We start from the raw sequence: 72089 nt of genomic DNA, 5'->3' as shown, positions 1-72089 counted from the left end.
AACTAATAATGAATGTTAGCCTTTAGGCTCCAATAAAAGTGATACTAATATATGTATAGTACTATATATATTATATTTTATATATTCAGTAGTAATTATGTAGTATATACAATCTGTGTTATATCCAGCAGTAATGATACTTGCTCTGGCAGATATGAAAATGGCCTGTGAACAGGAGAAGAAATCTCTGGAGGAAGAACTTGAGAAGCTCAGACTGTCACTGCAGGTAGAGATCCCTTATAGTGTCAGTACACATCCACCAGTAGCTCCACCTTTCACTTATAACATCACTACACATTCAGTACACATTCCCACCTTTCCATTGTACTGGCTGTAGTGATGATTCGTGTGTGTGTTATACCAGCCCATAGAGGAGGACTTTGAGTCTGAAAGTGGCGCTGGAGATGAAGAACCAGGAGATCAAAGATCAGCACGATCTTTTGGTCAAACTATATACTCTGTATGTAGTACCTGGTTTAACATTATATCCTCTGTATATATACTATATACTGTTTATGCAGTACCTGGTTTAACACTATACCCTCAGCTTACTCTAGTCTGCAGATGTGAAGAAATTAAACAGAATGTGTATCTGTGTATATGTGCGCACCTGTATGTGTCTGTTTCTAGTTTTATTTAAACGGTAAAACTGCGTGAAGTGTGCCCAGGCCCAGAGCTACTTTGCTGGGCATGACTGTGTGACCTCTTGGGCCTGGAAGTCTGGTTGTAGTATGATTTTAAAGGGTCAAATGGTCTCCATTGTGTGTCCAGGTTTAAGGCTACTTTGCTGGGCATGTGATTTGGACCCATCGGGTACGGAAGCCTTTCCGTCACGTGCTCCTTTTCCACGCCTTCAGCGCAGGTAGCCTGCGAATTTAAAACCGACGTGCATTTTATTCTTTTCCCCTTTTATCCTTTCATATCTCTCCGCTACCTTGGAGAAGAGAGACGCACGCGGGTAAATAAAATGTAAATATCTGTAAATATCTGTATAATATGTAAATAAAAGGAAGAAGTGATTGTGTAGTGTAGTCGTTTGATTATGAATAATCTCATAATAATTTTATCCACAAATTCTTATACATTTATACATGTTTATCTCTCTCTTTGTGTGTGTGTGTGTGTGTGTGTGTGTGTGTGTGTGTGTGTGTGTGTGTTTGTGTGTGTGTGTGTGTGGTTCTGTGTCACTAGTGGGGCCTGTGGCCCGATTGGAGTGTTTGCGGTGTGAGAAGGAGGAGTTGGAGAACAGTTTGTTGGAGCAGCTGAAGGAGTTGAGGTTGCAGAAGCAGAAGGAGCTGCAGGTTCTTCAGGAGATGCTGAAACACAAGCAGCAGGAGGAGACAGAGCTCCTGCAGAAACAGCAGGAGGAGGAGGAGCATAACAGGTCCATCAAGAGTAAGTACTATGGAAATGCAATAATACTAACATAACTAATAATGAATGCTAGCTTTTAGGCTCCAATAAAAGTGATACTAATATATGTATAGTACTATATATATTATATTTTATATATTCAGTAGTAATTATGTAGTATATACAATCTATGTTATATCCAGCAGTAATGATACTTGCTCTGGCAGATATGAAAATGGCCTGTGAACAGAAGAAATCTCTGGAGGAAGAACTTGAGAAGCACAGACTGTCACTGCAGGTAGAGATCCCTTATAGTGTCAGTACACATCCACCAGTACCTCCACCTTTCACTTATAACGTCAGTACACATTCAGTACACATTCCCACCTTTCCATTGTACTGGCTGTAGTGATGATTCGTGTGTGTGTTATACCAGCCCATAGAGGAGGACATTATGAGTCTGAAAGTGGCGCTGGAGATGAAGAACCAGGAGATCAAAGATCAGCACGATCTTTTGGTCAAACTATATACTCTGTATGTAGTACCTGGTTTAACATTATATCCTCTGTATATATACTATATACTGTTTATGTAGTACCTGGTTTAACACTATACCCTCAGCTTACTCTAGTTTGCAGATGTGAAGAAATTAAACAGAATGTGTATCTGTGTATATGTGCGCACCTGTATGTGTCTGGTTGTAGTATTATTTAGAGGGTCAAACTGCGTGAAGTGTGCCCAGGCACAGAGCTACTTTGATGGGCATGATTCTGTGACCTCTTGGGTCTTGAAATGTGGTGCTTTGAATGATTTAAAGAGTGAAACGGTCTGAAGTGTGCCGACGTTTAAAGCATCCTTGCTGGGCATGACTGTGTGACCTCTTGGGCCTGGAAGTCTGGTTGTAGTATGATTTTAAAGGGTCAAATGGTCTCCATTGTGTGTCCAGGTTTAAGGCTACTTTGCTGGGCATGTGATTTGGACCCATCGGGTACGGAAGCTTTTCCGTCACGTGCTCGTTTTCCACGCCTTCAGCGCAGGTAGCCTGCGAATTTAAAACCGACGTGCATTTTATTCTTTTCCCCTTTTATCCTTTCATATCTCTCCGCTACATTGGAGAAGAGAGACGCACACGAGTAAATAAAATGTAAATATCTGTATAATATGTAAATAAAAGGAAGAAGTGGTTGTGTAGTGTAGTCATTTGATTATAAATAATCTCATAATAATTTTATCCACAAATTCTCTGTTTTATCGTTTTTTCCTGATCAATAATAGAAAAAAAGAAAAAAAAAGATGAACAGCACCCTCTAGCGATGAACCTCAATTATTTCAAGATAACTGTAAAACATGGCTAGGTTAAGTCGGCGTTAGAACAAAAAATGCTCAGATTAACTTGTGTCTCATGGCACGCAGCTGAGTTTAAAATTAAACACAATTAAATCAAATTAAACTGACCCAGCTGCAACAGGCTCAGCAACCACATTTAATTTCACTGATTGGTCAGTTAGCCAGGCTATACAAAACAGGCTATTGTTAGAAATTCTGCACATGTGCTTCGCTTAGCTTCACATCTCACACTGCTTATAATTATAAGATAACGTATCCACGTTCGTAATAACGTGGTGAAATCTGCCAAAAATGGTGAGACTGAGCATAATACGTAATAAGACAATCTGAGCACTTAGTCCACATATTTCTAAATGAGAAGAAAAAGTTCCTCCAAACAATATAAGGCACACAATTCTATATGGGAAAACAGTTACATTTGTCATTAAGAGAAGCACTACTCATTACACAGATGTCAATAACCGTCCTAATATTAATAGTTCAACAGTCTTCCTCTGTCTATTATACGCACTGTACACATGTTAAATATCTGCCTTGAAATGACAATGAAATGACTTCCGGGCGCACTGAAAATTGTTATATACACACAGACACCCCCATACCAACATAAGCATAGTGCAACTCTTTGTTTACGCACCAGAGATTGAGTGGGCAAGTGCGTGTATATGCGAGTTTAAATTATTATACACAAATGTAAGTAGTAGGCTATTTATGTGAAAATGTTTCATATGTATGTACAAGTAGTGTTTCCCTGATTTCTCCCTAAATGGCCCCTCATAGTTCAGCAGTAATGAGGCTAGTTAGATTTTGCTCAGAATTAAGTACACTTTGGGATGTTATACGTATCACAGTCTCCGGTGAGCCGTACATGGTTGATCAATCCAGGTTGAGGTAGAGTCACTGCATTAATGACACGTCTGTTTGCATTGCCAGTTGTTGCTATGGCAGCAATGAAATTAGGAAATTCAAAGAAAAACAACTCATCTACGCTCTTGGAACTTTAGAACCCCATATGTCCTGTGGCCCGATGTCACACGTGAGGGGAATCCCATGAACACCTTTACAGATCAGTCTGTGGAAAGACACTGAAGAGGACAGAGGAAAAATGAGGCGTTTCTGGAGCTGGTGTGCTGGACGCATCGAGGACGAATACACAGACACAAAGGATGTGGAGGGTAAATGTAAATATAATGCCACTCACACCTGCGGTTGCTGGTGCTGGCACTCATACCTGTGGTTAAAATTCCTTTTTTGTCTTTAGCGCTGCATTGTCGCCTCTATCTCCCAATAATTCATATTCGAGGCTTTAGAAATCTAAGTTTTTGGGGGGTATATGCCATTTCCTGTTATTTGTGCAGAATACACACACTTTCACTTTGGAATCCACAAAGTTTTATAAATGAGGTCCCTGAATAACATCAATCTATTTCTACACTATATGGCTTGCTAATTTCATATGTCTGTGTGTCTTTCTGTTTGTCTGTGTGTGTGTGTGTGTGTGTGTGTGTGTGTGTGTGTGTGTGTGTGTGTGTGTGTGTGTGTTATACCAGCCCATAGAGGAGGACATGAGTCTGAAAGTGGCTGGAGATAAAGAACCAGGAGATCAAAGATCAGCACGATCTTTTGGTAAAACTATATACTGTTTACATAGTACCTGGTTTAACATTATACCCTCAGCTTACTCTAGTCTGCAGATGTGAAGAAATTAAACAGAATGTGTATCTGTGTATATGTGCGCACCTGTATGTGTCTGGTTGTAGTATTATTTAAAGGGTCAAACTGCGTGAAGTGTGCCCAGGCCCAGAGCTACTTTGATGGGCATGACTGTGTGACCTCTTGGGCCAGGAAGTCTGTTTCTAGTTTTATTTAAACGGTCAAACTGCGTGAAGTGTGCCCAGGCCCAGAGCTACTTTGCTGGGCATGACTGTGTGACCTCTTGGGCCTGGAAGTCTGGTTGTAGTATGATTTTAAAGGGTCAAATGGTCTCCATTGTGTGTCCAGGTTTAAGGCTACTTTGCTGGGCATGACTGTGTGACCTCTTGGGCCAGGAAGTCTGTTTCTAGTTTTATTTAAACGGTCAAACTGCGTGAAGTGTGCCCAGGCCCAGAGCTACTTTGCTGGGCATGACTGTGTGACCTCTTGGGCCTGGAAGTCTGGTTGTAGTATGATTTTAAAGGGTCAAATGGTCTCCATTGTGTGTCCAGGTTTAAGGCTACTTTGCTGGGCATGACTGTGTGACCTCTTGGGCCAGGAAGTCTGTTTCTAGTTTTATTTAAACGGTCAAACTGCGTGAAGTGTGTATAGGCCCAGAGTTACTTTTCTGGGCATGACTGTGTGACCTCTTGGGCCTGGAGGTCTGGTGTTTCCATTATATAAAAGGTGAAATGGCCTGAAGTGTACACAGGCCCAGAGCTACTTTGATGGGCATGATTCTGTGACCTCCTGGGCTTTGAGTTCTGTTTCTAGTTTTGGTTAAAGGGTCAAATTGCATGGTCTGCCCAGGCCCATAGCGACTTTGCTGGGCATGACTCTGTGACCTCTTCGGCTTGGAAGTCTGGTTGTAGTATTATTTAAAGGCACAAAGTACATTAAGTGTGCCCTGGCCCAGCACTACTTTGCTGTGCATGACTGTGTGACCTCTTGTGCCTGGAAGTCTGGTTGTAGTATTATTTAAAGGGTCAAACTGCATGAAGTGTGCCCATGCCCAGAGCTACTTTGCTGGGCATGACTGTGTGACCTCTTGTGCCTGGAAGTCTGGTTGTAGTATTATTTAAAGGGTCAAACTGCATGAAGTGTGCCCAGGCCCAGAGCTACTTTGCTGGGCATGATTCTGTGACCTCTTGGGCCTTGAAATCTGGTGCTTTGAACGATTTAAAGAGTGAAACGGTCTGAAGTGTGCCCACGTTTAAAGCAACCTTGCTGGGCATGACTGTGTGACCTCTTGTGCCTGGAAGTCTGGTTGTAGCATTATTTAAAGGGTCAAACTGTGCCCTGTAAACCGCACTGTGCCCTTCTGCGAAGAGCAAAGATGGTAAGGAAATCTCACAATTAATATCGTGATATGTCATCAGCTTGGCAAACGTCACATCCGGGTCAACCCAACACCATCTCAGCCTGCAGATGGCGTAAGTTTACACGACGGATTCTTTTATTCTCTTCAACGACAAAACTCAGGTCTATACACCGAAAATATGGCTGATTAAAATGCACGTAAATTAAATTTTGAGTCAATAAAATGCATATGAATTGACGTTTTGACTGATAAGTAGTTTTATTTGACTCAAGTTTAATCAACTTATCTTTCAACTTTATCCATTTTTATTACTTGCCTTATTTATCGTTTATTTGAAGTTTGCGGGCGCAACGTTCTGATTGACATTTTTGCGTCGAGAGGCGGAAGTAACGAAAATTGCTTGGGTTAAACCATGGATTGATTAATTAATGAATGTTATTGGATAAACAAGGCAACTAAAACAGTTACTAATGTTAAGTGATAAAAGAGTCCGGTAACACAAACGGCTTGAGTTAAACGTTAAATGACGTGACACAAAGTTATTCCAATTATTTAATTATATACCACTGTAGTATTTAGTTCACATGCATTTGTTGTTTACACCTTCATAGAAACTCCCTTGGTCATGAATGATCAAACTTGATATTTGATTTTTAAAAATATATCAAATCAAGACTGTTTTAATCCTATCACTTACATTTTCAATTCACAAGCATTTTTTCATGACCAGTTTATATTTTCATGGATTTTTATCAGCTTCGATTTCATCATTTAGAATTTGCTAGTTCCTCCACTCATGTGCCTGAAATGTTACTAAATTAGTAGATTCATTCCTGTTTGAGGAATTCTGGCTTGTGTTTATTGTCTGTGGGCAGAAAGGCTTTCCTAGATGCCAACTGGCAAAATGTTCCAAGATTTCTAAGAAATTATTAAACTTCCCTGAAAAAAACACACACACAAAAAAACCAAATAAGTAAGCTGAGAGAACTAAAACGAAAGCTATAAATACAACTTGACAGTTTTCAGCAGCAGGCGAATTTGTACGGTTACTGAGCTGCTAGCTAGCTAGCGAGCTACCGGCTGCAAGGTTAACAGTGCAAAGTCAGTAGCTAGCTAGCTAGCTACAGTAGCTACTACTAGCTAGCTACTGACTTTGCACTGTTAAAAGTGCTTCCGGTAGCTAGCTAGCTACAGTAGCTACTACTAGCTAGCTACTGACTTTGCACTGTGAAAAGTGCTTCCGGTAGCTAGCTAGCTACAGTAGCTACTACTAGCTAGCTACTGACTTTGCACTGTTAAAAGTGCTTCCGGTAGCTAGCTAGCTAGCTAGGTAGCTTGGTAATGGCTTTGCACTGTTAACCGTGCAGCCGGTAACTAGCGGTATCTAGTGGTTTAAATGCTTGCGGTTTAAATGCTTGGTGGACATTTGATTGTATGGTTTACTGAGCTGATAGCTAGCTAGCTAGCTACGGTTACTGAGCTGAAAGCTAGCTAGCTACTTTACTGGGTATGATTCTGTGAGCTCCTGGGCTTGCAGGTCTGTTTCTAGTTTTGGTTAAAGGGTCAAACTGCGTGAAGTGTGCCCAGGCCCAGAGCTACTTTGCTGGGCATGACTGTGTGACCTCTTGGGCCTGGAAGTCTGGTTGTAGTATGATTTTAAAGGGTCAAATGGTCTCCATTGTGTGTCCAGGTTTAAGGCTACTTTGCTGGGCATGTGATTTGGACCCATCGGGTACGGAAGCCTGTCCGTTACGTGCTCGTTTTCCACGCCTTCAGCGCAGGTAGCCTGCGAATTTAAAACCGACGTGCATTTTATTCTTTTCCCCTTTTATCCTTTCATATCTCTCCGCTACCTTGGAGAAGAGAGACGCACGCGGGTAAATAAAATGTAAATATCTCTAAATATCTGTATAATATGTAAATAAAAAGATGTGGTTGTGTAGTGTAGTCGTTTGATTATAAATAATCTCATAATAATTTTATCCACAAATTCTTATACATTTATACATGTTTATCTCTCTCTGTGTGTGTGTGTGTGTGTGTGTGTGTGTGTGTGTGTGTGTGTGTGTGTGTGTCTGTGTCTGTGTGTGTGTGTGTGGTTCTGTGTCACTAGTGGGGCCTGTGGCCCGATTGGAGTGTTTGCGGTGTGAGAAGGAGGAGTTGTAGAACAGTTTGTTGGAGCAGCTGAAGGAGTTGAGGTTGCAGAAGCAGAAGGAGCTGCAGGTTCTTCAGGAGATGCTGAAACACAAGCAGCAGGAGGAGACAGAGCTCCTGCAGAAACAGCAGGAGGAGGAGGAGCATAACAGGTCCCTCAAGGGTAAGTACTATGGAAATGCAATAATACTAACATAACTAATAATGAATGTTAGCCTTTAGGCTCCAATAAAAGTGACACTAATATATGTATAGTACTATTTATATTATATTTTATATATTCAGTAGTAATTATGTAGTATATACAATCTGTGTTATATCCAGCAGTAATGATACTTGCTCTGGCAGATATGAAAATGGCCTGTGAACAGGAGAAGAAATCTCTGGAGGAAGAACTTGAGAAGCTCAGACTGTCACTGCAGGTAGAGATCCCTTATAGTGTCAGTACACATCCACCAGTAGCTCCACCTTTCACTTATAACGTCAGTACACATTCAGTACACATTCCCACCTTTCCATTGTACTCGCTGTAGTGATGATTCGTGTGTGTGTTATACCAGCCCATAGAGGAGGACATTGAGTCTGAAAGTGGCGCTGGAGATGAAGAACCAGGAGATCAAAGATCAGCACGATCTTTTGGTCAAACTATATACTCTGTATGTATACTATATCGAACCCACGGTTTTCACGCTTCGATTTTTTTAAATGTGGTGAGCTGCGGAGAAAAGACGCGCGTCGGACGTCATTGCGGCTTAATATCTCTTGTCTCCTTGGGAGTAGGAAGTCTGTTCATGGCTCTTTGGAGAGGGTTGCATCTCCCCTGTAATCGCCTTTAAGCGGCACGCGGATCGGACCCACCGTTCTTACGATACGATTTTTTAAATGTGGTGCGCGGCGTAGAAAAGACGCGAGTAGGACATATTTCCGGCTTAATATCTTTGGGCTCCTTGGGAGTAGAAAGTCTGTTCATGGCTCTTTGGAAAGGGCTGCATCTCCCCTGTAATCGCCTTCGAGCGGCACGCGGATCGGAACCATCGTTATCACGCTACGATTTTTTAATGCCGACAGGGACGGGCCGAAAGCGTGGCAGGTGGCGTTCGTTAGGGACAGTCATGGAGGTGATGCGCACCGAGCTGCAGGCCGTTTGGACCTGGCCCAGCCTAGATGTGAGTATTCAAAGTCAGCACGTTTGTTTCAAAGTTCTCCACCAATTCGTTGTAATTGCGTGTGTGTGCGTGAACACTAGGTTTGTGGAGGAGTTCGTCCCTGGACGGTACAAGGGGAGACAGTGTGTGGCCTGGCTGCGTGAGGTTGCAGTTTGCTGGGCATGAGAGATTGGCATGTGGTGCCCTGGAGGTGTGGTTGTTCCAGGACGGGCAAGGTGGCGTAGTGTGGCTGGGTGACGGTGCGCTTCACTGGGGATGTGGTTGTGAGTTGCAGGCCCATTCCTTTGAATGACAGAAAGGATCTGATTTGTTTCCAGGTTTAAACGTACTTTGCTGGGTATGACTGTGACCTCTTGGGCCAGGAAGTCTGTTTCTAGTTTTATTTAAACGGTCAAACTGCGTGAAGTGTGCCCAGGCCCAGAGCTACTTTGCTGTGCATGACTGTGTGACCTCTTGGGCCTTGAAATGTGGTGCTTTGAATGATTTAAAGAGTGAAACGGTCTGAAGTGTGCCCACGTTTAAAGTAACCTTGCTGGGCATGACTGTGTGACCTCTTGTGCCTGGAAGTCTGGTTGTAGTATTATTTAAACGGTCAAACTGCGTGAAGTGTGCCCAGGCCCAGAGCTACTTTGCTGGGCATGACTGTGTGACCTCTTGGGCCTGGAAGTCTGGTTGTAGTATGATTTTAAAGGGTCAAATGGTCTCCATTGTGTGTCCAGGTTTAAGGCTACTTTGCTGGGCATGTGATTTGGACCCATCGGGTACGGAAGCCTTTCCGTCACGTGCTCGTTTTCCACGCCTTCAGCGCAGGTAGCCTGCGAATTTAAAACCGACGTGCATTTTATTCTTTTCCCCTTTTATCCTTTCATATCTCTCCGCTACCTTGGAGAAGAGAGACGCACACGGGTAAATATCTGTAAATATCTGTATAATATGTAAATAAAAGGAAGAAGTGGTTGTGTAGTGTAGTCGTTTGATTATAAATAATCTCATAATAATTTTATCCACAAATTCTTATACATTTATACATGTTTATCTCTCTGTGTGTGTGTGTGGGGTTCTGTGTCACTAGTGGGGCCTGTGGCCCGATTGGAGTGTTTGCAGTGTGAGAAGGAGGAGTTGGAGAACAATTTGTTGGAGCAGCTGAAGGAGTTGAGGTTGCAGAAGCAGAAAGAGCTGCAGGTTCTTCAGGAGATGCTGAAACACAAGCAGCAAGAGGAGACAGAGCTCCTGCAGAAACAGCAGGAGGAGGAGGAGCATAACAGGTCCATCAAGAGTAAGTACTATGGAAATGCAATAATACTAACATAACTAATAATGAATGTTAGCCTTTAGGCTCCAATAAAAGTGATACTAATATATGTATAGTACTATATATATTATATTTTATATATTCAGTAGTAATTATGTAGTATATACAATCTGTGTTATATCCAGCAGTAATGATACTTGCTCTGGCAGATATGAAAATGGCCTGTGAACAGGAGAAGAAATCTCTGGAGGAAGAACTTGAGAAGCTCAGACTGTCACTGCAGGTAGAGATCCCTTATAGTGTCAGTACACATCCACCAGTACATCCACCTTTCACTTATAACGTCAGTACACATTCAGTACACATTCCCACCTTTCCATTGTACTGGCTGTAGTGATGATTCGTGTGTGTGTTATACCAGCCCATAGAGGAGGACATTATGAGTCTGAAAGTAGCGCTGGAGATGAAGAACCAGGAGATCAAAGATCAGCACGATCTTTTGGTCAAACTATATACTCTGTATGTATACTATATACTCTGTATGTAGTACCTGGTTTAACACTATATCCTCTGTATATATACTATATACTGTTTATGTAGTACCTGGTTTAACACTATACCCTCAGCTTACTCTAGTCTGCAGATGTGAAGAAATTAAACAGAATGTGTATCTGTGTATATGTGCGCACCTGTATGTGTCTGGTTTAGTTTTATTTAAACGGTCAAACTGCGTCATGTGTGCCCAGGCCCAGAGCTACTTTGCTGGGCATGACTGTGTGACCTCTTGGGCCAGGAAGTCTGTTTCTAGTTTTATTTAAACGGTCAAACTGCGTGAAGTGTGCCCAGGCGCAGAGCTACTTTGATGGGCATGATTCTGTGACCTCTTGGGTCTTGAAATGTGGTGCTTTGAATGATTTAAAGAGTGAAACGGTCTGAAGTGTGCCCACGTTTAAAGCATCCTTGCTGGGCATGACTGTGTGACCTCTTGGGCCTGGAAGTCTGGTTGTAGTATGATTTTAAAGGGTCAAATGGTCTCCATTGTGTGTCCAGGTTTAAGGCTACTTTGCTGGGCATGTGATTTGGACCCATCGGGTACGGAAGCCTTTCCGTCACGTGCTCGTTTTCCACGCCTTCAGCGCAGGTAGCCTGGGAATTTAAAACCGACGTGCATTTTATTCTTTTCCCCTTTTATCCTTTCATATCTCTCCGCTACCTTGGAGAAGAGAGACGCATGCGGGTAAATAAAATGTAAATATCTGTATAATATGTAAATAAAAGGAAGAAGTGGTTGTGTAGTGTAGTCGTTTGATTATGAATAATCTCATAATAATTTTATCCACAAATTCTTATACATTTATACATGTTTATCTCTCTCTTTGTGTGTGTGTGTGTGTGTGTGTGTGTGTGTGTGTGTGTGTGTGTGTGTGTGTTTGTGTGTGTGTGTGTGGTTCTGTGTCACTAGTGGGGCCTGTGGCCCGATTGGAGTGTTTGCGGTGTGAGAAGGAGGAGTTGGAGAACAGTTTGTTGGAGCAGCTGAAGGAGTTGAGGTTGCAGAAGCAGAAGGAGCTGCAGGTTCTTCAGGAGATGCTGAAACACAAGCAGCAGGAGGAGACAGAGCTCCTGCAGAAACAGCAGGAGGAGGAGGAGCATAACAGGTCCATCAAGAGTAAGTAGTATGGAAATGCAATAATACTAACATAACTAATAATGAATGTTAGCCTTTAGGCTCCAATAAAAGTGATACTAATATATGTATAGTACTATATATATTATATTTTATATATTCAGTAGTAATTATGTAGTATACACAATCTGTGTTATATCCAGCAGTAATGATACTTGCTCTGGCAGATATGAAAATGGCCTGTGAACAGGAGAAGAAATCTCTGGAGGAACAACTTGAGAAGCTCAGACTGTCACTGCAGGTAGAGATCCCTTATAGTGTCAGTACACATCCACCAGTACCTCCACCTCTCACTTATAACGTCAGTACACATTCAGTACACATTCCCACCTTTCCATTGTACTGGCTGTAGTGATGATTCGTGTGTGTGTTATACCAGCCCATAGAGGAAGACTTTATGAGTCTGAAAGTGGCGCTGGAGATGAAGAACCAGGAGATCAAAGATCAGCACGATCTTTTGGTCAAACTATATAGTCTGTATGTAGTACCTGGTTTAACATTATATCCTCTGTATATATACTATATACTGTTTATGTAGTACCTGGTTTAACACTATACCCTCAGCTTACTCTACTCTGCAGATGTGAAGAAATTAAACAGAATGTGTATCTGTGTATATGTGCGCACCTGTATGTGTCTGGTTGTAGTATTATTTAAAGGGTCAAACTGCATGAAGTGTGCCCAGGCCCAGAGCTACTTTGATGGGCATGATTCTGTGACCTCTTGGGCCTTGAAATGTGGTGCTTTGAATGATTTAAAGAGTGAAACGGTCTGAAGTGTGCCCACGTTTAAAGCATCCTTGCTGGGCATGACTGTGTGAACTCTTGGGCCAGGAAGTCTGTTTCTACTTTTATTTAAACGGTCAAACTGCGTGAAGTGTGCCCATGCCCAGAGCTACTTTGCTGGGCATGACTGTGTGACCTCTTGGGCCTGGAAGTCTGGTTGTAGTATGATTTTAAAGGGTCAAATGGTCTCCATTGTGTGTCCAGGTTTAAGGCTACTTTGCTTGGCATGTGATTTGGACCCATCGGGTACGGAAGCCTTTCCGTCACGTGCTCATTTTCCACGACTTCAGCGCAGGTAGCCTGCGAATTTTAAACCGACGTGCATTTTATTCTTTTCCCCTTTTATCCTTTCATATCTCTCCGCTACCTTGGAGAAGAGAGACGCACGCGGGTAAATAAAATGTAAATATCTGTAAATATCTGTATAATATGTAAATAAAAGGAAGAAGTGAATTATGTAGTATATACTATCTGTGTTATATCCAGCAGTAATGATACTTGCTCTGGCAGATATGAAAATGGCCTGTGAACAGGAGAAGAAATCTCTGGAGGAAGAACTTGAGAAGCACAGACTGTCACTGCAGGTAGAGATCCCTTATAGTGTCAGTACACATCCACCAGTACCTCCACCTTTCACTTATAACGTCAGTACACATTCAGTACACATTCCCACCTTTCCATTGTACTGGCTGTAGTGATGATTCGTGTGTGTGTTATACCAGCCCATAGAGGAGGACATTATGAGTCTGAAAGTGGCGCTGGAGATGAAGAACCAGGAGATCAAAGATCAGCACGATCTTTTGGTCAAACTATATACTCTGTATGTATACTATATACTCTGTATGTAGTACCTGGTTTAACACTATATCCTCTGTATATATACTATATACTGTTTATGTAGTACCTGGTTTAACACTATACCCTCAGCTTACTCTAGTCTGCAGATGTGAAGAAATTAAACAGAATGTGTATCTGTGTATATGTGCGCACCTGTATGTGTCTGGTTGTAGTATTATTTAAAGGGTCAAACTGCATGAAGTGTGCCCAGGCCCAGAGCTACTTTGCTGTGCATGACTGTGTGACCTCTAGGCCCTGGAAGTCTGGTTGTAGTAGTAGTATGATTTAAAGGCACAAAGTGATTGAAGTGTGCCCAGGCCCAGAGCTACTTTGCTGGGCATGACTGTGTGACCTCTTGGGCCAGGAAGTCTGTTTCTAGTTTTATTTAAACGGTCAAACTGCGTGAAGTGTGCCCAGGCCCAGACCTACTTTGCTGGGCATGACTGTGTGACCTCTTGTGCCTGGAAGTCTGGTTGTAGTATGATTTTAAAGGGTCAAATGGTCTCCATTGTGTGTCCAGGTTTAAGGCTACTTTGCTGGGCATGTGATTTGGACCCATCGGGTACGGAAGCTTTTCCGTCACGTGCTCGTTTTCCACGCCTTCAGCGCAGGTAGCCTGCGAATTTAAAACCGACGTGCATTTTATTCTTTTCCCCTTTTATCCTTTCATATCTCTCCGCTACATTGGAGAAGAGAGACGCACACGAGTAAATAAAATGTAAATATCTGTATAATATGTAAATAAAAGGAAGAAGTGGTTGTGTAGTGTAGTCATTTGATTATAAATAATCTCATAATAATTTTATCCACAAATTCTCTGTTTTATCGTTTTTTCCTGATCAATAATAGAAAAAAAGAAAAAAAAAGATGAACAGCACCCTCTAGCGATGAACCTCAATTATTTCAAGATAACTGTAAAACATGGCTAGGTTAAGTCGGCGTTAGAACAAAAAATGCTCAGATTAACTTGTGTCTCATGGCACGCAGCTGAGTTTAAAATTAAACACAATGAAATCAAATTAAATTGACCCAGCTGCAACAGGCTCAGCAACCACATTTAATTTCACTGATTGGTCAGTTAGCCAGGCTATACAAAACAGACTATTGTTAGAAATTCTGCACATGTGCTTCGCTTAGCTTCACATCTCACACTGCTTATAATTATAAGATAACGTATCCACGTTCGTAATAACGTGGTGAAATCTGCCAAAAATGGTGAGACTGAGCATAATAAGTAATAAGACAATCTGAGCACTTAGTCCACATATTTCTAAATGAGAAGAAAAAGTTCCTCCAAACAATATAAGGCACACAATTCTATATGGGAAAACAGTTACAGTTGTCATTAAGAGAAGCACTACTCATTACACAGATGTCAATAACCGTCCTAATATTAATAGTTCAACAGTCTTCCTCTGTCTATTATACGCACTGTACACATGTTAAATATCTGCCTTGAAATGACAATGAAATGACTTCCGGGCGCACTGAAAATTGTTATATACACACAGACACCCCCATACCAACATAAGCATAGTGCAACTCTTTGTTTACGCACCAGAGATTGAGTGGGCAAGTGCGTGTATATGCGAGTTTAAATTATTATACACAAATGTAAGTAGTAGGCTATTTATGTGAAAATGTTTCATATGTATGTACAAGTAGTGTTTCCCTGATTTCTCCCTAAATGGCCCCTCATAGTTCAGCAGTAATGAGGCTAGTTAGATTTTGCTCAGAATTAAGTACACTTTGGGATGTTATACGTATCACAGTCTCCGGTGAGCCGTACATGGTTGATCAATCCAGGTTGAGGTAGAGTCACTGCATTAATGACACGTCTGTTTGCATTGCCAGTTGTTGCTATGGCAGCAATGAAATTAGGAAATTCAAAGAAAAACAACTCATCTACGCTCTTGGAACTTTAGAACCCCATATGTCCTGTGGCCCGATGTCACACGTGAGGGGAATCCCATGAACACCTTTACAGATCAGTCTGTGGAAAGACACTGAAGAGGACAGAGGAAAAATGAGGCGTTTCTGGAGCTGGTGTGCTGGACGCATCGAGGACGAATACACAGACACAAAGGATGTGGAGGGTAAATGTAAATATAATGCCACTCACACCTGCGGTTGCTGGTGCTGGCACTCATACCTGTGGTTAAAATTCCTTTTTTGTCTTTAGCGCTGCATTGTCGCCTCTATCTCCCAATAATTCATACTCGAGGCTTTAGAAATCTAAGTTTTTGGGGGGTATATGCCATTTCCTGTTATTTGTGCAGAATACACACACTTTCACTTTGGAATCCACAAAGTTTTATAAATGAGGTCCCTGAATAACATCTATCTATTTCTACACTATATGGCTTGCTAATTTGTGTGTGTGTGTGTGTGTGTGTGTGTTATACCAGCCCATAGAGGAGGACATGAGTCTGAAAGTGGTGCTGGAGATGAAGAACCAGGAGATCAAAGATCAGCACGATCTTTTGGTAAAACTATATACTCTGTATGTAGTACCTGGTTTAACATTATGTCCTCTGTATATATATTATATACTGTTTATGTAGTACCTGGTTTAACACTATACCCTCAGCTTACTCTAGTCTGCAGATGTGAAGAAATTAAACAGAATGTGTATCTGTGTATATGTGCGCACCTGTATGTGTCTGGTTGTAGTATTATTTAAAGGGTCAAACTGCGTGAAGTGTGCCCAGACCCAGGCATGACTCTGTGACCTCTTGGGCCAGGAAGTCTGTTTCTAGTTTTATTTAAACGGTCAAACTGCGTGAAGTGTGCCCAGGCCCAGAGCTACTTTGCTGGGCATGACTGTGTGACCTCTTGGGCCTGGAAGTCTGGTTGTAGTATGATTTTAAAGGGTCAAATGGTCTCCATTGTGTGTCCAGGTTTAAGGCTACTTTGCTGGGCATGTGATTTGGACCCATCGGGTACGGAAGCCTGTCTGTTACGTGCTCGTTTTCCACGCCTTCAGCGCAGGTAGCCTGCGAATTTAAAACCGACGTGCATTTTATTCTTTTCCCCTTTTATCCTTTCATATCTCTCCGCTACCTTGGAGAAGAGAGACGCACGCGGGTAAATAAAATGTAAATATCTGTAAATATCTGTATAATATGTAAATAAAAGGAAGAAGTGGTTGTGTAGTGTAGTCGTTTGATTATAAATAATCTCATAATAATTTTATCCACAAATTCTTATACATTTATACATGTTTAACTCTCTCACTGTGTGTGTGTGTGTGGTTCTGTGTCACTAGTGGGGCCTGTGGCCCGATTGGAGTGTTTGCGGTGTGAGAAGGAGGAGTTGGAGAACAATTTGTTGGAGCAGCTGAAGGAGTTGAGGTTGCAGAAGCAGAAGGAGCTGCAGGTTCTTCAGGAGATGCTGAAACACAAGCAGCAAGAGGAGACAGAGCTCCTGCAGAAACAGCAGGAGGAGGAGGAGCATAACAGGTCCATCAAGAGTAAGTACTATGGAAATGCAATAATACTAACATAACTAATAATGAATGTTAGCCTTTAGGCTCCAATAAAAGTGATACTAATATATGTATAGTACTATATATATTATATTTTATATATTCAGTAGTAATTATGTAGTATATACAATCTGTGTTATATCCAGCAGTAATGATACTTGCTCTGGCAGATATGAAAATGGCCTGTGAACAGGAGAAGAAATCTCTGGAGGAAGAACTTGAGAAGCTCAGACTGTCACTGCAGGTAGAGATCCCTTATAGTGTCAGTACACATCCACCAGTACCTCCACCTTTCACCTATAACGTCAGTACACATTCAGTACACATTCCCACCTTTCCATTGTACTGGCTGTAGATATGATTCGTGTGTGTGTTATACCAGCCCATAGAGGAGGACTTTATGAGTCTGAAAGTGGCGCTGGAGATGAAGAACCAGGAGATCAAAGATCAGCACGATCTTTTGGTCAAACTATATACTCTGTATGTATACTATATACTCTGTATGTAGTACCTGGTTTAACACTATATCCTCTGTATATATACTATATACTGTTTATGTAGTTCCTGGTTTAACACTATACCCTCAGCTTACTCTAGTCTGCAGATGTGAAGAAATTTAAACAGAATGTGTATCTGTGTATATGTGCGCACCTGTATGTGTCTGCTTGTAGTATTATTTAAAGGGTCAAATGGTCTCCATTGTGTGTCCAGGTTTAAGGCTAGTTTGCTGGGCATGTGATTTGGACCCATCGGGTACGGAAGCCTTTCCCTCAAGTGCTCGTTTTATACGCCTTCAGCGCAGGTAGCCTGCGAATTTAAAACCGACGTGCATTTTATTCTTTTCCCCTTTTATCCTTTCATATCTCTCCGCTACCTTGGAGAAGAGAGACGCACGCGGGTAAATAAAATGTAAATATCTGTAAATATCTGTATAATATGTAAATAAAAGGAAGAAGTGGTTGTGTAGTGTAGTCGTTTGATTATAAATAATCTCATAATAATTTTATCCACAAATTCTTATACATTTATACATGTTTATCTCTCTCTTTGTGTGTGTGTGTGTGTGTGTGTGTCTGTGTGTGTGTGTGTGTGTGGTTCTGTGTCACTATTGGGGCCTGTGGCCCGATTGGAGTGTTTGCGGTGTGAGAAGGAGGAGTTGGATAACAGTTTGTTGGAGCAGCTGAAGGAGTTGAGGTTGCAGAAGCAGAAGGAGCTGCAGGTTCTTCAGGAGATGCTGAAACACAAGCAGCAGGAGGAGACAGAGCTCCTGCAGAAACAGCAGGAGGAGGAGGAGCATAACAGGTCCATCAAGAGTAAGTACTATGGAAATGCAATAATACTAACATAACTAATAATGAATGTTAGCCTTTAGGCTCCAATAAAAGTGACACTAATATATGTATAGTACTATATATATTATATTTTATATATTCAGTAGTAATTATGTAGTATATACAATCTGTGTTATATCCAGCAGTAATGATACTTGCTCTGGCAGATATGAAAATGGCCTGTGAACAGGAGAAGAAATCTCTGGAGGAAGAACTTGAGAAGCTCAAACTGTCACTGCAGGTAGAGATCCCTTATAGTGTCAGTACACATCCACCAGTACCACCACCTCTCACTTATAACGTCAGTACACATTCAGTACACATTCCCACCTTTCCATTGTACTGGCTGTAGTGATGATTCGTGTCTGTGTTATACCAGCCCATAGAGGAGGACATTGAGTCTGAAAGTGGCGCTGGAGATGAAGAACCAGGAGATCAAAGATCAGCACGATCTTTTGGTCAAACTATATACTCTGTATGTAGTACCTGGTTTAACATTATATCCTCTGTATATATACTATATACTGTTTATGTAGTACCTGGTTTAACACTATACCCTCAGCTTACTCTAGTCTGCAGATGTGAAGAAATTAAAAAGAATGTGTATATGTGCGCACCTGTATGTGTCTGGTTGTAGTATTATTTAAAGGGTCAAACTGCGTGAAGTGTGCCCAGGCCCAGAGCTACTTTGATGGGCATGACTGTGTGACGTCTTGGGCCAGGAAGTCTGTTTCTAGTTTTATTTAAATGGTCAAACTGCGTGAAGTGTGCCCAGGCCCAGAGCTACTTTGCTGTGCATGACTGTGTGACCTCTTGGCCCTGGAAGTCTGGTAGTAGTAGTATGATTTAAAGGCACAAAGTGATTGAAGTGTGCCCAGGCCCAGAGCTACTTTGCTGTGCATGACTGTGTTTGACCTCTTGGGCCTGGAAGTCTGGTAGTAGTAGTAGTATGATTTAAAGGTACAAAGTGAATGAAGTGTGCCCAGGCCCAGAGCTACTTTGCTGTGCATGACTGTGTGACCTCTTGGGCCTGGAAGTCTGGTAGTAGTAGTAGTATGATTTAAAGGTACAAAGTGAATGAAGTGTGCCCAGGCCCAGAGCTACTTTGCTGTGCATGACTGTGTGACCTCTTGTGCCTGGAAGTCTGGTTGTAGTATTATTTAAAGGGTCAAACTGCGTGAAGTGTGCCCAGGCCCAGAGCTACTTTGCTGGGCATGACTGTGTGACCTCTTGGGCCTGGAAGTCTGGTTGTAGTATGATTTTAAAGGGTCAAATGGTCTCCATTGTGTGTGCAGGTTTAAGGCTACTTTGCTGGGCATGTGATTTGGACCCATCGGGTACGGAAGCCTTTCCGTCACGTGCTCGTTTTCCACGCCTTCAGCGCAGGTAGCCTGCGAATTTAAAACCGACGTGCATTTTATTCTTTTCCCCTTTTATCCTTTCATATCTCTCCGCTACCTTGGAGAAGAGAGACGCACGCGGGTAAATAAAATGTAAATATCTGTAAATATCTGTATAATATGTAAATAAAAGGAAGAAGTGGTTGTGTAGTGTAGTCGTTTGATTATGAATAATCTCATAATAATTTTATCCACAAATTCTTATACATTTATACATGTTTATCTCTCTCTTTGTGTGTGTGTGTGTGTGTGTGTGTGTGTGTGTGTGTGTGTGTGTGTGTGTGTGTGTGTGTGTGTGATTCTGTGTCACTAGTGGGGCCTGTGGCCCGATTGGAGTGTTTGCGGGGTGAGAAGGAGGAGTTGGAGAGCAGTTTGTTGGAGCAACTGAAGGAGTTGAGGTTGCAGAAGCAGAAGGAGCTGCAGGTTCTTCAGGAGATGCTGAAACACAAGCAGCAGGAGGAGACAGAGCTCCTGCAGAAACAGCAGGAGGAGGAGGAGCATAACAGGTCCATCAAGAGTAAGTACTATGGAAATGCAATAATACTAACATAACTAATAATGAATGTTAGCCTTTAGGCTCCAATAAAAGTGATACTAATATATGTATAGTACTATATAAATTATATTTTATATATTCAGTAGTAATTATGTAGTATATACAATCTGTGTTATATCCAGGAGTAATGATACTTGCTCTGGTAGATATGAAAATGGCCTGTGAACAGGAGAAGAAATCTCTGGAGGAAGAACTTGAGAAGCTCAGACTGTCACTGCAGGTAGAGATCCCTTCTAGTGTCAGTACACATCCACCAGTACCTCCACCTTTCACTTATAAAGTCAGTACACATTCAGTACACATTCCCACCTTTCCATTGTACTGACTGTAGTGATGATTCGTGTGTGGGTTATACCAGCCCATAGAGGAGGACATTATGAGTCTGAAAGTGGCGCTGGAGATGAAGAACCAGGAGATCAAAGATCAGCACGATCTTTTGGTCAAACTATATACTCTGTATGTATACTATATACTCTGTATGTAGTACCTGGTTTAACACTATATCCTCTGTATATATACTATATACTGTTTATGTAGTACCTGGTTGAACACTATACCCTCAGCTTACTCTAGTCTGCAGATGTGAAGAAATTAAACAGAATGTGTATCTGTGTATATGTGCGCACCTGTATGTGTCTGGTTGTAGTATTATTTAAAGGGTCAAACTGCGTGAAGTGTGCCTAGGCCCAGAGCTACTTTGCTGGGAATGACTGTGTGACCTCTTGGGCCTGGAAGTCTGGTTGTAGTATGATTTTAAAGGGTCAAATGGTCTCCATTGTGTGTCTAGATTTAAGGCTACTTTGCTGGGCATGTGATTTGGACCCATCGGGTACGGAAGCCTTTCCGTCACGTGCTCGTTTTCCACGCCTTCAGCGCAGGTAGCCTGCGAATTTAAAACCGACGTGCATTTTATTCTTTTCCCCTTTTATCCTTTCATATCTCTCCGCTACCTTGGAGAAGAGAGACGCACGCGGGTAAATAAAATGTAAATATCTCTAAATATCTGTATAATATGTAAATAAAAGGAAGATGTGGTTGTGTAGTGTAGTCGTTTGATTATAAATAATCTCATAGTAATTTTATCCACAAATTCTTATACATTTATACATGTTTATCTCTCTCTCTGTGTGTGTGTGTGTGTCTGTGTGTCTGTGTGTGTGTGTGTGGTTCTGTGTCACTAGTGGGGCCTGTGGCCCGATTGGAGTGTTTGCGGTGTGAGAAGGAGGAGTTGGAGAACAATTTGTTGGAGCAGCTGAAGGAGTTGAGGTTGCAGAAGCAGAAGGAGCTGCAGGTTCTTCAGGAGATGCTGAAACACAAGCAGCAAGAGGAGACAGAGCTCCTGCAGAAACAGCAGGAGGAGGAGGAGCATAACAGGTCCATCAAGAGTAAGTACTATGGAAATGCAATAATACTAACATAACTAATAATGAATGTTAGCCTTTAGGCTCCAATAAAAGTGATACTAATATATGTATAGTACTATATATATTATATTTTATATATTCAGTAGTAATTATGTAGTATATACAATCTGTGTTATATCCAGCAGTAATGATACTTGCTCTGGCAGATATGAAAATGGCCTGTGAACAGGAGAAGAAATCTCTGGAGGAAGAACTTGAGAAGCTCAGACTGTCACTGCAGGTAGAGATCCCTTATAGTGTCAGTACACATCCACCAGTACCTCCACCTCTCACTTATAACGTCAGTACACATTCAGTACACATTCCCACCTTTCCATTGTACTGGCTGTAGTGATGATTCGTGTGTGTGTTATACCAGCCCATAGAGGAGGACTTTATGAGTCTGAAAGTGGCGCTGGAGATGAAGAACCAGGAGATCAAAGATCAGCACGATCTTTTGGTCAAACTATATACTCTGTATGTATACTATATACTCTCTATGTAGTACCTGGTTTAACACTATATCCTCTGTATATATACTATATACTGTTTATGTAGTACCTGGTTTAACACTATACCCTCAGCTTACTCTAGTCTTCAGATGTGAAGAAATTTAAACAGAATGTGTATCTGTGTATATGTGCGCACCTGTATGTGTCTGGTTGTAGTATTATTTAAAGGGTCAAACTGCGTGAAGTGTGCCCAGGCCCAGAGCTACTTTGATGGGCATGATTCTGTGACCTCTTGGGCCTTGAAATGTGGTGCTTTGAATGATTTAAAGAGTGAAACGGTCTGAAGTGTGCCCACGTTTAAAGCAACCTTGCTGGGCATGACTGTGTGACCTCTTGGGCCAGGAAGTCTGTTTCTAGTTTTATTTAAACGGTCAAACTGCGTGAAGTGTGCCCAGGCCCAGAGGTACTTTGCTGGGCATGACTGTGTGACCTCTTGGGCCTGGAAGTCTGCTTGTAGTATGATTTTAAAGGGTCAAATGGTCTCCATTGTGTGTCCAGGTTTAAGGCTACTTTGCTGGGGATGTGATTTGGACCCATCGGGTACGGAAGCCTTTCCGTCACGTGCTCGTTTTCCACGCCTTCAGCGCAGGTAGCCTGCGAATTTAAAACCGACGTGCATTTTATTCTTTTCCCCTTTTATCCTTTCATATCTCTCCGCTACCTTAGAGAAGAGAGACGCACGCGGGTAAATAAAATGTAAATATCTGTAAATATCTGTATAATATGTAAATAAAAGGAAGAAGTGGTTGTGTAGTGTAGTCGTTTGATTATAAATACTCTCATAATAATTTTATCCACAAATTATTATACATTTATACATGTTTATCTCTGTGTGTGTGTGTGTGTGTGTGTGTGTGTGTGTGTGTGTGTGTGTGTGTGTGTGTGGTTCTGTGTCACTAGTGGGGCCTGTGGCCCGATTGGAGTGTTTGCGGGGTGAGAAGGAGGAGTTGGAGAACAGTTTGTTGGAGCAGCTGAAGGAGTTGAGGTTGCAGAAGCAGAAGGAGCTGCAGGTTCTTCAGGAGATGCTGAAACACAAGCAGCAGGAGGAGACAGAGCTCCTGCAGAAACAGCAGGAGGAGGAGGAGCATAACAGGTCCATCAAGAGTAAGTACTATGGAAATGCAATAATACTAACATAACTAATAATGAATGTTAGCCTTTAGGCTCCAATAAAAGTGATACTAATATATGTATAGTACTATATAAATTATATTTTATATATTCAGTAGTAATTATGTAGTATATACAATCTGTGTTATATCCAGGAGTAATGATACTTGCTCTGGTAGATATGAAAATGGCCTGTGAACAGGAGAAGAAATCTCTGGAGGAAGAACTTGAGAAGCTCAGACTGTCACTGCAGGTAGAGATCCCTTCTAGTGTCAGTACACATCCACCAGTACCTCCACCTTTCACTTATAAAGTCAGTACACATTCAGTACACATTCCCACCTTTCCATTGTACTGACTGTAGTGATGATTCGTGTGTGGGTTATACCAGCCCATAGAGGAGGACATTATGAGTCTGAAAGTGGCGCTGGAGATGAAGAACCAGGAGATCAAAGATCAGCACGATCTTTTGGTCAAACTATATACTCTGTATGTATACTATATACTCTGTATGTATTACCTGGTTTAACACTATATCCTCTGTATATATACTATATACTGTTTATGTAGTACCTGGTTGAACACTATACCCTCAGCTTACTCTAGTCTGCAGATGTGAAGAAATTAAACAGAATGTGTATCTGTGTATATGTGCGCACCTGTATGTGTCTGGTTGTAGTATTATTTAAAGGGTCAAACTGCGTGAAGTGTGCCTAGGCCCAGAGCTACTTTGCTGGGAATGACTGTGTGACCTCTTGGGCCTGGAAGTCTGGTTGTAGTATGATTTTAAACGGTCAAATGGTCTCCATTGTGTGTCTAGGTTTAAGGCTACTTTGCTGGGCATGTGATTTGGACCCATCGGGTACGGAAGCCTTTCCGTCACGTGCTCGTTTTCCACGCCTTCAGCGCAGGTAGCCTGCGAATTTAAAACCGACGTGCATTTTATTCTTTTCCCCTTTTATCCTTTCATATCTCTCCGCTACCTTGGAGAAGAGAGACGCACGCGGGTAAATAAAATGTAAATATCTCTAAATATCTGTATAATATGTAAATAAAAGGAAGATGTGGTTGTGTAGTGTAGTCGTTTGATTATAAATAATCTCATAGTAATTTTATCCACAAATTCTTATACATTTATACATGTTTATCTCTCTCTCTGTGTGTGTGTGTGTGTCTGTGTGTCTGTGTGTGTGTGTGTGTGGTTCTGTGTCACTAGTGGGGCCTGTGGCCCGATTGGAGTGTTTGCGGTGTGAGAAGGAGGAGTTGGAGAACAGTTTGTTGTAGCAGCTGAAGGAGTTGAGGTTGCAGAAGCAGAAGGAGCTGCAGGTTCTTCAGGAGATGCTGAAACACAAGCAGCAAGAGGAGACAGAGCTCCTGCAGAAACAGCAGGAGGAGGAGGAGCATAACAGGTCCATCAAGAGTAAGTACTATGGAAATGCAATAATACTAACATAACTAATAATGAATGTTAGCCTTTAGGCTCCAATAAAAGTGATACTAATATATGTATAGTACTATATATATTATATTTTATATATTCAGTAGTAATTATGTAGTATATACAATCTGTGTTATATCCAGCAGTAATGATACATGCTCTGGCAGATATGAAAATGGCCTGTGAACAGGAGAAGAAATCTCTGGAGGAAGAACTTGAGAAGCTCAGACTGTCACTGCAGGTAGAGATCCCTTATAGTGTCAGTACACATCCACCAGTAGCTCCACCTTTCACTTATAACGTCAGTACACATTCAGTACACATTCCCACCTTTCCATTGTACTGACTGTAGTGATGATTCGTGTGTGTGTTATACTAGCCCATAGAGGAGGACATTATGAGTCTGAAAGTGGCGCTGGAGATGAAGAACCAGGAGATCAAAGATCAGCACGATCTTTTGGTCAAACTATATACTCTGTATGTAGTACCTGGTTTAACATTATATCCTCTGTATATATACTATATACTGTTTATGTAGTACCTGGTTTAACACTATACCCTCAGCTTACTCTAGTCTGCAGTTGTGAAGAAATTAAACAGAATGTGTATCTGTGTATATGTGCGCACCTGTATGTGTCTGGTTGTAGTATTATTTAAAGGGTCAAACTGCGTGAAGTGTGCTCAGGCGCAGAGCTACTTTGATGGGCATGATTCTGTGACCTCTTGGGTCTTGAAATGTGGTGCTTTGAATGATTTAAAGAGTGAAACGGTCTGAAGTGTGCCCACGTTTAAAGCATCCTTGCTGGGCATGACTGTGTGACCTCTTGGGCCTGGAAGTCTGGTTGTAGTATGATTTTAAAGGGTCAAATGGTCTCCATTGTGTGTCCAGGTTTAAGGCTACTTTGCTGGGCATGTGATTTGGACCCATCGGGTACGGAAGCCTTTCCGTCACGTGCTCGTTTTCCACGCCTTCAGTGCAGGTAGCCTGCGAATTTAAAACCGACGTGCATTTTATTCTTTTCCCCTTTTATCCTTTCATATCTCTCCGCTACCTTGGAGAAGAGAGACGCACGCGGGTAAATAAAATGTAAATATCTGTAAATATCTGTATAATATGTAAATAAAAGGAAGAAGTGGTTGTGTAGTGTAGTCGTTTGATTATGAATAATCTCATAATAATTTTATCCACAAATTCTTATACATTTATACATGTTTATCTCTCTCTTTGTCTGTGTGTGTGTGTGTGTGTGTGTGTGTGTTTGTGTGTGTGTGTGTGGTTCTGTGTCACTAGTGGGGCCTGTGGCCCGATTGGAGTGTTTGCGGTGTGAGAAGGAGGAGTTGGAGAACAGTTTGTTGGAGCAGCTGAAGGAGTTGAGGTTGCAGAAGCAGAAGGAGCTGCAGGTTCTTCAGGAGATGCTGAAACACAAGCAGCAGGAGGAGACAGAGCTCCTGCAGAAACAGCAGGAGGAGGAGGAGCATAACAGGTCCATCAAGAGTAAGTACTATGGAAATGAAATAATACTAACATAACTAATAATGAATGTTAGCCTTTAGGCTCCAATAAAAGTGATACTAATAAATGTATAGTACTATATATATTATATTTTATATATTCAGTAGTAATTATGTAGTATATACAATCTGTGTTATATCCAGCAGTAATGATACTTGCTCTGGCAGATATGAAAATGGCCTGTGAACAGGAGAAGAAATCTCTGGAGGAAGAACTTGAGAAGCTCAGACTGTCACTGCAGGTAGAGATCCCTTATAGTGTCAGTACACATCCACCAGTACCTCCACCTTTCACTTATAACGTCAGTACACATTCAGTACACATTCCCACCTTTCCATTGTACTGGCTGTAGTGATGATTCGTGTGTGTGTTATACCAGCGCATAGAGGAGGACTTTATGAGTCTGAAAGTGGCGCTGGAGATGAAGAACCAGGAGATCAAAGATCAGCACGATCTTTTGGTCAAACTATATACTCTGTATATATACTATATACTCTGTATGTAGTACCTGGTTTAACACTATATCCTCTGTATATATACTATATACTGTTTATGTAGTACCTGGTTTAACACTATACCCTCAGCTTACTCTAGTCTGCAGATGTGAAGAAATTTAAACAGAATGTGTATCTGTGTATATGTGCGTACCTGTATGTGTCTGGTTGTAGTATTATTTAAAGGGTCAAACTGCGTGAAGTGTGCCCAGGCCCAGAGCTACTTTGATGGGCATGATTCTGTGACCTCTTGGGCCTTGAAATGTGGTGCTTTGAATGATTTAAAGAGTGAAACGGTCTGAAGTGTGCCCACGTTTAAAGCAACCTTGCTGGGCATGACTGTGTGACCTCTTGGGCCAGGAAGTCTGTTTCTGGTTTTATTTAAACGGTCAAACTGCGTGAAGTGTGCCCAGGCCCAGAGCTACTTTGCTGGGCATGACTGTGTGACCTCTTGGGCCTGGAAGTCTGGTTGTAGTATGATTTTAAAGGGTCAAATGGTCTCCATTGTGTGTCCAGGTTTAAGGCTACTTTGCTGGGCATGTGATTTGGACCCATCGGGTACGGAAGCCTTTCCGTCACGTGCTCGTTTTCCACGCCTTCAGCGCAGGTAGCCTGCGAATTTAAAACCGACGTGCATTTTATTCTTTTCCCCTTTTATCCCTTCATATCTCTCCGCTACCTTGGAGAAGAGAGACGCACGCGGGTAAATAAAATGTAAATATCTGTAAATATCTGTATAATATGTAAATAAAAGGAAGAAGTGGTTGTGTAGTGTAGTCGTTTCATTATAAATAATCTCATAATAATTTTATCCACAAATTCTTATACATTTATACATGTTTATCTCTCTCTTTGTGTGTGTGTGTGTGTGTGTGTGTGTCTGTGTGTGTGTGTGTGTGGTTCTGTGTCACTAGTGGGGCCTGTGGCCCGATTGGAGTGTTTGCGGTGTGAGAAGGAGGAGTTGGAGAACAGTTTGTTGGAGCAGCTGAAGGAGTTGAGGTTGCAGAAGCAGAAGGAGCTGCAGGTTCTTCAGGAGATGCTGAAACACAAGCAGCAGGAGGAGACAGAGCTCCTGCAGAAACAGCAGGAGGAGGAGGAGCATAACAGGTCCCTCAAGGGTAAGTACTATGGAAATGCAATAATACTAACATAACTAATAATGAATGTTAGCCTTTAGGCTCCAATAAAAGTGATACTAATATATGTATAGTACTATATATATTATATTTTATATATTCAGTAGTAATTATGTAGTATATACAATCTGTGTTATATCCAGCAGTAATGATACTTGCTCTGGCAGATATGAAAATGGCCTGTGAACAGGAGAAGAAATCTCTGGAGGAAGAACTTGAGAAGCTCAGACTGTCACTGCAGGTAGAGATCCCTTATAGTGTCAGTACACATCCACCAGTAGCTCCACCTTTCACTTATAACGTCAGTACACATTCAGTACACATTCCCACCTTTCCATTGTACTGGCTGTAGTGATGATTCGTGTGTGTGTTATACCAGCCCATAGAGGAGGACATTATGAGTCTGAAAGTGGCGCTGGAGATGAAGAACCAGGAGATCAAAGATCAGCACGATCTTTTGGTCAAACTATATACTCTGTATGTATACTATATACTCTGTATGTAGTACCTGGTTTAACACTATATCCTCTGTATATATACTATATACTGTTTATGTAGTACCTGGTTTAACACTATACCCTCAGCTTACTCTAGTCTGCAGATGTGAAGAAATTTAAACAGAATGTGTATCTGTGTATATGTGCGCACCTGTATGTGTCTGGTTGTAGTATTATTTAAAGGGTCAAACTGCGTGAAGTGTGCCCAGGCCCAGAGCTACTTTGATGGGCATGATTCTGTGACCTCTTGGGCCTTGAAATGTGGTGCTTTGAATGATTTAAAGAGTGAAACGGTCTGAAGTGTGCCCACGTTTAAAGCAACCTTGCTGGGCATGACTGTGTGACCTCTTGGGCCAGGAAGTCTGTTTCTAGTTTTATTTAAACGGTCAAACTGCGTGAAGTGTGCCCAGGCCCAGAGCTACTTTGCTGGGCATGACTGTGTGACCTCTTGGGCCTGGAAGTCTGGTTGTAGTATGATTTTAAAGGGTCAAATGGTCTCCATTGTGTGTCCAGGTTTAAGGCTACTTTGCTGGGCATGTGATTTGGACCCATCGGGTACGGAAGCCTTTCCGTCACGTGCTCGTTTTCCACGCCTTCAGCGCAGGTAGCCTGCGAATTTAAAACCGACGTGCATTTTATTCTTTTCCCCTTTTATCCCTTCATATCTCTCCGCTACCTTGGAGAAGAGAGACGCACGCGGGTAAATAAAATGTAAATATCTGTAAATATCTGTATAATATGTAAATAAAAGGAAGAAGTGGTTGTGTAGTGTAGTCGTTTCATTATAAATAATCTCATAATAATTTTATCCACAAATTCTTATACATTTATACATGTTTATCTCTCTCTTTGTGTGTGTGTGTGTGTGTGTGTGTGTGTGGTTCTGTGTCACTAGTGGGGCCTGTGGCCCGATTGGAGTGTTTGCGGTGTGAGAAGGAGGAGTTGGAGAACAGTTTGTTGGAGCAGCTGAAGGAGTTGAGGTTGCAGAAGCAGAAGGAGCTGCAGGTTCTTCAGGAGATGCTGAAACACAAGCAGCAGGAGGAGACAGAGCTCCTGCAGAAACAGCAGGAGGAGGAGGAGCATAACAGGTCCCTCAAGGGTAAGTATTATGGAAATGCAATAATACTAACATAACTAATAATGAATGTTAGCCTTTAGGCTCCAATAAAAGTGATACTAATATATGTATAGTACTATATATATTATATTTTATATATTCAGTAGTAATTATGTAGTATATACAATCTGTGTTATATCCAGCAGTAATGATACTTGCTCTGGCAGATATGAAAATGGCCTGTGAACAGGAGAAGAAATCTCTGGAGGAAGAACTTGAGAAGCTCAGACTGTCACTGCAGGTAGAGATCCCTTATAGTGTCAGTACACATCCACCAGTAGCTCCACCTTTCACTTATAACGTCAGTACACATTCAGTACACATTCCCACCTTTCCATTGTACTGGCTGTAGTGATGATTCGTGTGTGTGTTATACCAGCCCATAGAGGAGGACATTATGAGTCTGAAAGTGGCGCTGGAGATGAAGAACCAGGAGATCAAAGATCAGCACGATCTTTTGGTCAAACTATATACTCTGTATGTATACTATATACTCTGTATGTAGTACCTGGTTTAACACTATATCCTCTGTATATATACTATATACTGTTTATGTAGTACCTGGTTTAACACTATACCCTCAGCTTACTCTAGTCTGCAGATGTGAAGAAATTTAAACAGAATGTGTATCTGTGTATATGTGCGCACCTGTATGTGTCTGGTTGTAGTATTATTTAAAGGGTCAAACTGCATGAAGTGTGCCCAGGCCCAGAGCTACTTTGATGGGCATGATTCTGTGACCTCTTGGGCCTTGAAATGTGGTGCTTTGAATGATTTAAAGAGTGAAACGGTCTGAAGTGTGCCCACGTTTAAAGCAACCTTGCTGGGCATGACTGTGTGACCTCTTGGGCCAGGAAGTCTGTTTCTAGTTTTATTTAAACGGTCAAACTGCGTGAAGTGTGCCCAGGCCCAGAGCTACTTTGCTGGGCATGACTGTGTGACCTCTTGGGCCTGGAAGTCTGGTTGTAGTATGATTTTAAAGGGTCAAATGGTCTCCATTGTGTGTCCAGGTTTAAAGCTACTTTGCTGGGCATGTGATTTGGACCCATCGGGTACGGAAGCCTTTCCGTCACGTGCTCGTTTTCCACGCCTTCAGCGCAGGTAGCCTGCGAATTTAAAACCGACGTGCATTTTATTCTTTTCCCCTTTTATCCCTTCATATCTCTCCGCTACCTTGGAGAAGAGAGACGCACGCGGGTAAATAAAATGTAAATATCTGTAAATATCTGTATAATATGTAAATAAAAGGAAGAAGTGGTTGTGTAGTGTAGTCGTTTCATTATAAATAATCTCATAATAATTTTATCCACAAATTCTTATACATTTATACATGTTTATCTCTCTCTTTGTGTGTGTGTGTGTGTGTGTGTGTGTCTGTGTGTGTGTGTGTGTGGTTCTGTGTCACTAGTGGGGCCTGTGGCCCGATTGGAGTGTTTGCGGTGTGAGAAGGAGGAGTTGGAGAACAGTTTGTTGGAGCAGCTGAAGGAGTTGAGGTTGCAGAAGCAGAAGGAGCTGCAGGTTCTTCAGGAGATGCTGAAACACAAGCAGCAGGAGGAGACAGAGCTCCTGCAGAAACAGCAGGAGGAGGAGGAGCATAACAGGTCCCTCAAGGGTAAGTACTATGGAAATGCAATAATACTAACATAACTAATAATGAATGTTAGCCTTTAGGCTCCAATAAAAGTGATACTAATATATGTATAGTACTATATATATTATATTTTATATATTCAGTAGTAATTATGTAGTATATACAATCTGTGTTATATCCAGCAGTAATGATACTTGCTCTGGCAGATATGAAAATGGCCTGTGAACAGGAGAAGAAATCTCTGGAGGAAGAACTTGAGAAGCTCAGACTGTCACTGCAGGTAGAGATCCCTTATAGTGTCAGTACACATCCACCAGTAGCTCCACCTTTCACTTATAACGTCAGTACACATTCAGTACACATTCCCACCTTTCCATTGTACTGGCTGTAGTGATGATTCGTGTGTGTGTTATACCAGCCCATAGAGGAGGACATTATGAGTCTGAAAGTGGCGCTGGAGATGAAGAACCAGGAGATCAAAGATCAGCACGATCTTTTGGTCAAACTATATACTCTGTATGTATACTATATACTCTGTATGTAGTACCTGGTTTAACACTATATCCTCTGTATATATACTATATACTGTTTATGTAGTACCTGGTTTAACACTATACCCTCAGCTTACTCTAGTCTGCAGATGTGAAGAAATTTAAACAGAATGTGTATCTGTGTATATGTGCGCACCTGTATGTGTCTGGTTGTAGTATTATTTAAAGGGTCAAACTGCGTGAAGTGTGCCCAGGCCCAGAGCTACTTTGATGGGCATGATTCTGTGACCTCTTGGGCCTTGAAATGTGGTGCTTTGAATGATTTAAAGAGTGAAACGGTCTGAAGTGTGCCCACGTTTAAAGCAACCTTGCTGGGCATGACTGTGTGACCTCTTGGGCCAGGAAGTCTGTTTCTAGTTTTATTTAAACGGTCAAACTGCGTGAAGTGTGCCCAGGCCCAGAGCTACTTTGCTGGGCATGACTGTGTGACCTCTTGGGCCTGGAAGTCTGGTTGTAGTATGATTTTAAAGGGTCAAATGGTCTCCATTGTGTGTCCAGGTTTAAGGCTACTTTGCTGGGCATGTGATTTAGACCCATCGGGTACGGAAGCCTTTCCGTCACGTGCTCGTTTTCCACGCCTTCAGCGCAGGTAGCCTGCGAATTTAAAACCGACGTGCATTTTATTCTTTTCCCCTTTTATCCTTTCATATCTCTCCGCTACCTTGGAGAAGAGAGACGCACGCGGGTAAATAAAATGTAAATATCTGTAAATATCTGTATAATATGTAAATAAAAGGAAGAAGTGGTTGTGTAGTGTAGTCGTTTCATTATAAATAATCTCATAATAATTTTATCCACAAATTCTTATACATTTATACATGTTTATCTCTCTCTTTGTGTGTGTGTGTGTGTGTGTGTGTGTCTGTGTGTGTGGTTCTGTGTCACTAGTGGGGCCTGTGGCCCGATTGGAGTGTTTGCGGTGTGAGAAGGAGGAGTTGGAGAACAGTTTGTTGGAGCAGCTGAAGGAGTTGAGGTTGCAGAAGCAGAAGGAGCTGCAGGTTCTTCAGGAGATGCTGAAACACAAGCAGCAGGAGGAGACAGAGCTCCTGCAGAAACAGCAGGAGGAGGAGGAGCATAACAGGTCCCTCAAGGGTAAGTACTATGGAAATGCAATAATACTAACATAACTAATAATGAATGTTAGCCTTTAGGCTCCAATAAAAGTGATACTAATATATGTATAGTACTATATATATTATATTTTATATATTCAGTAGTAATTATGTAGTATATACAATCTGTGTTATATCCAGCAGTAATGATACTTGCTCTGGCAGATATGAAAATGGCCTGTGAACAGGAGAAGAAATCTCTGGAGGAAGAACTTGAGAAGCTCAGACTGTCACTGCAGATAGAGATCCCTTATAGTGTCAGTACACATCCACCAGTAGCTCCACCTTTCACTTATAACGTCAGTACACATTCAGTACACATTCCCACCTTTCCATTGTACTGGCTGTAGTGATGATTCGTGTGTGTGTTATACCAGCCCATAGAGGAGGACATTATGAGTCTGAAAGTGGCGCTGGAGTTGAAGAACCAGGAGATCAAAGATCAGCACGATCTTTTGGTCAAACTATATACTCTGTATGTATACTATATACTCTGTATGTAGTACCTGGTTTAACACTATATCCTCTGTATATATACTATATACTGTTTATGTAGTACCTGGTTTAACACTATACCCTCAGCTTACTCTAGTCTGCAGATGTGAAGAAATTTAAACAGAATGTGTATCTGTGTATATGTGCGCACCTGTATGTGTCTGGTTGTAGTATTATTTAAAGGGTCAAACTGCGTGAAGTGTGCCCAGGCCCAGAGCTACTTTGATGGGCATGATTCTGTGACCTCTTGGGCCTTGAAATGTGGTGCTTTGAATGATTTAAAGAGTGAAACGGTCTGAAGTGTGCCCACGTTTAAAGCAACCTTGCTGGGCATGACTGTGTGACCTCTTGGGCCAGGAAGTCTGTTTCTAGTTTTATTTAAACGGTCAAACTGCGTGAAGTGTGCCCAGGCCCAGAGCTACTTTGCTGGGCATGACTGTGTGACCTCTTGGGCCTGGAAGTCTGGTTGTAGTATGATTTTAAAGGGTCAAATGGTCTCCATTGTGTGTGCAGGTTTAAGGCTACTTTGCTGGGCATGTGATTTGGACCCATCGGGTACGGAAGCCTTTCCGTCACGTGCTCGTTTTCCACGCCTTCAGCGCAGGTAGCCTGCGAATTTAAAACCGACGTGCATTTTATTCTTTTCCCCTTTTATCCTTTCATATCTCTCCGCTACCTTGGAGAAGAGAGACGCACGCGGGTAAATAAAATGTAAATATCTGTATAATATGTAAATAAAAGGAAGACGTGGTTGTGTAGTGTAGTCGTTTCATTATAAATAATCTCATAATAATTTTATCCACAAATTCTTATACATTTATACATGTTTATCTCTCTCTTTGTGTGTGTGTGTGTGTGTGTGTGTGTGTGTGTGTGTGTGTGTGTGTGTGTGTGTCTGTGTGTGTGTGTGTGTGGTTCTGTGTCACTAGTGGGGCCTGTGGCCCGATTGGAGTGTTTGCGGTGTGAGAAGGAGGAGTTGGAGAACAGTTTGTTGGAGCAGCTGAAGGAGTTGAGGTTGCAGAAGCAGAAGGAGCTGCAGGTTCTTCAGGAGATGCTGAAACACAAGCAGCAGGAGGAGACAGAGCTCCTGCAGAAACAGCAGGAGGAGGAGGAGCATAACAGGTCCCTCAAGGGTAAGTACTATGGAAATGCAATAATACTAACATAACTAATAATGAATGTTAGCCTTTAGGCTCCAATAAAAGTGATACTAATATATGTATAGTACTATATATATTATATTTTATATATTCAGTAGTAATTATGTAGTATATACAATCTGTGTTATATCCAGCAGTAATGATACTTGCTCTGGCAGATATGAAAATGGCCTGTGAACAGGAGAAGAAATCTCTGGAGGAAGAACTTGAGAAGCTCAGACTGTCACTGCAGGTAGAGATCCCTTATAGTGTCAGTACACATCCACCAGTACCTCCACCTTTCACTTATAACGTCAGTACACATTCAGTACACATTCCCACCTTTCCATTGTACTGGCTGTAGTGATGATTCGTGTGTGTGGGTTATACCAGCCCATAGAGGAGGACATTATGAGTCTGAAAGTGGCGCTGGAGATGAAGAACCAGGAGATCAAAGATCAGCACGATCTTTTGGTCAAACTATATACTCTGTATGTAGTACCTGGTTTAACATTATATCCTCTGTATATATACTATATACTGTTTATGTAGTACCTGGTTTAACACTATACCCTCAGCTTACTCTAGTCTGCAGATGTGAAGAAATTAAACAGAATGTGTATCTGTGTATATGTGCGCACCTGTATGTGTCTGGTTGTAGTATTATTTAAAGGGTCAAACTGCATGAAGTGTGCCCAGGCCCAGAGCTACTTTGATGGGCATTATTCTGTGACCTCTTGGGCCTTGAAATGTGGTGCTTTGAATGATTTAAAGAGTGAAACGGTCTGAAGTGTGCCCACGTTTAAAGCATTCTTGCTGGGCATGACTGTGTGACCTCTTGGGCCAGGAAGTCTGTTTCTACTTTTATTTAAACGGTCAAACTGCGTGAAGTGTGCCCATGCCCAGAGCTACTTTGCTGGGCATGACTGTGTGACCTCTTGGGCCTGGAAGTCTGGTTGTAGTATGATTTTAAAGGGTCAAATGGTCTCCATTGTGTGTCCAGGTTTAAGGCTACTTTGCTTGGCATGTGAATTGGACCCATCGGGTACGGAAGCTTTTCCGTCACGTGCTCGTTTTCCACGCCTTCAGCGCAGGTAGCCTGCGAATTTAAAACCGACGTGCATTTTATTCTTTTCCCCTTTTATCCTTTCATAACTCTCCGCTACCTTGGAGAAGAGAGACACACGCGGGTAAATAAAATGTAAATATCTGTAAATATCTGTATAATATGTAAATAAAAGGAAGAAGTGAATTATGTAGTATATACTATCTGTGTTATATCCAGCAGTAATGATACTTGCTCTGGCAGATATGAAAATGGCCTGTGAACAGGAGAAGAAATCTCTGGAGGAAGAACTTGAGAAGCGCAGACTGTCACTGCAGATAGAGATCCCTTATAGTGTCAGTACACATCCACCAGTACCTCCACCTTTCACTTATAACGTCAGTACACATTCAGTACACATTCCCACCTTTCCATTGTACTGGCTGTAGTGATGATTCGTGTGTGTGTTATACCAGCCCATAGAGGAGGACATTATGAGTCTGAAAGTGGCGCTGGAGATGAAGAACCAGGAGATCAAAGATCAGCACGATCTTTTGGTCAAACTATATACTCTGTATGTATACTATATACTCTGTATGTAGTACCTGGTTTAACACTATATCCTCTGTATATATACTATATACTGTTTATGTAGTACCTGGTTTAACACTATACCCTCAGCTTACTCTAGTCTGCAGATGTGAAGAAATTAAACAGAATGTGTATCTGTGTATATGTGTGCACCTGTATGTGTCTGGTTGTAGTATTATTTAAAGGGTCAAACTGCATGAAGTGTGCCCAGGCCCAGAGCTACTTTGCTGTGCATGACTGTGTGACCTCTTGGCCCTGGAAGTCTGGTGGTAGTAGTAGTATGATTTAAAGGCACAAAGTGATTGAAGTGTGCCCAGGCCCAGAGCTACTTTGCTGTGCATGACTGTGTTTGACCTCTTGGGCCTGGAAGTCTGGTAGTAGTAGTAGTATGATTTAAAGGTACAAAGTGAATGAAGTGTGCCCAGGCCCAGAGCTACTTTGCTGTGCATGACTGTGTGACCTCTTGGGCCTGGAAGTCTGGTTGTAGTATGATTTTAAAGGGTCAAATGGTCTCCATTGTGTGTGCAGGTTTAAGGCTACTTTGCTGGGCATGTGATTTGGACCCATCGGGTACGGAAGCCTTTCCGTCACGTGCTCGTTTTCCACGCCTTCAGCGCAGGTAGCCTGCGAATTTAAAACCGACGTGCATTTTATTCTTTTCCCCTTTTATCCTTTCATATCTCTCCGCTACCTTGGAGAAGAGAGACGCACGCAGGTAAATAAAATGTAAATATCTGAAAATATCTGTATAATATGTAAATAAAAGGAAGAAGTGGTTGTGTAGTGTAGTCGTTTGATTATAAATAATCTCATAATAATTTTATCCACAAATTCTTATACATTTATACATGTTTATCTCTCTCTCTGTGTGTGTGTGTGTGTGTCTGTGTGTGTGTGTGGTTCTGTGTCACTAGTGGTGCCTGTGGCCCGATTGGAGTGTTTGCGGTGTGAGAAGGAGGAATTGGAGAACAGTTTGTTGGAGCAGCTGAAGGATGTGAGGTTGCAGAAGCAGAAGGAGCTGCAGGTTCTTCAGGAGATGCTGAAACACAAGCAGCAGAAGGAGACAGAGCTCCTGCAGAAACAGCAGGAGGAGGAGGAGCATAACAGGTCCATCAAGAGTAAGTACTATGGAAATGCAATAATACTAACATAACTAATAATGAATGTTAGCCTTTAGGCTCCACTAAAAGTGATACTAATATATGTATAGTACTATATATATTATATTTTATATATTCAGTAGTAATTATGTAGTATATACAATCTGTATTATATCCAGCAGTAATGATACTTGCTCTGGCAGATAAGAAAATGGCCTGTGAACAGGAGAAGAAATCTCTGGAGGAAGAACTTGAGAAGCTCAGACTGTCACTGCAGGTAGAGATCCCTTATAGTGTCAGTACACATCCACCAGTACCTCCACCTTTCACTTATAACGTCAGTACACATTCAGTACACATTCCCACCTTTCCATTGTAGTGGCTGTAGTGATGATTCGTGTGTGTGTTATACCAGCCCATAGAGGAGGACATTATGAGTCTGAAAGTGGCGCTGGAGATGAAGAACCAGGAGATCAAAGATCAGCACGATCTTTTGGTCAAACTATATACTCTGTATATATACTATATACTGTTTATGTAGTACCTGGTTTAACACTATACCCTCAGCTTTCTCTAGTCTGCAGATGTGAAGAAATTAAACAGAATGTGTATCTGTGTATATGTGCGCACCTGTATGTGTCTGGTTGTAGTATTATTTAAAGGGTCAAACTGCGTGAAGTGTGCCCAGACCCAGGCATGACTGTGTGACCTCTTGGGCCAGGAAGTCTGTTTCTAGTTTTATTTAAACGGCCAAACTGCGTGAAGTGTGCCCAGGCCCAGAGCTACTTTGCTGGGCATGACTGTGTGACCTCTTGGGCCTGGAAGTCTGCTTGTAGTATGATTTTAAAGGGTCAAATGGTCTCCATTGTGTGTCCAGGTTTAAGGCTACTTTGCTGGGCATGTGATTTGGACCCATCGGGTACGGAAGCCTTTCCGTCACGTGCTCGTTTTCCACGCCTTCAGCGCAGGTAGCCTGCGAATTTAAAACCGACGTGCATTTTATTCTTTTCCCCTTTTATCCTTTCATATCTCTCCGCTACCTTGGAGAAGAGAGACGCACGCGGGTAAATAAAATGTAAATATCTGTATAATATGTTAATAAAAGGAAGAAGTGGTTGTGTAGTGTAGTCGTTTGATTATAAATAATCTCATAATAATTTTATCCACAAATTCTTATACATTTATACATGTTTATCTCTCTCTGTGTGTGTGTGTGTGTGTGGTTCTGTGTCACTAGTGGGGCCTGTGGCCCGATTGGAGTGTTTGCGGTGTGAGAAGGAGGAGTTGGAGAACAATTTGTTGGAACAGCTGAAGGAGTTGAGGTTGCAGAAGCAGAAGGAGCTGCAGGTTCTTCAGGAGATGCTGAAACACAAGCAGCAGGAGGAGACAGAGCTCCTGCAGAAACAGCAGGAGGAGGAGGAGCATAACAGGTCCATCAAGAGTAAGTACTATGGAAATGCAATAATACTAACATAACTAATAATGAATGCTAGCCTTTAGGCTCCAATAAAAGTGATACTAATATATGTATAGTACTATATATATTATATTTTATATATTCAGTAGTAATTATGTAGTATATACAATCTATGTTATATCCAGCAGTAATGATACTTGCTCTGGCAGATATGAAAATGGCCTGTGAACAGGAGAAGAAATCTCTGGAGGAAGAACTTGAGAAGCTCAGACTGTCACTGCAGGTAGAGATCCCTTATAGTGTCAGTACACATCCACCAGTACCTCCACCTTTCACTTATAACGTCAGTACACATTCAGTACACATTCCCACCTTTCCATTGTACTGGCTGTAGTGATGATTCGTGTCTGTGTTATACCAGCCCATAGAGGAGGACATTATGAGTCTGAAAGTGGCGCTGGAGATGAAGAACCAGGAGATCAAAGATCAGCACGATCTTTTGGTCAAACTATATACTCTGTATGTATACTATATCGAACCCACGGTTTTCACGCTACGATTTTTTTAAATGTGGTGAGCTGCGGAGAAAAGACGCGGTCCGGACGTATTTGTGGCTTAATATCTCTTGTCTCCTTGGGAGTAGGAAGTCTGTTCATGGCTCTTTGGAAAGGTCTGCATCTCCCCTCTAATCGCCTTCGAGCTTCAAGCGGATTGGACCCACGGTTATCACGTTACGATTTTTTAAAGCCGCCAGGGACGGGCCGAAAGCGTGGCATGTGGCGTTCGTTAGGGACAGTCATGGAGGTGATGCGCACCGAGTTGCACGCCATTTGGACTTGGCCAGACCTAGATGTGAGCGTTCAAAGTCAGCGCGTTTGTTTAAACTTTCTCCTCCAATTCGTTGCAACTGCTCAAGCGTTTCTCGCTCATCCGACTGGAGCGTAACGCTTTATATGTTAATATCTCTTGTCTCCTTGGGAGTAGGAAGTCTGTTCATGGATCTTTGGAAAGGGCTGCATCTCCCCTGTAATCGCCTTCGAGCGGCACGCGGATCGAACCCACGGTTTTCACGCTATGATTTTTTTAAATGTGGTGCGCGGCGGAGAAAATGCGCGCGTCGGACGTCATTTCGGCTTAATATCTCTTGTCTCCTCGGGAGTAGAAAGTCTTTTCATGGCTCTTTGGAAAGGGCTGCATCTCCCCTGTAATCGCCTTTAAGCGGCACGCGGATCGGACCCAGCGTTCTCACGCTAAGATTTTTTAAATGTGGTGCGCGGCGGAGAAAATGCGCGCGTCGGACATCATTGCGGCTTGATATCTCTTGTCTCCTTGGGAGTAGGAAGTCTGTTCATGGCTCTTTGGAAAGTGCTGCATCTCCCCTGTAATCGCCTTCGAGCGGCACGCGGATCGAACCCACGGTTTTCACGCTATGATTTTTTTAAATGTGGTGCGCGGCGGAGAAAATGCGCGCGTCGGACGTCATTTCAGCTTAAATCTCTTGTCTCCTTGGGAGTAGAAAGTCTATTCATGGCTCTTTGGAAAGGGCTGCATCTTCCCTGTAATCGCCTTTAAGCGGCACGCGGATCGGACCCACCGTTCTTACGATACGATTTTTTAAATGTGGTGCGCGGCGGAGAAAAGACGCGCGTAGGACATATTTGCGGCTTAATATCTTTGGGCTCCTTGGGAGTAGAAAGTCTGTTCATGGCTCTTTGGAAAGGGCTGCATCTCCCCTGTAATCGCCTTCGAGCGGCACGCGGATCGAACCCACGGTTTTCACGCTATGATTTTTTAAAATGTGTTGCGCGGCGGAGAAAATGCGCGCGTCGGACGTCATTGCGGCTTAATATCTCTTGTCTCCTTGGGAGTAGAAAGTCTTTTCATGGCTCTTTGGAAAGGGTTGCATCTCCCCTGTAATCGCCTTTAAGCGGCACGCGGATCGGACCCACCGTTCTTACTATACGATTTTTTAAATGTGGTGCGCGGCGTAGAAAAGCCGCGCGTAGGACGTATTTGCGGCTTAATATCTTTGGGCTCCTTGGGAGTAGGAAGTCTGTTCATGCCTCTTTGGAAAGGGCTGCATCTCCCCTGTAATCCCCTTCGAGCGGCACGCGGATCGAACCCACGGTTTTCACGCTATGATTTTTTTAAATGTGGTGCGCGGCGGAGAAAATGCGCGTGTCGGACGTCATTTCGGCTTAATATCTCTTGTCTCCTTGAGAGTAGAAAGTCTTTTCATGGCTCTTTGGAAAGGGTTGCGTCTCCCCTGTAATCGCCTTTAAGCGGCACGCGGATCGAACCCACGGTTTTCACGCTATGATTTTTTTAAATGTGCTGCGCGGCGGAGAAAATGCGCGCGTCGGACGTCATTGCGGCTTAATATCTCTTGTCTCCTTGGGAATAGAAAGTCTGTTCATGGCTCTTAGGAAAGGGCTGCACTCCACTGTAATCGCCTTCGAGCGGCACGCGGATCGGAACCATCGTTATCACGCTACGATTTTTTAATGCCTCTAGGGACGGGCCGAAAGCGTGGCAGGTGGCGTTCGTTAGGGACAGTCATGGAGGTGATGCGCACCGAGTTGCAGGCCATTTGGACCTGGCCCGGCCTAGATGTGAGCGTTCAAAGTCAGCGCGTTTGTTTAAACTTTCTCCTCCAATTCGTTGCAATTGTGCAAGCGTTTCTCGCTCATCCGACTGGAGCGTAACGCTTTATATGTTAATATTTCTGGTCTCCTTGGGAGTAGAAAGTCTGTTCATGGCTCTTTTGAAAGGGATGCATCTCCCCTGTAATCGCCTTCGAGCGGCACGCGGATCGAACCCACGGTTTTCACGCCACGATTTTTTTTAAATGTGTTGCGCGGCGGAGAAAAGACGCGCGCCGGACGTATTTGCGGCTTAATATCTCTTGTCTCATTGGGAGTAGAAAGTCTGTTCATGGCTCTTTGGAAAGGGCTGCATCTCCCCTGTAAACGCCTTCGAGCGGCACGCGGATCGAACCCACGGTTTTCACGCTATGATTTTTTTAAATGTGGTGCGCGGCGGAGAAAATGCGCGCGTCGGACGTCATTGCGGCTTAATATCTCTTGTCTCATTGGGAGTAGAAAGTCTGTTCATGGCTCTTTGGAAAGGGCTGCATCTCCCCTGTAATCGCCTTCGAGCGGCACGCGGATGGAACCCACGGTTTTCACGCTATGATTTTTTTAAATGTGGTGCGCGGCGGAGAAAATGCGCGCGTCGGACGTCATTGCGGCTTAATATCTCTTGTCTCCTTGGGAGTAGAAAGTCTGTTCATGGCTCTTTGGAAAGGGCTCCATCTCCCCTGTAATCGCCTTTAAGCGGCACGCGGATCGGACCCACCGTTCTCACGCTACGATTTTTTAAATGTGGTCCGCGGCGCAATAAATGCGCGCGTCGGACGTCATTGCGGCTTAATATCTCTTGTCTCGTTGGGAGTAGGAAGTCTGTTCATGGCTCTTTGGAAAGGGCTGCATCTCCCCTGTAATCGCCTTCGAGCGGCACGCGGATCGGACCCACCGTTCTCACGCTAAGATTTTTTAAATGTGGTGCGCGGCGGAGAAAAGACGCGCGTAGGACATATTTGCGGCTTAATATCTTTGGGCTCCTTGGGAGTAGAAAGTCTGTTCATGGCTCTTTGGAAAGGGCTGCATCTCCCCTGTAATCGCCTTTAAGCGGCACGCGGATCGGACCCACCGTTCTCACGCTACGATTTTTTAAACGTGGTGCGTGTCGGAGAAAATGCGCGCGTCGGACGTCATTGTGGCTTAATATCTCTTGTCTCCTTGGGAGTAGAAAGTCTGTTCATGGCTCTTTGGAAAGGGCTGCATCTCCCCTGTAATCGCCTTTAAGCGGCACGCGGATCGGACCCACCGTTCTTACGATACGATTTTTTAAATGTTGTGCGCGGCCTAGAAAAGACGCGTTTAGGACGTATTTGCGGCTTAATATCTTTGGGCTCCTTGGGAGTAGAAAGTCTGTTCATGGCTCTTTGGAAAGGGCTGCATCTCCACTGTTATCGCCTTCGAGCGGCACGCGGATCGGAACCATCGTTATCACGCTACGATTTTTTAATGCCGCCAGGGACGGGCCGAAAGCGTGGCAGGTGGCGTTCGTTAGGGACAGTCATGGAGGTGATGCGCACCGAGTTGCAGGCCATTTGGACCTGGCCCGGCCTAGATGTGAGCGTTCAAATCAGCGCGTTTGTTTAAACTTTCTCCTCCAGTTCGTTGCAATTGTACAAGCGTTTCTCGCTCATCCGACTGGAGCGTAACGCTTTATCTGTTAATGTCTCTGGTCTCCTTGGGAGTAGAAAGTCTATTCATGGCTCTTTGGAAAGGGCTGCATCTCCCCTGTAATCGCCTTTAAGCGGCACGCGGATCGGACCCACCGTTCTTACGATACGATTTTTTAAATGTGGTGCGCGGCGTAGAAAAGACGCGCGTAGGACGTATTTGCGGCTTAATATCTTTGGGCTCCTTGGGAGTAGGAAGTCTGTTCATGGCTCTTTGGAAAGGGCTGCATCTCCCCTGTAATCGCCTTCGAGCGGCACGCGGATCGAACCCACGGTTTTCACGCTATGATTTTTTTAAATGTGCTGCGCGGCGGAGAAAATGCGCGCGTCGGGCGTCATTGCGGCTTAATATCTCTTGTCTCCTTGGGAATAGAAAGTCTGTTCATGGCTCATTGGAAAGGGCTGCATCTCCCCTGTAACGCCTTTAAGCGGCACGCGGATCGGACCCACCGTTCTCACGCTACGATTTTTTAAATGTGGTGCGCGGCGCAATAAATGCGCGCGTCGGACATCATTGCGGCTTAATATCTTTGGGCTCCTTGGGAGTAGAAAGTCTGTTCATGGCTCTTTGGAAAGGGATGCATCTCCACTGTTTTCGCCTTCGAGCGGCACGCGGATCGGAACCATCGTTATCACGCTACGATTTTTTAATGCCGCCAGGGACGGGCCGAAAGCGTGGCAGGTGGCGTTCGTTAGGGACCGTCATGGAGGTGATGCGCACCGAGTTGCAGGCCATTTGGACCTGGCCCGGCCTAGATGTGAGCGTTCAAATCAGCGCGTTTGTTTAAACTTTCTCCTCCATTTCGATGCAATTGTACAAGCGTTTCTCGCTCATCCGACTGGAGCGTAACGCTTTATCTGTTAATATCTCTGGTCTCCTTGGGAGTAGAAAGTCTATTCATGGCTCTTTGGAAAGGGCTGCATCTCCCCTGTAATCGCCTTTAAGCGGCACGCGGATCGAACCCACGGTTTTCACGCTATGATTTTTTTAAATGTGCTGCGCGGCGGAGAAAATGCGCGCGTCGGACGTCATTGCGGCTTAATATCTCTTGTCTCCTTGGGAGTAGAAAGTCTGTTCATGGCTCTTTGGAAAGGGCTGCATCTCCCCTGTAATCGCCTTCGAGCGGCACGCGGATCGAACCCACGGTTTTCACGCTAGGATTTTTTTTAAATGTGTTGCGCGGCGGAGAATAGACGCGCGCCGGACGTATTTGCGGCTTGATATCTCTTGTCTCATTGGGAGTGGAAAGTCTGTTCATGGCTCTTTGGAAAGGGCTGCATCTCCCCTGTAATCGCCTTCCAGCGGCACGCGGATTGAACCCACCGTTCTTACGCTACGATTTTTTAAATGTGGTGCGCGGAGTAGAAAAGACGCGCGTAGAACGTATTTGCGGCTTAATATCTTTGGGCTCCTTGGGAGTAGGAAGTCTGTTCATGCCTCTTTGGAAAGGGCTCCATCTCCCCTGTAATCGCCTTCGAGCGGCACGCGGATCGAACCCACGGTTTTCACGCTATGATTTTTTTAAATGTGCTGCGCGGCGGAGAAAATGCGCGCGTCGGACGTCATTGCGGCTTAATATCTCTTGTCTCCTTGGGAGTAGAAAGTCTTTTCATGGTTCTTTGGAAAGGGTTGCATCTCCCCTGTAATCGCCTTTAAGCGGCACGCGGATCGGACCCACCGTTCTTACGCTACGATTTTTTAAATGTGGTGCGAGGCGTAGAAAAGACGCGCGTAGGACTTATTTGCGGCTTAATATCTTTGGGCTCCTTGGGAGTAGAAAGTCTGTTCATGGCTCTTTAGAAAGGGCTGCATCTCCCCTGTAATCGCCTTCGCGCGGCACGCGGATCGGAACCATCGTTATCACGCTACGATTTTTTAATGCCGACAGGGACGGGCCGAAAGCTTGGCAGGTGGCGTTCGTTAGGAAAAGTCATGGACGTGATGCGGACCGAGTTGCAGGCCATTTGGACCTGGCCCGGCCTAGATGTGAGCCTTCAAATTCAGCGCGTTTGTTTAAACTTTCTCCTCCAATTCGTTGCAATTGTACAAGCGTTTCTCGCTCATCCGACTGGAGCGTAACGCTTTATCTGTTAATATCTCTGGTCTCCTTGGGAGTAGAAAGTCTGTTCATGGCTCTTTGGAAAGGGATGCATCTCCCCTGTAATCGCCTTTAAGCGGCACGCGGATCGGACCCACCGTTCTCACGCTACGATTTTTTAAACGTGGTGCGCGTCGGAGAAAATGCGCGTAATATCTCTTGTCTCCTTGGGAGTAGAAAGTCTGTTCATGGCTCTTTGGAAAGGGCTGTATCTCCCCTGTAATCTCCTTCGAGCGGCACGCGCATCGGAACCATCGTTATCACGCTACGATTTTTTAATGCCGCCAGGGACGGGCCGAAAGCGTGGCAGGTGGCGTTCGTTAGGGACAGTCATAGAGGTGATGCGCACCGAGTTGCACGCCATTTGGAGTTGGCCCGGCCTAGATGTGAGCGTTCAAAGTCAGCGCGTTTGTTTAAACTTTCTCCTCCAATTCGTTGCAATTGTACAAGCGTTTCTCGTTCATCCGACTGGAGCGTAACGCTTTATATGTTAATATTTCTGGTCTCCTTGGGAGTAGAAAGTCTGTTCATGGCTCTTTTGAAAGGGATGCATCTCCCCTGTAATCGCCTTCGAGCGGCACGCGGATGGAACCCACGGTTTTCACGCTATGATTTTTTTAAATGTGGTGCGCGGCGGAGAAAATGCGCGCGTCGGACGTCATTGCGGCTTAATATCTCTTGTCTCCTTGGGAGTAGAAAGTCTGTTCATGGCTCTTTGGAAAGGGCTGCATCTCCCCTGTAATCGCCTTTAAGCGGCACGCGGATCGGACCCACCGTTCTCACGCTACGATTTTTTAAATGTGGTGCGCGGCGGAGAAAATGCGCGCGTCGGACGTCATTTCAGCTTAAATCTCTTGTCTCCTTGGGAGTAGAAAGTCTATTCATGGCTCTTTGGAAAGGGCTGCATCTTCCCTGTAATCGCCTTTAAGCGGCACGCGGATCGGACCCACCGTTCTTACGATACGATTTTTTAAATGTGGTGCGCGGCGGAGAAAAGACGCGCGTAGGACATATTTGCGGCTTAATATCTTTGGGCTCCTTGGGAGTAGAAAGTCTGTTCATGGCTCTTTGGAAAGGGCTGCATCTCCCCTGTAATCGCCTTCGAGCGGCACGCGGATCGAACCCACGGTTTTCACGCTATGATTTTTTAAAATGTGTTGCGCGGCGGAGAAAATGCGCGCGTCGGACGTCATTGCGGCTTAATATCTCTTGTCTCCTTGGGAGTAGAAAGTCTTTTCATGGCTCTTTGGAAAGGGTTGCATCTCCCCTGTAATCGCCTTTAAGCGGCACGCGGATCGGACCCACCGTTCTTACTATACGATTTTTTAAATGTGGTGCGCGGCGTAGAAAAGCCGCGCGTAGGACGTATTTGCGGCTTAATATCTTTGGGCTCCTTGGGAGTAGGAAGTCTGTTCATGCCTCTTTGGAAAGGGCTGCATCTCCCCTGTAATCCCCTTCGAGCGGCACGCGGATCGAACCCACGGTTTTCACGCTATGATTTTTTTAAATGTGGTGCGCGGCGGAGAAAATGCGCGTGTCGGACGTCATTTCGGCTTAATATCTCTTGTCTCCTTGAGAGTAGAAAGTCTTTTCATGGCTCTTTGGAAAGGGTTGCGTCTCCCCTGTAATCGCCTTTAAGCGGCACGCGGATCGAACCCACGGTTTTCACGCTATGATTTTTTTAAATGTGCTGCGCGGCGGAGAAAATGCGCGCGTCGGACGTCATTGCGGCTTAATATCTCTTGTCTCCTTGGGAATAGAAAGTCTGTTCATGGCTCTTAGGAAAGGGCTGCACTCCACTGTAATCGCCTTCGAGCGGCACGCGGATCGGAACCATCGTTATCACGCTACGATTTTTTAATGCCTCTAGGGACGGGCCGAAAGCGTGGCAGGTGGCGTTCGTTAGGGACAGTCATGGAGGTGATGCGCACCGAGTTGCAGGCCATTTGGACCTGGCCCGGCCTAGATGTGAGCGTTCAAAGTCAGCGCGTTTGTTTAAACTTTCTCCTCCAATTCGTTGCAATTGTGCAAGCGTTTCTCGCTCATCCGACTGGAGCGTAACGCTTTATATGTTAATATTTCTGGTCTCCTTGGGAGTAGAAAGTCTGTTCATGGCTCTTTTGAAAGGGATTCATCTCCCCTGTAATCGCCTTCGAGCGGCACGCGGATCGAACCCACGGTTTTCACGCCACGATTTTTTTTAAATGTGTTGCGCGGCGGAGAAAAGACGCGCGCCGGACGTATTTGCGGCTTAATATCTCTTGTCTCATTGGGAGTAGAAAGTCTGTTCATGGCTCTTTGGAAAGGGCTGCATCTCCCCTGTAAACGCCTTCGAGCGGCACGCGGATCGAACCCACGGTTTTCACGCTATGATTTTTTTAAATGTGGTGCGCGGCGGAGAAAATGCGCGCGTCGGACGTCATTGCGGCTTAATATCTCTTGTCTCATTGGGAGTAGAAAGTCTGTTCATGGCTCTTTGGAAAGGGCTGCATCTCCCCTGTAATCGCCTTCGAGCGGCACGCGGATGGAACCCACGGTTTTCACGCTATGATTTTTTTAAATGTGGTGCGCGGCGGAGAAAATGCGCGCGTCGGACGTCATTGCGGCTTAATATCTCTTGTCTCCTTGGGAGTAGAAAGTCTGTTCATGGCTCTTTGGAAAGGGCTCCATCTCCCCTGTAATCGCCTTTAAGCGGCACGCGGATCGGACCCACCGTTCTCACGCTACGATTTTTTAAATGTGGTCCGCGGCGCAATAAATGCGCGCGTCGGACGTCATTGCGGCTTAATATCTCTTGTCTCGTTGGGAGTAGGAAGTCTGTTCATGGCTCTTTGGAAAGGGCTGCATCTCCCCTGTAATCGCCTTCGAGCGGCACGCGGATCGGACCCACCGTTCTCACGCTAAGATTTTTTAAATGTGGTGCGCGGCGGAGAAAAGACGCGCGTAGGACATATTTGCGGCTTAATATCTTTGGGCTCCTTGGGAGTAGAAAGTCTGTTCATGGCTCTTTGGAAAGGGCTGCATCTCCCCTGTAATCGCCTTTAAGCGGCACGCGGATCGGACCCACCGTTCTCACGCTACGATTTTTTAAACGTGGTGCGTGTCGGAGAAAATGCGCGCGTCGGACGTCATTGTGGCTTAATATCTCTTGTCTCCTTGGGAGTAGAAAGTCTGTTCATGGCTCTTTGGAAAGGGCTGCATCTCCCCTGTAATCGCCTTTAAGCGGCACGCGGATCGGACCCACCGTTCTTACGATACGATTTTTTAAATGTGGTGCGCGGCCTAGAAAAGACGCGTTTAGGACGTATTTGCGGCTTAATATCTTTGGGCTCCTTGGGAGTAGAAAGTCTGTTCATGGCTCTTTGGAAAGGGCTGCATCTCCACTGTTATCGCCTTCGAGCGGCACGCGGATCGGAACCATCGTTATCACGCTACGATTTTTTAATGCCGCCAGGGACGGGCCGAAAGCGTGGCAGGTGGCGTTCGTTAGGGACAGTCATGGAGGTGATGCGCACCGAGTTGCAGGCCATTTGGACCTGGCCCGGCCTAGATGTGAGCGTTCAAATCAGCGCGTTTGTTTAAACTTTCTCCTCCAGTTCGTTGCAATTGTACAAGCGTTTCTCGCTCATCCGACTGGAGCGTAACGCTTTATCTGTTAATGTCTCTGGTCTCCTTGGGAGTAGAAAGTCTATTCATGGCTCTTTGGAAAGGGCTGCATCTCCCCTGTAATCGCCTTTAAGCGGCACGCGGATCGGACCCACCGTTCTTACGATACGATTTTTTAAATGTGGTGCGCGGCGTAGAAAAGACGCGCGTAGGACGTATTTGCGGCTTAATATCTTTGGGCTCCTTGGGAGTAGGAAGTCTGTTCATGGCTCTTTGGAAAGGGCTGCATCTCCCCTGTAATCGCCTTCGAGCGGCACGCGGATCGAACCCACGGTTTTCACGCTATGATTTTTTTAAATGTGCTGCGCGGCGGAGAAAATGCGCGCGTCGGGCGTCATTGCGGCTTAATATCTCTTGTCTCCTTGGGAATAGAAAGTCTGTTCATGGCTCATTGGAAAGGGCTGCATCTCCCCTGTAACGCCTTTAAGCGGCACGCGGATCGGACCCACCGTTCTCACGCTACGATTTTTTAAATGTGGTGCGCGGCGCAATAAATGCGCGCGTCGGACATCATTGCGGCTTAATATCTTTGGGCTCCTTGGGAGTAGAAGTCTGTTCATGGCTCTTTGGAAAGGGCTGCATCTCCCCTGTAATCGCCTTCGCGCGGCACGCGGATCGGAACCATCGTTATCACGCTACGATTTTTTAATGCCGACAGGGACGGGCCGAAAGCGTGGCAGGTGGCGTTCGTTAGGGACAGTCATGGAGGTGATGCGCGCCGAGTTGCAGGCCATTTGGACCTGGCCCGGCCTAGATGTGAGCGTTCAAAGTCAGCGCGTTTGTTTAAACTTTCTCCTCCAATTCGTTGCAATTGTACAAGCGTTTCTCGCTCATCCGACTGGAGCGTAACGCTTTATCTGTTAATATCTCTGGTCTCCTTGGGAGTAGAAAGTCTATTCATGGCTCTTTGGAAAGGGCTGCATCTCCCCTGTAATCGCCTTTAAGCGGCACGCGGATCGGACCCACCGTTCTTACGATACGATTTTTTAAATGTGGTGCGTGTCGGAGAAAATGCGCGCGTCGGACGTCATTGTGGCTTAATATCTCTTGTCTCCTTGGGAGTAGAAAGTCTGTTCATGGCTCTTTGGAAAGGGCTGCATCTCCCCTGTAATCGCCTTTAAGCGGCACGCGGATCGGACCCACCGTTCTTACGATACGATTTTTTAAATGTGGTGCGCGGCGTAGAAAAGACGCGCGTAGGACGTATTTGCGGCTTAATATCTTTGGGCTCCTTGGGAGTAGAAAGTCTGTTCATGGCTCTTTGGAAAGGGATGCATCTCCACTGTTTTCGCCTTCGAGCGGCACGCGGATCGGAACCATCGTTATCACGCTACGATTTTTTAATGCCGCCAGGGACGGGCCGAAAGCGTGGCAGGTGGCGTTCGTTAGGGACCGTCATGGAGGTGATGCGCACCGAGTTGCAGGCCATTTGGACCTGGCCCGGCCTAGATGTGAGCGTTCAAATCAGCGCGTTTGTTTAAACTTTCTCCTCCATTTCGATGCAATTGTACAAGCGTTTCTCGCTCATCCGACTGGAGCGTAACGCTTTATCTGTTAATATCTCTGGTCTCCTTGGGAGTAGAAAGTCTATTCATGGCTCTTTGGAAAGGGCTGCATCTCCCCTGTAATCGCCTTTAAGCGGCACGCGGATCGAACCCACGGTTTTCACGCTATGATTTTTTTAAATGTGCTGCGCGGCGGAGAAAATGCGCGCGTCGGACGTCATTGCGGCTTAATATCTCTTGTCTCCTTGGGAGTAGAAAGTCTGTTCATGGCTCTTTGGAAAGGGCTGCATCTCCCCTGTAATCGCCTTCGAGCGGCACGCGGATCGAACCCACGGTTTTCACGCTAGGATTTTTTTTAAATGTGTTGCGCGGCGGAGAATAGACGCGCGCCGGACGTATTTGCGGCTTGATATCTCTTGTCTCATTGGGAGTGGAAAGTCTGTTCATGGCTCTTTGGAAAGGGCTGCATCTCCCCTGTAATCGCCTTCCAGCGGCACGCGGATTGAACCCACCGTTCTTACGCTACGATTTTTTAAATGTGGTGCGCGGAGTAGAAAAGACGCGCGTAGAACGTATTTGCGGCTTAATATCTTTGGGCTCCTTGGGAGTAGGAAGTCTGTTCATGCCTCTTTGGAAAGGGCTCCATCTCCCCTGTAATCGCCTTCGAGCGGCACGCGGATCGAACCCACGGTTTTCACGCTATGATTTTTTTAAATGTGCTGCGCGGCGGAGAAAATGCGCGCGTCGGACGTCATTGCGGCTTAATATCTCTTGTCTCCTTGGGAGTAGAAAGTCTTTTCATGGTTCTTTGGAAAGGGTTGCATCTCCCCTGTAATCGCCTTTAAGCGGCACGCGGATCGGACCCACCGTTCTTACGCTACGATTTTTTAAATGTGGTGCGAGGCGTAGAAAAGACGCGCGTAGGACTTATTTGCGGCTTAATATCTTTGGGCTCCTTGGGAGTAGAAAGTCTGTTCATGGCTCTTTAGAAAGGGCTGCATCTCCCCTGTAATCGCCTTCGCGCGGCACGCGGATCGGAACCATCGTTATCACGCTACGATTTTTTAATGCCGACAGGGACGGGCCGAAAGCTTGGCAGGTGGCGTTCGTTAGGAAAAGTCATGGACGTGATGCGGACCGAGTTGCAGGCCATTTGGACCTGGCCCGGCCTAGATGTGAGCCTTCAAATTCAGCGCGTTTGTTTAAACTTTCTCCTCCAATTCGTTGCAATTGTACAAGCGTTTCTCGCTCATCCGACTGGAGCGTAACGCTTTATCTGTTAATATCTCTGGTCTCCTTGGGAGTAGAAAGTCTGTTCATGGCTCTTTGGAAAGGGATGCATCTCCCCTGTAATCGCCTTTAAGCGGCACGCGGATCGGACCCACCGTTCTCACGCTACGATTTTTTAAACGTGGTGCGCGTCGGAGAAAATGCGCGTAATATCTCTTGTCTCCTTGGGAGTAGAAAGTCTGTTCATGGCTCTTTGGAAAGGGCTGTATCTCCCCTGTAATCGCCTTCGAGCGGCACGCGCATCGGAACCATCGTTATCACGCTACGATTTTTTAATGCCGCCAGGGACGGGCCGAAAGCGTGGCAGGTGGCGTTCGTTAGGGACAGTCATAGAGGTGATGCGCACCGAGTTGCACGCCATTTGGAGTTGGCCCGGCCTAGATGTGAGCGTTCAAAGTCAGCGCGTTTGTTTAAACTTTCTCCTCCAATTCGTTGCAATTGTACAAGCGTTTCTCGTTCATCCGACTGGAGCGTAACGCTTTATATGTTAATATTTCTGGTCTCCTTGGGAGTAGAAAGTCTGTTCATGGCTCTTTTGAAAGGGATGCATCTCCCCTGTAATCGCCTTCGAGCGGCACGCGGATGGAACCCACGGTTTTCACGCTATGATTTTTTTAAATGTGGTGCGCGGCGGAGAAAATGCGCGCGTCGGACGTCATTGCGGCTTAATATCTCTTGTCTCCTTGGGAGTAGAAAGTCTGTTCATGGCTCTTTGGAAAGGGCTGCATCTCCCCTGTAATCGCCTTTAAGCGGCACGCGGATCGGACCCACCGTTCTCACGCTACGATTTTTTAAATGTGGTCCGCGGCGCAATAAATGCGCGCGTCGGACGTCATTGCGGCTTAATATCTCTTGTCTCGTTGGGAGTAGGAAGTCTGTTCATGGCTCTTTGGAAATGACTGCATCTCCCCTGTAATCGCCTTCGAGGGGCACGCGGATCGGACCCACCGTTCTCACGCTAAGATTTTTTAAATGTGGTGCGCGGCGGAGAAAAGACGCGCGTAGGACATATTTGCGGCTTAATATCTTTTGGCTCCTTGGGAGTAGAAAGTCTGTTCATGGCTCTTTGGAAAGGGCTGCATCTCCCCTGTAAACGCCTTCGAGCGGCACGCGGATCGAACCCACGGTTTTCACGCTATGATTTTTTTAAATGTGGTGCGCGGCGGAGAAAATGCGCGCGTCGGACGTCATTGCGGCTTAATATCTCTTGTCTCATTGGGAGTAGAAAGTCTGTTCATGGCTCTTTGGAAAGGGCTGCATCTCCCCTGTAATCGCCTTCGAGCGGCACGCGGATGGAACCCACGGTTTTCACGCTATGATTTTTTTAAATGTGGTGCGCGGCGGAGAAAATGCGCGCGTCGGACGTCATTGCGGCTTAATATCTCTTGTCTCCTTGGGAGTAGAAAGTCTGTTCATGGCTCTTTGGAAAGGGCTCCATCTCCCCTGTAATCGCCTTTAAGCGGCACGCGGATCGGACCCACCGTTCTCACGCTACGATTTTTTAAATGTGGTCCGCGGCGCAATAAATGCGCGCGTCGGACGTCATTGCGGCTTAATATCTCTTGTCTCGTTGGGAGTAGGAAGTCTGTTCATGGCTCTTTGGAAAGGGCTGCATCTCCCCTGTAATCGCCTTCGAGCGGCACGCGGATCGGACCCACCGTTCTCACGCTAAGATTTTTTAAATGTGGTGCGCGGCGGAGAAAAGACGCGCGTAGGACATATTTGCGGCTTAATATCTTTGGGCTCCTTGGGAGTAGAAAGTCTGTTCATGGCTCTTTGGAAAGGGCTGCATCTCCCCTGTAATCGCCTTTAAGCGGCACGCGGATCGGACCCACCGTTCTCACGCTACGATTTTTTAAACGTGGTGCGTGTCGGAGAAAATGCGCGCGTCGGACGTCATTGTGGCTTAATATCTCTTGTCTCCTTGGGAGTAGAAAGTCTGTTCATGGCTCTTTGGAAAGGGCTGCATCTCCCCTGTAATCGCCTTTAAGCGGCACGCGGATCGGACCCACCGTTCTTACGATACGATTTTTTAAATGTGGTGCGCGGCCTAGAAAAGACGCGTTTAGGACGTATTTGCGGCTTAATATCTTTGGGCTCCTTGGGAGTAGAAAGTCTGTTCATGGCTCTTTGGAAAGGGCTGCATCTCCACTGTTATCGCCTTCGAGCGGCACGCGGATCGGAACCATCGTTATCACGCTACGATTTTTTAATGCCGCCAGGGACGGGCCGAAAGCGTGGCAGGTGGCGTTCGTTAGGGACAGTCATGGAGGTGATGCGCACCGAGTTGCAGGCCATTTGGACCTGGCCCGGCCTAGATGTGAGCGTTCAAATCAGCGCGTTTGTTTAAACTTTCTCCTCCAGTTCGTTGCAATTGTACAAGCGTTTCTCGCTCATCCGACTGGAGCGTAACGCTTTATCTGTTAATGTCTCTGGTCTCCTTGGGAGTAGAAAGTCTATTCATGGCTCTTTGGAAAGGGCTGCATCTCCCCTGTAATCGCCTTTAAGCGGCACGCGGATCGGACCCACCGTTCTTACGATACGATTTTTTAAATGTGGTGCGCGGCGTAGAAAAGACGCGCGTAGGACGTATTTGCGGCTTAATATCTTTGGGCTCCTTGGGAGTAGGAAGTCTGTTCATGGCTCTTTGGAAAGGGCTGCATCTCCCCTGTAATCGCCTTCGAGCGGCACGCGGATCGAACCCACGGTTTTCACGCTATGATTTTTTTAAATGTGCTGCGCGGCGGAGAAAATGCGCGCGTCGGGCGTCATTGCGGCTTAATATCTCTTGTCTCCTTGGGAATAGAAAGTCTGTTCATGGCTCTTTGGAAAGGGCTGCATCTCCCCTGTAATCGCCTTTAAGCGGCACGCGGATCGGACCCACCGTTCTTACGATACGATTTTTTAAATGTGGTGCGCGGCGTAGAAAAGACGCGCGTAGGACGTATTTGCGGCTTAATATCTTTGGGCTCCTTGGGAGTAGAAAGTCTGTTCATGGCTCTTTGGAAAGGGATGCATCTCCACTGTTTTCGCCTTCGAGCGGCACGCGGATCGGAACCATCGTTATCACGCTACGATTTTTTAATGCCGCCAGGGACGGGCCGAAAGCGTGGCAGGTGGCGTTCGTTAGGGACCGTCATGGAGGTGATGCGCACCGAGTTGCAGGCCATTTGGACCTGGCCCGGCCTAGATGTGAGCGTTCAAATCAGCGCGTTTGTTTAAACTTTCTCCTCCATTTCGATGCAATTGTACAAGCGTTTCTCGCTCATCCGACTGGAGCGTAACGCTTTATCTGTTAATATCTCTGGTCTCCTTGGGAGTAGAAAGTCTATTCATGGCTCTTTGGAAAGGGCTGCATCTCCCCTGTAATCGCCTTTAAGCGGCACGCGGATCGAACCCACGGTTTTCACGCTATGATTTTTTTAAATGTGCTGCGCGGCGGAGAAAATGCGCGCGTCGGACGTCATTGCGGCTTAATATCTCTTGTCTCCTTGGGAGTAGAAAGTCTGTTCATGGCTCTTTGGAAAGGGCTGCATCTCCCCTGTAATCGCCTTCGAGCGGCACGCGGATCGAACCCACGGTTTTCACGCTAGGATTTTTTTTAAATGTGTTGCGCGGCGGAGAATAGACGCGCGCCGGACGTATTTGCGGCTTGATATCTCTTGTCTCATTGGGAGTGGAAAGTCTGTTCATGGCTCTTTGGAAAGGGCTGCATCTCCCCTGTAATCGCCTTCCAGCGGCACGCGGATTGAACCCACCGTTCTTACGCTACGATTTTTTAAATGTGGTGCGCGGAGTAGAAAAGACGCGCGTAGAACGTATTTGCGGCTTAATATCTTTGGGCTCCTTGGGAGTAGGAAGTCTGTTCATGCCTCTTTGGAAAGGGCTCCATCTCCCCTGTAATCGCCTTCGAGCGGCACGCGGATCGAACCCACGGTTTTCACGCTATGATTTTTTTAAATGTGCTGCGCGGCGGAGAAAATGCGCGCGTCGGACGTCATTGCGGCTTAATATCTCTTGTCTCCTTGGGAGTAGAAAGTCTTTTCATGGTTCTTTGGAAAGGGTTGCATCTCCCCTGTAATCGCCTTTAAGCGGCACGCGGATCGGACCCACCGTTCTTACGCTACGATTTTTTAAATGTGGTGCGAGGCGTAGAAAAGACGCGCGTAGGACTTATTTGCGGCTTAATATCTTTGGGCTCCTTGGGAGTAGAAAGTCTGTTCATGGCTCTTTAGAAAGGGCTGCATCTCCCCTGTAATCGCCTTCGCGCGGCACGCGGATCGGAACCATCGTTATCACGCTACGATTTTTTAATGCCGACAGGGACGGGCCGAAAGCTTGGCAGGTGGCGTTCGTTAGGAAAAGTCATGGACGTGATGCGGACCGAGTTGCAGGCCATTTGGACCTGGCCTGGCCTAGATGTGAGCCTTCAAATTCAGCGCGTTTGTTTAAACTTTCTCCTCCAATTCGTTGCAATTGTACAAGCGTTTCTCGCTCATCCGACTGGAGCGTAACGCTTTATCTGTTAATATCTCTGGTCTCCTTGGGAGTAGAAAGTCTGTTCATGGCTCTTTGGAAAGGGATGCATCTCCCCTGTAATCGCCTTTAAGCGGCACGCGGATCGGACCCACCGTTCTCACGCTACGATTTTTTAAACGTGGTGCGCGTCGGAGAAAATGCGCGTAATATCTCTTGTCTCCTTGGGAGTAGAAAGTCTGTTCATGGCTCTTTGGAAAGGGCTGTATCTCCCCTGTAATCGCCTTCGAGCGGCACGCGCATCGGAACCATCGTTATCACGCTACGATTTTTTAATGCCGCCAGGGACGGGCCGAAAGCGTGGCAGGTGGCGTTCGTTAGGGACAGTCATAGAGGTGATGCGCACCGAGTTGCACGCCATTTGGAGTTGGCCCGGCCTAGATGTGAGCGTTCAAAGTCAGCGCGTTTGTTTAAACTTTCTCCTCCAATTCGTTGCAATTGTACAAGCGTTTCTCGTTCATCCGACTGGAGCGTAACGCTTTATATGTTAATATTTCTGGTCTCCTTGGGAGTAGAAAGTCTGTTCATGGCTCTTTTGAAAGGGAGGCATCTCCCCTGTAATCGCCTTCGAGCGGCACGCGGATGGAACCCACGGTTTTCACGCTATGATTTTTTTAAATGTGGTGCGCGGCGGAGAAAATGCGCGCGTCGGACGTCATTGCGGCTTAATATCTCTTGTCTCCTTGGGAGTAGAAAGTCTGTTCATGGCTCTTTGGAAAGGGCTGCATCTCCCCTGTAATCGCCTTTAAGCGGCACGCGGATCGGACCCACCGTTCTCACGCTACGATTTTTTAAATGTGGTCCGCGGCGCAATAAATGCGCGCGTCGGACGTCATTGCGGCTTAATATCTCTTGTCTCGTTGGGAGTAGGAAGTCTGTTCATGGCTCTTTGGAAATGACTGCATCTCCCCTGTAATCGCCTTCGAGGGGCACGCGGATCGGACCCACCGTTCTCACGCTAAGATTTTTTAAATGTGGTGCGCGGCGGAGAAAAGACGCGCGTAGGACATATTTGCGGCTTAATATCTTTTGGCTCCTTGGGAGTAGAAAGTCTGTTCATGGCTCTTTGGAAAGGGCTGCATCTCCCCTGTAATCGCCTTTAAGCGGCACGCGGATCGGACCCACCGTTCTCACGCTACGATTTTTTAAACGTGGTGCGTGTCGGAGAAAATGCGCGCGTCGGACGTCATTGTGGCTTAATATCTCTTGTCTCCTTGGGAGTAGAAAGTCTGTTCATGGCTCTTTGGAAAGGGCTGCATCTCCCCTGTAATCGCCTTTAAGCGGCACGCGGATCGGACCCACAGTTCTTACGATACGATTTTTTAAATGTGGTGCGCGGCGTAGAAAAGACGCGTTTAGGACGTATTTGCGGCTTAATATCTTTGGGCTCCTTGGGAGTAGAAAGTCTGTTCATGGCTCTTTGGAAAGGGCTGCATCTCCACTGTTATCGCCTTCGAGCGGCACGCGGATCGGAACCATCGTTATCACGCTACGATTTTTTAATGCCGCCAGGGACGGGCCGAAAGCGTGGCAGGTGGCGTTCGTTAGGGACAGTCATGGAGGTGATGCGCACCGAGTTGCAGGCCATTTGGACCTGGCCCGGCCTAGATGTGAGCGTTCAAATCAGCGCGTTTGTTTAAACTTTCTCCTCCAGTTCGTTGCAATTGTACAAGCGTTTCTCGCTCATCCGACTGGAGCGTAACGCTTTATCTGTTAATGTCTCTGGTCTCCTTGGGAGTAGAAAGTCTATTCATGGCTCTTTGGAAAGGGCTGCATCTCCCCTGTAATCGCCTTTAAGCGGCACGCGGATCGGACCCACCGTTCTTACGATACGATTTTTTAAATGTGGTGCGCGGCGGAGAAAAGACGCGCGTAGGACATATTTGCGGCTTAATATCTTTGGGCTCCTTGGGAGTAGAAAGTCTGTTCATGGCTCTTTGGAAAGGGCTGCATCTCCCCTGTAATCGCCTTCGAGCGGCACGCGGATCGAACCCACGGTTTTCACGCTATGATTTTTTAAAATGTGTTGCGCGGCGGAGAAAATGCGCGCGTCGGACGTCATTGCGGCTTAATATCTCTTGTCTCCTTGGGAGTAGAAAGTCTTTTCATGGCTCTTTGGAAAGGGTTGCATCTCCCCTGTAATCGCCTTTAAGCGGCACGCGGATCGGACCCACCGTTCTTACTATACGATTTTTTAAATGTGGTGCGCGGCGTAGAAAAGACGCGCGTAGGACGTATTTGCGGCTTAATATCTTTGGGCTCCTTGGGAGTAGGAAGTCTGTTCATGCCTCTTTGGAAAGGGCTGCATCTCCCCTGTAATCCCCTTCGAGCGGCACGCGGATCGAACCCACGGTTTTCACGCTATGATTTTTTTAAATGTGGTGCGCGGCGGAGAAAATGCGCGTGTCGGACGTCATTTCGGCTTAATATCTCTTGTCTCCTTGAGAGTAGAAAGTCTTTTCATGGCTCTTTGGAAAGGGTTGCGTCTCCCCTGTAATCGCCTTTAAGCGGCACGCGGATCGAACCCACGGTTTTCACGCTATGATTTTTTTAAATGTGCTGCGCGGCGGAGAAAATGCGCGCGTCGGACGTCATTGCGGCTTAATATCTCTTGTCTCCTTGGGAATAGAAAGTCTGTTCATGGCTCTTAGGAAAGGGCTGCATCTCCACTGTAATCGCCTTCGAGCGGCACGCGGATCGGAACCATCGTTATCATGCTACGATTTTTTAATGCCTCTAGGGACGGGCCGAAAGCGTGGCAGGTGGCGTTCGTTAGGGACAGTCATGGAGGTGATGCGCACCGAGTTGCAGGCCATTTGGACCTGGCCCGGCCTAGATGTGAGCGTTCAAATTCAGCGCGTTTGTTTAAACTTTCTCCTCCAATTCGTTGCAATTGTACAAGCGTTTCTCGCTCATCCGACTGGAGCGTAACGCTTTATATGTTAATATTTCTGGTCTCCTTGGGAGTAGAAAGTCTGTTCATGGCTCCTTTGAAAGGGATGCATCTCCCCTGTAATCGCCTTCGAGCGGCACGCGGATCGAACCCACGGTTTTCACGCTACGATTTTTTTTAAATGTGTTGCGCGGCGGAGAAAAGACGCGCGCCGGACGTATTTGCGGCTTAATATCTCTTGTCTCATTGGGAGTAGAAAGTCTGTTCATGGCACTTTGGAAAGGGCTGCATCTCCCCTGTAATCGCCTTCGAGCGGCACGCGGATCGAACCCACGGTTTTCACGCTATGATTTTTTTAAATGTGGTGCGCGGCGGAGAAAATGCGCGCGTCGGACGTCATTGCGGCTTAATATCTCTTGTCTCCTTGGGAATAGAAAGTCTGTTCATGGCTCTTAGGAAAGGGCTGCACTCCACTGTAATCGCCTTCGAGCGGCACGCGGATCGGAACCATCGTTATCACGCTACGATTTTTTAATGCCTCTAGGGACGGGCCGAAAGCGTGGCAGGTGGCGTTCGTTAGGGACAGTCATGGAGGTGATGCGCACCGAGTTGCAGGCCATTTGGACCTGGCCCGGCCTAGATGTGAGCGTTCAAAGTCAGCGCGTTTGTTTAAACTTTCTCCTCCAATTCGTTGCAATTGTGCAAGCGTTTCTCGCTCATCCGACTGGAGCGTAACGCTTTATATGTTAATATTTCTGGTCTCCTTGGGAGTAGAAAGTCTGTTCATGGCTCTTTTGAAAGGGATGCATCTCCCCTGTAATCGCCTTCGAGCGGCACGCGGATCGAACCCACGGTTTTCACGCCACGATTTTTTTTAAATGTGTTGCGCGGCGGAGAAAAGACGCGCGCCGGACGTATTTGCGGCTTAATATCTCTTGTCTCATTGGGAGTAGAAAGTCTGTTCATGGCTCTTTGGAAAGGGCTGCATCTCCCCTGTAAACGCCTTCGAGCGGCACGCGGATCGAACCCACGGTTTTCACGCTATGATTTTTTTAAATGTGGTGCGCGGCGGAGAAAATGCGCGCGTCGGACGTCATTGCGGCTTAATATCTCTTGTCTCATTGGGAGTAGAAAGTCTGTTCATGGCTCTTTGGAAAGGGCTGCATCTCCCCTGTAATCGCCTTCGAGCGGCACGCGGATGGAACCCACGGTTTTCACGCTATGATTTTTTTAAATGTGGTGCGCGGCGGAGAAAATGCGCGCGTCGGACGTCATTGCGGCTTAATATCTCTTGTCTCCTTGGGAGTAGAAAGTCTGTTCATGGCTCTTTGGAAAGGGCTCCATCTCCCCTGTAATCGCCTTTAAGCGGCACGCGGATCGGACCCACCGTTCTCACGCTACGATTTTTTAAATGTGGTCCGCGGCGCAATAAATGCGCGCGTCGGACGTCATTGCGGCTTAATATCTCTTGTCTCGTTGGGAGTAGGAAGTCTGTTCATGGCTCTTTGGAAAGGGCTGCATCTCCCCTGTAATCGCCTTCGAGCGGCACGCGGATCGGACCCACCGTTCTCACGCTAAGATTTTTTAAATGTGGTGCGCGGCGGAGAAAAGACGCGCGTAGGACATATTTGCGGCTTAATATCTTTGGGCTCCTTGGGAGTAGAAAGTCTGTTCATGGCTCTTTGGAAAGGGCTGCATCTCCCCTGTAATCGCCTTTAAGCGGCACGCGGATCGGACCCACCGTTCTCACGCTACGATTTTTTAAACGTGGTGCGTGTCGGAGAAAATGCGCGCGTCGGACGTCATTGTGGCTTAATATCTCTTGTCTCCTTGGGAGTAGAAAGTCTGTTCATGGCTCTTTGGAAAGGGCTGCATCTCCCCTGTAATCGCCTTTAAGCGGCACGCGGATCGGACCCACCGTTCTTACGATACGATTTTTTAAATGTGGTGCGCGGCGTAGAAAAGACGCGTTTAGGACGTATTTGCGGCTTAATATCTTTGGGCTCCTTGGGAGTAGAAAGTCTGTTCATGGCTCTTTGGAAAGGGCTGCATCTCCACTGTTATCGCCTTCGAGCGGCACGCGGATCGGAACCATCGTTATCACGCTACGATTTTTTAATGCCGCCAGGGACGGGCCGAAAGCGTGGCAGGTGGCGTTCGTTAGGGACAGTCATGGAGGTGACGCGCACCGAGTTGCAGGCCATTTGGACCTGGCCCGGCCTAGATGTGAGCGTTCAAATCAGCGCGTTTGTTTAAACTTTCTCCTCCAGTTCGTTGCAGTTGTACAAGCGTTTCTCGCTCATCCGACTGGAGCGTAACGCTTTATCTGTTAATGTCTCTGGTCTCCTTGGGAGTAGAAAGTCTATTCATGGCTCTTTGGAAAGGGCTGCATCTTCCCTGTAATCGCCTTTAAGCGGCACGCGGATCGGACCCACCGTTCTTACGATACGATTTTTTAAATGTGGTGCGCGGCGGAGAAAAGACGCGCGTAGGACATATTTGCGGCTTAATATCTTTGGGCTCCTTGGGAGTAGAAAGTCTGTTCATGGCTCTTTGGAAAGGGCTGCATCTCCCCTGTAATCGCCTTCGAGCGGCACGCGGATCGAACCCACGGTTTTCACGCTATGATTTTTTTAAATGTGGTGCGCGGCGGAGAAAATGCGCGCGTCGGACGTCATTGCGGCTTAATATCTCTTGTCTCCTTGGGAGTAGAAAGTCTATTCATGGCTCTTTGGAAAGGGCTGCATCTCCCCTGTAATCGCCTTTAAGCGGCACGCGGATCGGACCCACCGTTCTTACGATACGATTTTTTAAATGTGGTGCGCGGCGTAGAAAAGACGCGCGTAGGACGTATTTGCGGCTTAATATCTTTGGGCTCCTTGGGAGTAGGAAGTCTGTTCATGGCTCTTTGGAAAGGGCTGCATCTCCCCTGTAATCGCCTTCGAGCGGCACGCGGATCGAACCCACGGTTTTCACGCTATGATTTTTTTAAATGTGCTGCGCGGCGGAGAAAATGCGCGCGTCGGGCGTCATTGCGGCTTAATATCTCTTGTCTCCTTGGGAATAGAAAGTCTGTTCATGGCTCATTGGAAAGGGCTGCATCTCCCCTGTAACGCCTTTAAGCGGCACGCGGATCGGACCCACCGTTCTCACGCTACGATTTTTTAAATGTGGTGCGCGGCGCAATAAATGCGCGCGTCGGACATCATTGCGGCTTAATATCTTTGGGCTCCTTGGGAGTAGAAGTCTGTTCATGGCTCTTTGGAAAGGGCTGCATCTCCCCTGTAATCGCCTTCGCGCGGCACGCGGATCGGAACCATCGTTATCACGCTACGATTTTTTAATGCCGACAGGGACGGGCCGAAAGCGTGGCAGGTGGCGTTCGTTAGGGACAGTCATGGAGGTGATGCGCGCCGAGTTGCAGGCCATTTGGACCTGGCCCGGCCTAGATGTGAGCGTTCAAAGTCAGCGCGTTTGTTTAAACTTTCTCCTCCAATTCGTTGCAATTGTACAAGCGTTTCTCGCTCATCCGACTGGAGCGTAACGCTTTATCTGTTAATATCTCTGGTCTCCTTGGGAGTAGAAAGTCTATTCATGGCTCTTTGGAAAGGGCTGCATCTCCCCTGTAATCGCCTTTAAGCGGCACGCGGATCGGACCCACCGTTCTTACGATACGATTTTTTAAATGTGGTGCGTGTCGGAGAAAATGCGCGCGTCGGACGTCATTGTGGCTTAATATCTCTTGTCTCCTTGGGAGTAGAAAGTCTGTTCATGGCTCTTTGGAAAGGGCTGCATCTCCCCTGTAATCGCCTTTAAGCGGCACGCGGATCGGACCCACCGTTCTTACGATACGATTTTTTAAATGTGGTGCGCGGCGTAGAAAAGACGCGCGTAGGACGTATTTGCGGCTTAATATCTTTGGGCTCCTTGGGAGTAGAAAGTCTGTTCATGGCTCTTTGGAAAGGGATGCATCTCCACTGTTTTCGCCTTCGAGCGGCACGCGGATCGGAACCATCGTTATCACGCTACGATTTTTTAATGCCGCCAGGGACGGGCCGAAAGCGTGGCAGGTGGCGTTCGTTAGGGACCGTCATGGAGGTGATGCGCACCGAGTTGCAGGCCATTTGGACCTGGCCCGGCCTAGATGTGAGCGTTCAAATCAGCGCGTTTGTTTAAACTTTCTCCTCCATTTCGATGCAATTGTACAAGCGTTTCTCGCTCATCCGACTGGAGCGTAACGCTTTATCTGTTAATATCTCTGGTCTCCTTGGGAGTAGAAAGTCTATTCATGGCTCTTTGGAAAGGGCTGCATCTCCCCTGTAATCGCCTTTAAGCGGCACGCGGATCGAACCCACGGTTTTCACGCTATGATTTTTTTAAATGTGCTGCGCGGCGGAGAAAATGCGCGCGTCGGACGTCATTGCGGCTTAATATCTCTTGTCTCCTTGGGAGTAGAAAGTCTGTTCATGGCTCTTTGGAAAGGGCTGCATCTCCCCTGTAATCGCCTTCGAGCGGCACGCGGATCGAACCCACGGTTTTCACGCTAGGATTTTTTTTAAATGTGTTGCGCGGCGGAGAATAGACGCGCGCCGGACGTATTTGCGGCTTGATATCTCTTGTCTCATTGGGAGTGGAAAGTCTGTTCATGGCTCTTTGGAAAGGGCTGCATCTCCCCTGTAATCGCCTTCCAGCGGCACGCGGATTGAACCCACCGTTCTTACGCTACGATTTTTTAAATGTGGTGCGCGGAGTAGAAAAGACGCGCGTAGAACGTATTTGCGGCTTAATATCTTTGGGCTCCTTGGGAGTAGGAAGTCTGTTCATGCCTCTTTGGAAAGGGCTCCATCTCCCCTGTAATCGCCTTCGAGCGGCACGCGGATCGAACCCACGGTTTTCACGCTATGATTTTTTTAAATGTGCTGCGCGGCGGAGAAAATGCGCGCGTCGGACGTCATTGCGGCTTAATATCTCTTGTCTCCTTGGGAGTAGAAAGTCTTTTCATGGTTCTTTGGAAAGGGTTGCATCTCCCCTGTAATCGCCTTTAAGCGGCACGCGGATCGGACCCACCGTTCTTACGCTACGATTTTTTAAATGTGGTGCGAGGCGTAGAAAAGACGCGCGTAGGACTTATTTGCGGCTTAATATCTTTGGGCTCCTTGGGAGTAGAAAGTCTGTTCATGGCTCTTTAGAAAGGGCTGCATCTCCCCTGTAATCGCCTTCGCGCGGCACGCGGATCGGAACCATCGTTATCACGCTACGATTTTTTAATGCCGACAGGGACGGGCCGAAAGCTTGGCAGGTGGCGTTCGTTAGGAAAAGTCATGGACGTGATGCGGACCGAGTTGCAGGCCATTTGGACCTGGCCCGGCCTAGATGTGAGCCTTCAAATTCAGCGCGTTTGTTTAAACTTTCTCCTCCAATTCGTTGCAATTGTACAAGCGTTTCTCGCTCATCCGACTGGAGCGTAACGCTTTATCTGTTAATATCTCTGGTCTCCTTGGGAGTAGAAAGTCTGTTCATGGCTCTTTGGAAAGGGATGCATCTCCCCTGTAATCGCCTTTAAGCGGCACGCGGATCGGACCCACCGTTCTCACGCTACGATTTTTTAAACGTGGTGCGCGTCGGAGAAAATGCGCGTAATATCTCTTGTCTCCTTGGGAGTAGAAAGTCTGTTCATGGCTCTTTGGAAAGGGCTGTATCTCCCCTGTAATCGCCTTCGAGCGGCACGCGCATCGGAACCATCGTTATCACGCTACGATTTTTTAATGCCGCCAGGGACGGGCCGAAAGCGTGGCAGGTGGCGTTCGTTAGGGACAGTCATAGAGGTGATGCGCACCGAGTTGCACGCCATTTGGAGTTGGCCCGGCCTAGATGTGAGCGTTCAAAGTCAGCGCGTTTGTTTAAACTTTCTCCTCCAATTCGTTGCAATTGTACAAGCGTTTCTCGTTCATCCGACTGGAGCGTAACGCTTTATATGTTAATATTTCTGGTCTCCTTGGGAGTAGAAAGTCTGTTCATGGCTCTTTTGAAAGGGATGCATCTCCCCTGTAATCGCCTTCGAGCGGCACGCGGATGGAACCCACGGTTTTCACGCTATGATTTTTTTAAATGTGGTGCGCGGCGGAGAAAATGCGCGCGTCGGACGTCATTGCGGCTTAATATCTCTTGTCTCCTTGGGAATAGAAAGTCTGTTCATGGCTCTTTGGAAAGGGCTGCATCTCCCCTGTAATCGCCTTTAAGCGGCACGCGGATCGGACCCACCGTTCTCACGCTACGATTTTTTAAATGTGGTCCGCGGCGCAATAAATGCGCGCGTCGGACGTCATTGCGGCTTAATATCTCTTGTCTCGTTGGGAGTAGGAAGTCTGTTCATGGCTCTTTGGAAATGACTGCATCTCCCCTGTAATCGCCTTCGAGGGGCACGCGGATCGGACCCACCGTTCTCACGCTAAGATTTTTTAAATGTGGTGCGCGGCGGAGAAAAGACGCGCGTAGGACATATTTGCGGCTTAATATCTTTTGGCTCCTTGGGAGTAGAAAGTCTGTTCATGGCTCTTTGGAAAGGGCTGCATCTCCCCTGTAATCGCCTTTAAGCGGCACGCGGATCGGACCCACCGTTCTCACGCTACGATTTTTTAAACGTGGTGCGTGTCGGAGAAAATGCGCGCGTCGGACGTCATTGTGGCTTAATATCTCTTGTCTCCTTGGGAGTAGAAAGTCTGTTCATGGCTCTTTGGAAAGGGCTGCATCTCCCCTGTAATCGCCTTTAAGCGGCACGCGGATCGGACCCACCGTTCTTACGATACGATTTTTTAAATGTGGTGCGCGGCGTAGAAAAGACGCGTTTAGGACGTATTTGCGGCTTAATATCTTTGGGCTCCTTGGGAGTAGAAAGTCTGTTCATGGCTCTTTGGAAAGGGCTGCATCTCCACTGTTATCGCCTTCGAGCGGCACGCGGATCGGAAGCATCGTTATCACGCTACGATTTTTTAATGCCGCCAGGGACGGGCCGAAAGCGTGGCAGGTGGCGTTCGTTAGGGACAGTCATGGAGGTGATGCGCACCGAGTTGCAGGCCATTTGGACCTGGCCCGGCCTAGATGTGAGCGTTCAAATCAGCGCGTTTGTTTAAACTTTCTCCTCCAGTTCGTTGCAATTGTACAAGCGTTTCTCGCTCATCCGACTGGAGCGTAACGCTTTATCTGTTAATGTCTCTGGTCTCCTTGGGAGTAGAAAGTCTATTCATGGCTCTTTGGAAAGGGCTGCATCTCCCCTGTAATCGCCTTTAAGCGGCACGCGGATCGGACCCACCGTTCTTACGATACGATTTTTTAAATGTGGTGCGCGGCGGAGAAAAGACGCGCGTAGGACATATTTGCGGCTTAATATCTTTGGGCTCCTTGGGAGTAGAAAGTCTGTTCATGGCTCTTTGGAAAGGGCTGCATCTCCCCTGTAATCGCCTTCGAGCGGCACGCGGATCGAACCCACGGTTTTCACGCTATGATTTTTTAAAATGTGTTGCGCGGCGGAGAAAATGCGCGCGTCGGACGTCATTGCGGCTTAATATCTCTTGTCTCCTTGGGAGTAGAAAGTCTTTTCATGGCTCTTTGGAAAGGGTTGCATCTCCCCTGTAATCGCCTTTAAGCGGCACGCGGATCGGACCCACCGTTCTTACTATACGATTTTTTAAATGTGGTGCGCGGCGTAGAAAAGACGCGCGTAGGACGTATTTGCGGCTTAATATCTTTGGGCTCCTTGGGAGTAGGAAGTCTGTTCATGCCTCTTTGGAAAGGGCTGCATCTCCCCTGTAATCCCCTTCGAGCGGCACGCGGATCGAACCCACGGTTTTCACGCTATGATTTTTTTAAATGTGGTGCGCGGCGGAGAAAATGCGCGTGTCGGACGTCATTTCGGCTTAATATCTCTTGTCTCCTTGAGAGTAGAAAGTCTTTTCATGGCTCTTTGGAAAGGGTTGCGTCTCCCCTGTAATCGCCTTTAAGCGGCACGCGGATCGAACCCACGGTTTTCACGCTATGATTTTTTTAAATGTGCTGCGCGGCGGAGAAAATGCGCGCGTCGGACGTCATTGCGGCTTAATATCTCTTGTCTCCTTGGGAGTAGAAAGTCTGTTCATGGCTCTTTGGAAAGGGCTGCATCTCCCCTGTAATCGCCTTCGAGCGGCACGCGGATCGAACCCACGGTTTTCACGCTAGGATTTTTTTTAAATGTGTTGCGCGGCGGAGAATAGACGCGCGCCGGACGTATTTGCGGCTTGATATCTCTTGTCTCATTGGGAGTGGAAAGTCTGTTCATGGCTCTTTGGAAAGGGCTGCATCTCCCCTGTAATCGCCTTCCAGCGGCACGCGGATTGAACCCACCGTTCTTACGCTACGATTTTTTAAATGTGGTGCGCGGAGTAGAAAAGACGCGCGTAGAACGTATTTGCGGCTTAATATCTTTGGGCTCCTTGGGAGTAGGAAGTCTGTTCATGCCTCTTTGGAAAGGGCTGCATCTCCCCTGTAATCGCCTTCGAGCGGCACGCGGATCGAACCCACGGTTTTCACGCTACGATTTTTTAATGCCGACAGGGACGGGCCGAAAGCTTGGCAGGTGGCGTTCGTTAGGAAAAGTCATGGACGTGATGCGGACCGAGTTGCAGGCCATTTGGACCTGGCCCGGCCTAGATGTGAGCCTTCAAATTCAGCGCGTTTGTTTAAACTTTCTCCTCCAATTCGTTGCAATTGTACAAGCGTTTCTCGCTCATCCGACTGGAGCGTAACGCTTTATCTGTTAATATCTCTGGTCTCCTTGGGAGTAGAAAGTCTGTTCATGGCTCTTTGGAAAGGGATGCATCTCCCCTGTAATCGCCTTTAAGCGGCACGCGGATCGGACCCACCGTTCTCACGCTACGATTTTTTAAACGTGGTGCGCGTCGGAGAAAATGCGCGTAATATCTCTTGTCTCCTTGGGAGTAGAAAGTCTGTTCATGGCTCTTTGGAAAGGGCTGTATCTCCCCTGTAATCGCCTTCGAGCGGCACGCGCATCGGAACCATCGTTATCACGCTACGATTTTTTAATGCCGCCAGGGACGGGCCGAAAGCGTGGCAGGTGGCGTTCGTTAGGGACAGTCATAGAGGTGATGCGCACCGAGTTGCACGCCATTTGGAGTTGGCCCGGCCTAGATGTGAGCGTTCAAAGTCAGCGCGTTTGTTTAAACTTTCTCCTCCAATTCGTTGCAATTGTACAAGCGTTTCTCGTTCATCCGACTGGAGCGTAACGCTTTATATGTTAATATTTCTGGTCTCCTTGGGAGTAGAAAGTCTGTTCATGGCTCTTTTGAAAGGGATGCATCTCCCCTGTAATCGCCTTCGAGCGGCACGCGGATGGAACCCACGGTTTTCACGCTATGATTTTTTTAAATGTGGTGCGCGGCGGAGAAAATGCGCGCGTCGGACGTCATTGCGGCTTAATATCTCTTGTCTCCTTGGGAGTAGAAAGTCTGTTCATGGCTCTTTGGAAAGGGCTGCATCTCCCCTGTAATCGCCTTTAAGCGGCACGCGGATCGGACCCACCGTTCTCACGCTACGATTTTTTAAATGTGGTCCGCGGCGCAATAAATGCGCGCGTCGGACGTCATTGCGGCTTAATATCTCTTGTCTCGTTGGGAGTAGGAAGTCTGTTCATGGCTCTTTGGAAATGACTGCATCTCCCCTGTAATCGCCTTCGAGGGGCACGCGGATCGGACCCACCGTTCTCACGCTAAGATTTTTTAAATGTGGTGCGCGGCGGAGAAAAGACGCGCGTAGGACATATTTGCGGCTTAATATCTTTTGGCTCCTTGGGAGTAGAAAGTCTGTTCATGGCTCTTTGGAAAGGGCTGCATCTCCCCTGTAATCGCCTTTAAGCGGCACGCGGATCGGACCCACCGTTCTTACGATACGATTTTTTAAATGTGGTGCGCGGCGTAGAAAAGACGCGTTTAGGACGTATTTGCGGCTTAATATCTTTGGGCTCCTTGGGAGTAGAAAGTCTGTTCATGGCTCTTTGGAAAGGGCTGCATCTCCACTGTTATCGCCTTCGAGCGGCACGCGGATCGGAACCATCGTTATCACGCTACGATTTTTTAATGCCGCCAGGGACGGGCCGAAAGCGTGGCAGGTGGCGTTCGTTAGGGACAGTCATGGAGGTGATGCGCACCGAGTTGCAGGCCATTTGGACCTGGCCCGGCCTAGATGTGAGCGTTCAAATCAGCGCGTTTGTTTAAACTTTCTCCTCCAGTTCGTTGCAATTGTACAAGCGTTTCTCGCTCATCCGACTGGAGCGTAACGCTTTATCTGTTAATGTCTCTGGTCTCCTTGGGAGTAGAAAGTCTATTCATGGCTCTTTGGAAAGGGCTGCATCTCCCCTGTAATCGCCTTTAAGCGGCACGCGGATCGGACCCACCGTTCTTACGATACGATTTTTTAAATGTGGTGCGCGGCGTAGAAAAGACGCGCGTAGGACGTATTTGCGGCTTAATATCTTTGGGCTCCTTGGGAGTAGGAAGTCTGTTCATGGCTCTTTGGAAAGGGCTGCATCTCCCCTGTAATCGCCTTCGAGCGGCACGCGGATCGAACCCACGGTTTTCACGCTATGATTTTTTTAAATGTGCTGCGCGGCGGAGAAAATGCGCGCGTCGGGCGTCATTGCGGCTTAATATCTCTTGTCTCCTTGGGAATAGAAAGTCTGTTCATGGCTCTTAGGAAAGGGCTGCATCTCCACTGTAATCGCCTTCGAGCGGCACGCGGATCGGAACCATCGTTATCATGCTACGATTTTTTAATGCCTCTAGGGACGGGCCGAAAGCGTGGCAGGTGGCGTTCGTTAGGGACAGTCATGGAGGTGATGCGCACCGAGTTGCAGGCCATTTGGACCTGGCCCGGCCTAGATGTGAGCGTTCAAATTCAGCGCGTTTGTTTAAACTTTCTCCTCCAATTCGTTGCAATTGTACAAGCGTTTCTCGCTCATCCGACTGGAGCGTAACGCTTTATATGTTAATATTTCTGGTCTCCTTGGGAGTAGAAAGTCTGTTCATGGCTCCTTTGAAAGGGATGCATCTCCCCTGTAATCGCCTTCGAGCGGCACGCGGATCGAACCCACGGTTTTCACGCTACGATTTTTTTTAAATGTGTTGCGCGGCGGAGAAAAGACGCGCGCCGGACGTATTTGCGGCTTAATATCTCTTGTCTCATTGGGAGTAGAAAGTCTGTTCATGGCTCTTTGGAAAGGGCTGCATCTCCCCTGTAATCGCCTTCGAGCGGCACGCGGATCGAACCCACGGTTTTCACGCTATGATTTTTTTAAATGTGGTGCGCGGCGGAGAAAATGCGCGCGTCGGACGTCATTGCGGCTTAATATCTCTTGTCTCCTTGGGAGTAGAAAGTCTGTTCATGGCTCATTGGAAAGGGCTGCATCTCCCCTGTAACGCCTTTAAGCGGCACGCGGATCGGACCCACCGTTCTCACGCTACGATTTTTTAAATGTGGTGCGCGGCGCAATAAATGCGCGCGTCGGACATCATTGCGGCTTAATATCTTTGGGCTCCTTGGGAGTAGAAGTCTGTTCATGGCTCTTTGGAAAGGGCTGCATCTCCCCTGTAATCGCCTTTAAGCGGCACGCGGATCGGACCCACCGTTCTCACGCTACGATTTTTTAAATGTGGTCCGCGGCGCAATAAATGCGCGCGTCGGACGTCATTGCGGCTTAATATCTCTTGTCTCGTTGGGAGTAGGAAGTCTGTTCATGGCTCTTTGGAAAGGGCTGCATCTCCCCTGTAATCGCCTTCGAGCGGCACGCGGATCGGACCCACCGTTCTCACGCTAAGATTTTTTAAATGTGGTGCGCGGCGGAGAAAAGACGCGCGTAGGACATATTTGCGGCTTAATATCTTTGGGCTCCTTGGGAGTAGAAAGTCTGTTCATGGCTCTTTGGAAAGGGCTGCATCTCCCCTGTAATCGCCTTTAAGCGGCACGCGGATCGGACCCACCGTTCTCACGCTACGATTTTTTAAACGTGGTGCGTGTCGGAGAAAATGCGCGCGTCGGACGTCATTGTGGCTTAATATCTCTTGTCTCCTTGGGAGTAGAAAGTCTGTTCATGGCTCTTTGGAAAGGGCTGCATCTCCCCTGTAATCGCCTTTAAGCGGCACGCGGATCGGACCCACCGTTCTTACGATACGATTTTTTAAATGTGGTGCGCGGCGTAGAAAAGACGCGTTTAGGACGTATTTGCGGCTTAATATCTTTGGGCTCCTTGGGAGTAGAAAGTCTGTTCATGGCTCTTTGGAAAGGGCTGCATCTCCACTGTTATCGCCTTCGAGCGGCACGCGGATCGGAACCATCGTTATCACGCTACGATTTTTTAATGCCGCCAGGGACGGGCCGAAAGCGTGGCAGGTGGCGTTCGTTAGGGACAGTCATGGAGGTGATGCGCACCGAGTTGCAGGCCATTTGGACCTGGCCCGGCCTAGATGTGAGCGTTCAAATCAGCGCGTTTGTTTAAACTTTCTCCTCCAGTTCGTTGCAATTGTACAAGCGTTTCTCGCTCATCCGACTGGAGCGTAACGCTTTATCTGTTAATGTCTCTGGTCTCCTTGGGAGTAGAAAGTCTATTCATGGCTCTTTGGAAAGGGCTGCATCTCCCCTGTAATCGCCTTTAAGCGGCACGCGGATCGGACCCACCGTTCTTACGATACGATTTTTTAAATGTGGTGCGCGGCGTAGAAAAGACGCGCGTAAGACGTATTTGCGGCTTAATATCTTTGGGCTCCTTGGGAGTAGGAAGTCTGTTCATGGCTCTTTGGAAAGGGCTGCATCTCCCCTGTAATCGCCTTCGAGCGGCACGCGGATCGAACCCACGGTTTTCACGCTATGATCTTTTAAAATGTGTTGCGCGGCGGAGAAAATGCGCGCGTCGGACGTCATTGCGGCTTAATATCTCTTGTCTCCTTGGGAGTAGAAAGTCTTTTCATGGCTCTTTGGAAAGGGTTGCATCTCCCCTGTAATCGCCTTTAAGCGGCACGCGGATCGGACCCACCGTTCTTACTATACGATTTTTTAAATGTGGTGCGCGGCGTAGAAAAGACGCGCGTAGGACGTATTTGCGGCTTAATATCTTTGGGCTCCTTGG

The sequence above is a fragment of the Electrophorus electricus genome, chromosome 9, assembly GCF_041902795.1.
Source record: "Electrophorus electricus isolate QZ-2024a chromosome 9, ASM4190279v1, whole genome shotgun sequence".
Taxonomy (NCBI): domain Eukaryota; kingdom Metazoa; phylum Chordata; class Actinopteri; order Gymnotiformes; family Gymnotidae; genus Electrophorus; species Electrophorus electricus.
Note: the sequence above shows the minus strand (reverse complement) of the source record.